The sequence below is a fragment of the Trachymyrmex cornetzi genome, unplaced genomic scaffold (genome assembly GCF_001594075.2).
Source record: "Trachymyrmex cornetzi isolate Tcor2-1 unplaced genomic scaffold, Tcor1.1 scaffold694, whole genome shotgun sequence".
Taxonomy (NCBI): domain Eukaryota; kingdom Metazoa; phylum Arthropoda; class Insecta; order Hymenoptera; family Formicidae; genus Trachymyrmex; species Trachymyrmex cornetzi.
In genome coordinates this window covers 140,715-204,084 of record NW_017300019.1, presented here as the reverse complement: position 1 = coordinate 204,084, position 63,370 = coordinate 140,715, and the positions used below count along the sequence as shown (strand labels likewise).

General features: G+C 31.9%; 4 protein-coding genes across 5 annotated transcripts; all 4 read left to right on the top strand.

Moving 5' to 3' along the window:
- Positions 1-7,962: 7,962 nt before the first annotated feature.
- On the top strand, positions 7,963-13,021 carry LOC108767581 (UPF0602 protein C4orf47 homolog). Its single transcript, XM_018517529.1, has 4 exons — positions 7,963-8,129; positions 8,204-8,391; positions 10,524-10,800; positions 12,603-13,021. The coding sequence occupies exons 1-4, from the start codon at positions 8,057-8,059 to the stop codon at positions 12,986-12,988; spliced, it is 924 nt and encodes a 307-aa protein (XP_018373031.1). The 5' UTR covers positions 7,963-8,056; the 3' UTR covers positions 12,989-13,021.
- A 10,939-nt stretch (positions 13,022-23,960) lies between these two features.
- LOC108767576 (uncharacterized) lies at positions 23,961-33,307 on the top strand. Its single transcript, XM_018517522.1, has 2 exons — positions 23,961-23,964; positions 32,776-33,307. Exon 2 carries the CDS (start codon positions 32,777-32,779, stop codon positions 33,305-33,307), a length of 531 nt encoding a protein of 176 aa, XP_018373024.1. The 5' UTR covers positions 23,961-23,964; position 32,776.
- An 8,264-nt stretch (positions 33,308-41,571) lies between these two features.
- LOC108767582 (uncharacterized) lies at positions 41,572-43,195 on the top strand. Of its 2 annotated transcripts, none has more exons than XM_018517531.1 (4): positions 41,572-41,890; positions 41,964-42,094; positions 42,766-43,006; positions 43,097-43,195. In XM_018517531.1, the coding sequence occupies exons 1-4, from the start codon at positions 41,833-41,835 to the stop codon at positions 43,159-43,161; spliced, it is 495 nt and encodes a 164-aa protein (XP_018373033.1). In that variant the 5' UTR covers positions 41,572-41,832; the 3' UTR covers positions 43,162-43,195. The 2 variants fall into 2 exon arrangements, with proteins under 2 accessions (XP_018373033.1, XP_018373032.1); XM_018517530.1 differs by having other exon boundaries at positions 41,961-42,094.
- A 31-nt stretch (positions 43,196-43,226) lies between these two features.
- LOC108767575 (uncharacterized) lies at positions 43,227-47,032 on the top strand. The gene is made up of 4 exons (XM_018517521.1): positions 43,227-43,426; positions 44,093-44,392; positions 44,985-45,236; positions 46,585-47,032. Exons 1-4 carry the CDS (start codon positions 43,286-43,288, stop codon positions 46,912-46,914), a joined length of 1,023 nt encoding a protein of 340 aa, XP_018373023.1. The 5' UTR covers positions 43,227-43,285; the 3' UTR covers positions 46,915-47,032.
- Positions 47,033-63,370: the final 16,338 nt, after the last annotated feature.

The window sequence follows — 63,370 nt, the reverse complement described above, 5'->3', positions numbered from 1 at the left end:
AAGTGTGTCAAACTTTTTAGCATATTACATTACAAAAATTTTTTTTTAGATTTTTTAAAGGTGTGGAACATTGTTTTAAATTAAGCGAGCGGCAGGAATTAAGTTCAACATCTAATATATATACTTATATATTAGAGAAAATGCCTACTGGCATTTAACCCCAACAAAAGTAGTGGCACATTGCCTCAAGACGTCATTTCATCTTATGATGAGCCTGTACAGTACGACTGTTAAGAAAATGAATCAACGATGTACTGAATATTTTCATTTTAACCTACTCTAATAGATTAACAAACTAATAGAGCTAAATATGTGTAATGTTTGAATAATAACTTACATAAAGCACTGTAAAAGTTATAAGAAGCACATTTTCGTACACTATGTCGTCATATTTACCTCATAAAAACAATACTGTTGCCAGGAAATTATTGCAATATATATGTTAAGCACACAATTATACAATGTTGTAGCAAGCGCTGCTAATCGGTATCATTGTAAAACAAAAACGTGTGGCATATTCCCCACACTGGCGTATTACCCACACTTACCCTATATTCGCAATTGCACATTGGATATTGTTGCAGAGCTCGCTAATTCGTATCTCTCTTAGAGAAATGAGAATACAAAAAGACGATGTGGTCGCCGGCACGGACATCTGGTGAACCTTTGGCTTAATTGTAGTGTTTAATCGCGCGATGTGTAGGTCCCTCGATTAATTATTTAAACCCCTTTAGGCTAACATTGAATTAATGGACGTGGCTCTGCAATGCTACCGCGGTATCGATAATTCTGCAATTCTGTGGACCCCTATTAGACCGTCGCGTCGGGTCCGTGCCAGAAACACGTGCCGTATAATATAGATAGATAACTCGTTTGTACATCTCATGTTTATGATTGTGCCATTATTGCTGCTGCTATTGACGGCTTGTTTTCTCGGAAAACCCTCTCAGAGAAATGGATAGCACAAGATTAAAGTAATTAAATGGGAATTCTGAAGATTGGATTTTCTGAAAATGTTTCTTTAAAATCATCTTCAACCAGGGCGATAATACATTTTTACGATTTTTTTCTGCAATCTTTTTAAATATACTGTGATTTAAAAACAGCGATGGATATTTTTAGAGTCAACTTATCTTGCTAACAGAATTGGGAAGTAACGCGTTACTTGTAACGCCGTTATCATTTTCGTTACTTTTTTCAGTAACGATCGTTACTTTTTTCTGTTTGTAACGATAACGGTAACGTCGTTACATTTTTACAGTAACGGTAACAGATTCAGCCGTTACTTTTATCGTTACTTCAGTTCCCTATTATTTTCTTATTTTATAATTTATTCTTAATTTCTTAAAAAGTATTTTGTACTTAGTATCCAGGGTTGGGTAGTGTTAAGTTAAAAAGCTAAAAGTTAAGTTAAAAAGTTGGAAAGTTAAAAAGTTGAAAATAATTTTAACTTAACTTAGTTACATTTTAGACTCTTAACTTTGTAACTTTATTTAGTTACATTTTATCGATAACTATTAACTTTTTATTTAAATTTTTTGAAGTTAAATCTCATACTCAAACATATATACTTTATTTAGAACATACTCTATATTTTACTTAAAAGTTTTGTTTGTATATATTATTTACATTATATATTGATTTCAATCTAGCAAAAACCGTATATTTTAATGTATCTAGTTTTTGATAGGTTGAAATCTATATATATATATATATAAAACAGTATATATAAACAAAAAATTTAAATAAAATATATAGTATATTCTAATTGAAGTATATGTTTGTCATTTCTGTTATTTGTAAGACTCTGAAATCATAAAATAGAAAGAAATTTAACTTTTAATTTTTTAATTACTTTTTTTTATTAACTTAACTTTTAATTCAATTAATTTCATTATACATTAACTTGTATCTTAACTAAGTTAAATTTTCAAGGTTGTTACCTTTAACTTAACTTAGTTAAAAGAAAAAATTAACTTATCCAACCCTGTTAGTATCTTATAATGTGTTCTAATAGGCACTGCCAGTGTTGAAAATATATAATTCACATTACATATATGTACTGTAAATTTTTGGTATGGACAATAAATATTATAATACACATAATAATAACCCTGAATGAAATAAATCGTTGAAATTGCTGAAAATCGCTGAAATCTCTATCAATTGACTCATTTCATTATGAATTTTATATTGAAATGGGTCTATTTATAAAGATTTTATTGATTTATTTCCACCAGGAAACATTAATGTTTAAAAACAATGTTTAATCTATTATCTGTTTAATCTATTTAATTTACATTCTTAAATGTTTAATCTAAATTCTTATAAAAATGAGTACTTTAAAATAACGATATTATCTAAGTAAAATAAAGAATTAGAAAACTGTAGGTAAGTTTAATATAGAGAAAAACTTGCTCTATATACAAACTAGTTATTAGAGAATTTCAAGTTTGAATATTTATTTTATTTAATATTAATTTAATTATTAGCTAATGTAATTTTAAAGTATAATAACTTACTTTAGCATTATAAAAAAACGTAACGAAAAAGTAACGAATCGTTACTTTTCAAGTAACAGTAACGGTAACGAGTTACTTTTTAATATTAGTAACGAGTGATGGTAACGAGTTACTTTTTTCAAAAAGTAACGGTAACGGTAACGCGCATTACTTTTTTGAGGTAACGCGCACAACTCTGCTTGCTAATGAGATCGAATCAAGATGATACCTAGCTTTTAAAACAGTTGCTATTTCCGATTTCGCTCGTTTGCTGATTTCCAATTTCGATTCCTGTTAAAATATAGACTGTAAGACAATAACCAAAAATGTCCACGATTTGAGACAAGACTACAAGACAAGACTTTGCAAGAGCGAAAATATCACGATATTAGAGAACAGTAGCATCTCCGGTGTGTCCCATATACTTCAATTACCTGTCCTTTCGCGTGCATAGTACTTAAACTTAACTTTAGAACGCTATAGATATTGAGTAATACAATATGCTATTAATACGTAAATTTTAGGTACAAGAAAATAGAGCATTCTTAATTAATGTAACACAAGTTTTTCATACATTTAATTCACACTTTTAATGACAAATCATTTATAATAATAGACTAGACTTTTATAAACACAAATAACCTACTAATTATTAACTTAAAGAATAAGGGTACCATCAAATGCAATTTTGAATATGAATAGAATATGAAGCTTGTAGTCCAATTGTGTGTGTGTGTGTGTGCCTCTCCTCATAACACTTGAATAAAATATATAATATACAAAGAATATATATAATAATATATATAATAATGCATATAATAATATATGTAATATATATAGGGTGTCTCACAAACCGTATTTCCTCTTAAGGACGTATTCTTGAGGTAATTTTGCGACGAAAATCCTAATACGAAAATATCAAACTATAATAATTTTTTGAATTATAAGCTAACTCTAAATGCTTTTAAGTAAAAAACGATTTTATTTTTATAGGCTCTATTATTATTTCTGGATTCTTTTGAATATTTTAAGGCGAAAATCCTAATATGAAAGTATCGAGGCTATAATAGTTTTTGAATTACAAACCATTTTTAATCAATTATAATTCAAAAACTATTGTAGCTATTGTAACTATTGTATTGCCTCGACATTTTTGTATTAGAATTTTCGTCTCAAAATTATCTCAAGAGTACAATCTTAAGAGGAAATGTGGTAGTTGTGAGACAACTTGTGTAATAATATACAAAGAATAATTGCTAAAAATTAAAATCACTTATCACATTTTCGTTGTACCACTAGCACAGTGATGTTTAAAAAACATATTAAAAATGTATGTATTGGAAATTTCGTCCGTATTTTAAAAAACACCCAGAATAGAGTGTCAGATATTTTTATAATGTTTTAAAAACATCCAGTGTTATTATTCTGGACAAAAAAACTGTTTTAAGGATATAACGGACCAAAATTGGACTTATTTAAAACATTGAGCAAATTTAAGTCGGCAGATAGTCCGTTCGCAATTGGAGTCCTTATCTACAGATTCAATTAATTACATTTAATGCTTGGTAAGTTACCCATATACAAAATTATATGTTGAATTGCAACACCGCGAAGTGTAGATTCAACGTGAAAAAGACATTGCAGAAATATTCAATGTCCATTCAATTGCAGTGTTCTTGCAAATATTCAGGAACATTGATTCAACATTTATTTAATATTATATAATTTCTAGTTCCAAGAATATCGAGTACTTTGTATCATTTTTACACAAAATTAAACGAAATACCTCAAACTACATTTTATTTGTTTTATTTTCATCTTGGAATCTTTCTGTCTCTTTCGAGAAATCATTTTATTGGAATACGAGTGGAAAATCTTATAATGCTGGGTCTTTTATTCCAGATTTTTTATTTACAAGAAATACGGATTCCGCCGCATCCATCTGACGACGATGTCATGTACAGCTTCCGGATGTGCAATTTTAGTGAAGAGTTTCTTTTAACAAATGCAATTTGCATCACAGTTAACTTGTTAGCAACTTGCGTTTTACATTAATAATAATGTATTACTATTATTACGCTACATTATGAAAAAATATTAAAAAATATATTAACAAATTAAGTTCCTAGCATAGCATTAAAATACATTTATTGAAAAAAAAAAAAAGAATTTAATATTATACTATATATACATTATGTATAGTAATAATATTTTATAGTAGAGTTTTTTATTATAAAATAAAGAGACATTTTATAACTGTTTTATAACGAGAATATTTAAGGGTATAAATATACAAGATATATATTTTTAAAACATTCAAATGTAAATATATTTTACATGTCGAATAACGTATATTTTTAAAAACATATTCATATTAAGCTCATGAATGTTTGTACTAAATAAAAACAAAATTTTGACGTTCAATGGATGTGCTGTCTGAGTAATACTGATCACTAGAATATCTAAACTGACATAAAAAAATAGACAGAATTTTTAAAAGCTTATTTCCGCTTGTCCTAGCTTTCAAAACGGCAGATTGAACCTCCTGGTGGCAATTATGCCTTCAATTGCCACCAGGAGGTCCAATCTTTTGAATTGACCTTGGCGCTCAATGACCTCGCTCACTTGTACGTAAAATTTACATATCGAATTATGGAATTAAACACTGTGAACTTTTATCGAATTAATTGTGAAACAGAACAGTATTTTCATCCGCATTAATAGGGTTATTTCTGATTCCTATAAACTTATATTAGCGTCAACTTTTAACCCTTTGAGGACTGGAGTTTTCTAACAAAGAAACTTAAGAAAACCCGTTTTGTTTAAGTTATAGTACTGCTAAATTTGATTCTAGTCTCAAAATTCTAACATTCAAATAAAAAAAATAAAATAAACTGATTATGTTAGTTGAAACTTAGTAAAACTCAATTTAGGAGGTTTTATAGGTATCATTGAGCTTGAATGTAGTCTGAAAATGTCAAACTTCAAAAGGATAGTAACCTCCAATAAAGGAGGACTTAGTGTCACAGGGTTCGTAATCAGAGTTTGGAAATCAGTATTAAGTGCTTGCATAGGAATGAAGAGTTTCAAATAAAGCGAAACTAGAAACTTGATAAGCGTACTTTAAAATAAAAAAATCCTTTTAAAAAAAGCTGAGTTTTCTATAATAGATTATTTTTTTATTCTACCATATTAGATCAATCATTTTAAACTTTTTTTTTCTTTTCGATCTCACATTTGAATAAAACATTATCAAAAATTATCCTATAGATTAAGATTCATAAAAATCGAGCAAGCAGTTTACAAAATAAAAGGATGAAATCCCAAATAGGTAATCCCGTCAGTCTACAAAAAGTTAAAATTCATGTGTTACTGTTCAAACATTGCACTGGGGAATATCAGGTAATCAAGGACACAAAGCACTATCATGATTTCCTCGCGGTGTCGGAGATGCAGCGAATCGAAGCGAGTCGAATTTAGCTGAGCGAGCCAATCGTTCTCCTTCCATTTGCAAATTAAATGGTCACGTTCTTGATTTCAATTCTACGGAAGGCGATTCCCCCGAGTTTCCAATGTAACTTGTCTTAAACTCAGCGACCAGACGTTTAATCTTAATCGATCTATCCGCCTTATCGCCCGGCCGATGTATATCAACATTTTTCCATTTCTACCGCTGACATCTCCATCGACCTTCCCACTTTCGTCTATCTCGTTCATCCCCGCTATCCTTTCTTCTTTTATCCGCGTTCCTTTTCTATTTTATCATCCCTCCCCCCCCCCTCCTTATTCCAGTCATCGATTTCTTTTTGCAGGTCCATCTCACTCCATTTTTTCGTTTACTTTCTCACAGCTTTGGCTCTAGTGCGATTTCTTACAGATTCCACAACTACTCCCTTTCGAAAGCGGGCATTCCCTTAGCCACCTCAAAGTCTTATCTTAATGGCTTGCCTCGACAATCGAAAGTTTAGTTATTATCATAGCCGTTGTCGCCCCGCTTCGCCAACTATACGGTGGATTGCGCGGAAGCGTTTTAGGTGTTAGATAGCGACCGTGGAAATTATCAGGTTGACACGTACGCATGGCTACGGGCGAACACGAACTCGGTTTTTGCGACGAGAACTTTACGGTCGAACGATATCGCCGAGAAGTCAGATCACTTGAAATAAGAAAATGTAAGACCGTTTCGATTTTTGCATGAAAAGAACGGTTTTGCTGAAGCATCTAAAAATTTAGCTAGATGTAGAGCTGAAAATAATTTCGTTGGACTATTAGAATAATTGCGTAGAGGACACTGATTTGACAATAAAAAGTTCTAACATTCTAGCAATCAGTTTAATCTTTTGACTCCTGAGCAGAGCAAGTCAAAAATTCGTCTCAAAAATGATCTCTCCAGAATAATTCCGCCATAAGATTTTAATAAATTTTGTAATTTTTTAAAATTAATTTTTAAGTTATAGTTTTTATTTGAGATAAATAATATATGCAATTTTCAAAAAGGTATAACTTCTTTAAATAAAGAACTTAATAACTATAATAATAAGAACTATAATAATAATAATAATTTCTTTACTAGAGACGATCATTTGCTCCTTTTGGGAATATTATTTTCTAACTATTTTAAAAAATTAATTTTTATTTACAATTTAAAAATTGAATACCAATTTAGTAATATTTAAGTTATTTGCAGAGTTGTGCAATAACAAGAACTACAATAATAATTGTTTCGTTATAATTATAATTTTAAAGATATATCGATATAAAATTAAAATAAAGACGTTATATTATTTTCACGCATATATATATATATAAGACGCTTATTGACTATATATATAATTATTTTGATGATCCAAACAAATTTATTTTTATATCTGCATCTAACTAAATTTTAGCTATATTTCAGCTAAACCGTTCTTTCTATTTGATTTGGAAAGATGGTTCAGAAATGCAATGTAAGAACTCTAAATTATCGACCGATTGTTACTTAACACAGCTTGCGTCGTTATGATTATCAATCATTTACTTCAGACTTTTATCAGAGACGTCGTTTCTCTCAGTAATTTTTCTTATCGTTACCGTTAACGAGATCAGACCGCACACAATTATAATCACTTCTCTCGTAAATGTGCGACTCCTTCAGTATTCAGTCTCTCCAAACAGGCAGTAATGAAATGTTTCCAACGTTACCACAACGAGAATACCGTAGATACCCGCTAGTACCAACTCATTAAGAACGTCTCATTACTGGTGGTAACCAGGTCAATTACTCATAAGTTCACTCTTAATGCTCAAGACGCCACGGTGTGATTCTCATAGTACGCACTGTACATATATAATTGCTATTAATGTTTTTTCAAAATAAAATTGTATGAAAAATGCAGTTAAAATTATTACTTTCAATTTCATCAATAAATTCTGTTGTTTCTCTTTTTGATAAACGAACATCGCGTGCGTTTCGCATAAAACTGTCTTCATTTTATGACACAATAAAGTTTAGGTTATTTTATATTTAAAAAAAAGGACAATGCATTAGTTATAGCTTTCATGAAAGGTAAAATATGAGTAAAAAACGTACAATAAATATCGCACTTGTTGGTCAACATCATGGAAAAATTGATATCGAACGAGTGGGTAATACATACAAAACCGAGCGATAAAATTGCCTATGTGTATTTCTAGGATTTTCACGGATAAAGTCTTTTCAGGTTTCTTTAGCGATCCACTGCCGGGTTCCTTTGATGTTTATCAAGAGCCTATACAATTTCGTGAAAATGTTGCCAAAGGGAGCCAAATTCTCAGCGGACCTCGTATTCAATTATTCAAAAAGAAATATGAGCGAATTTTTGAAGGAGAGGCACTTACGGAGTCATGGCGCGACGAGGCGAGGCAACGGGTACGTATTTATAATTGTGCGAAATTATAGGAAATCAATATTTAATCATTTATTAAAAATAAAACATTAAAGAAAGTTCGCGAGCAGGATCCGTTAATGTGTATCGATTGAGATATAAATTTTAATTAAATCTTTGTTAGAAAAATTTATACCCTTTCTTGGAGAATATCGTTTAACAAAGTTTAATTATAATTTTTTTCACGTGCGCAATGTTACATTGATCTTTAAATTAAAACTATCCAGTTAATCAGTTGCAGTTGATTAAGTAAGATGTAGAATACATCATTAAAATGTCCTCGTCTATCAAATCTTTAGCCTGCTATACTAATTCAATTTGCTTATGGTTTTTTGCTTTAAGCTCGCTGATCTGTTCAAATTTATTATACGATTACATATTGTTTAAGTTAATATGATTAAATAGCTCTAAAAAGTAAAAAATAAAAAATTTTCACAGAAAATGGATCTCCAAAATTATTAATTAAAAAATTTATATTAATATTTTGTTTGAAAAAGTTATTTAATAAATTATTAGTAAGAAAACAAATTATATTTTTGATTAAATAGACACGAATACATAAACGGGGATGTTAATAAGACCGCCACACAAAAAAAGAGAAAACATCTTTGAAATTTATATATATATATAGGAAAGAATCGGATATTATATGAGCACCTTAAGGAAATATTTTGATATATCTAGCATACTGAAGAATAAAAAAATTTTATGCATACCATTTGATGCATACCATTAGATGTGTTGATGTTTTATATATTTAGTATTGAAATTGATCATTTTAATGCAAATGTTGAAATGGTGGCGGGTGCTTTTATTACTCGCCCAGTGCTTATATTACCCTTGGATAGGCTAATATGAGCACAGAAAATTTTTTGTATATATATATATATATGAAACATTTTATTAGAACAAATGCCAATTAAATGTTTATTTAATATAATCAAAAAATAATGTTACAAATATTTAAATATTAACCAAATTTGATCATTTCACCATACATTTAATAGCTATTATCAAACTCTAAGGTTCAGTTTCACATCTCATGATTAACTCTTAACCATAGTTTAACTCATTCTTCATCTTTTTCTAATGCTAGAATTGGAAAGGGATGAGAAATAAGTTTAACCTTGATCAAGAGTTATGAAACTGGGCATAAGAGGATCAATCATTGCTAAAATATGTACACTAATGTACAGTGATTGCTAATTATGGCAATTCAATACACTTTATTGCTAGCATTGCTATTGTATTGTAAATATTGTTATCCTATGTATTACCGCCTATTGCGTCCAATATTGCTGAGTATTATTAATGTATTGCTATGTACTACTATATATTGCTGCTACATTGCTAGCGTATTGCTAGTACTGCTACTGCTAGCATTGCCTGTTTTATTACTATATTGTCGCAATTATTTCTAAAGAAATGTATACTGATTGCCATAGTGGTTGACCTCTTGGTAGACTCTTTTTTCAGTGTATATACGATAATGAAGATGCTCATAATACACGACCATGCATATCTATCCGAAAAACTCCCGTGTTTAATAAATCAATAATAGTCTCGGGACTTTATGAAGTTAGAATAACTCAATATTGTTTATAAATATTAACATGCAGAACAAAATATCTTATCTCAACGTAGATTGGGAATCTTATAAAGTTAGGGGAAAAAACGTAAGAAATAAAAAAATAACGTATAACGTACTTATTTAATATGATAAATAGACTGCGGAACTTTATGCAAAATACTTAACTGAATATTAACTATCGGACAGTTTTAGCAGTCAATCGTTGTTCGTTAAAGAGTTATTAAAAGGTGAATTAAAAAGATTGAGATTGCCATCTGTAAATTTACAAAATTGCAAAATATGCATTTTGTGCAAAATATTCAGTTAAGTATTTCCGCAGTCTAATGATAAATATTCGAAGTACATTAATTTAGATCAAACTTCGCAGCATATTGGAATGTTGCGAAGACAGATGCATCTTTTTACAACAGTTGGCACTAGTACCAACCGTTACAGAAATATAAAGGGTGGTTATATTACCTGCAGTGCTCATAATACTCGATCCTACTTTATAACAAGTATAATTTTACGACGTAAACCTTTCAGATAATAGACGAAAAAAGAAAGATCGGTGGTCACATGCTACCGACATCCCCATCGAAGAAGCACTCGACGCCCGGAGACTGGTACGGATGCTTTTCTAAATCTTCTTATTTTAGTCTGTTGTCGAAAGAAAAAGAGAGAAAAAAGACGCCATTTCTACCTAATATGAAGATCAAGCCCAATCCGCTTGGCGGCCCAGGATACGCGAATATTTGCTTAAATCCTTATCCATCATACTCTCACGAGCCTTACGATCGCATTGAAAGAGTAGTTGGTAAAAGTAAGTGCGTCTTTGTTCATACTTCCGATATAATCTCCGCTCTCTCAAACAACTTTCGATAAACTTGGAATGTATAATTTAAGAAAAAATGCATAAATTTTAGACGATATGCTAAAAATAGGTGTTTTTAAAATAGCTTAAAAAAAGATTGAACTTTTTGTTTATATTACAAACAAAATAAACTATTGTCGTTCGTATAACTCATGGTAGAGATTTATGTAAAAAGTAGTTCATTTCGATCGTTGAGCTGAATATAATAAGAACAGGAGTCATGTGTATTTGCATTGATGTCGAATGAATTTTTTCCCTTATTTTCTCATCTTATTTTATGTATTATAAAGCATTTTGGAATCTATAATTTATTCGCAAAATACTTTTTGCGAAATATTTTACAAACCGTATTGATGAAAAACATAATAAATTCAATAAATAACGTTAAATATTATACAACTTTTTAGTAACATATTTTTAACAAAAATTCTTTATAGTTTTTTAAGAGGCTTATCAGAATCAATATATAATTATTATTTGTTAATTTAATTTGTAGTATTATTATCTCAATTTCAAGATAGCGTTTTAACACTAAAAATGAAATCAGAGCGCAGTTTATAAAACTGAAGATGTATATAAATTCACATTAAAATTTTATTAAGCACTAAAATTTAGCTGAGAGAGATTGAATTCGAGATTGAATTAATAAATTGAATCGTGTATACGAGTATATACATATATATCGCGTTCTTGTGATACACAGGTTCTTTTTGAACATTTTTCATCTGTTGTGCGCTCCTTATTATCAATTTCTAAATCATAACTGCTTTGTAATTTTTCCAAAAAATTATATAAGCTAAATATATATGAAACTTTAGTCTATAAATTGATGCCTTTTCAAAGAGCAAAAGGCATCAAATTTATGGACTAGAGATTCATTTGTAATGAGCCTATTTATAACTAATATTTAATTCATACTAAATATACATACCTCTCGTTTCAATTAAAATAACAATTTTTTGGATAATAAATTATAGTTAATATACCAATAAATAACAATTGTTTTATAGTAAATTATTGTTTATATACTAATAACGGCAGCAAATACTGTTACTGTATATATTAGTAATAACGATAGAAAATTGTTCTGCCACTTTATGCAGACAATAAAATTGCCAATAAAAAGTGTTTTATAAAATTTTGTTATTTTTTAACTTTTTTCAATTATCTTCTAGATGTATATGTATATAACGCATTGTGAGAATTTCTCTCCAATTACAGCGTAAAAAAATTAATGAGAAAATGGAACATAGGTGTAGATTGGATTTTTTTCGGAACACTTCCTTTATTTTATTTGGCAGTATGTAATTAATTATAATTATATCGTAAAAAAAGGAATTACGTTGGTTTTTGAGAGAAACACGCATTTTTAACTTTTACATAAAATACCTTCAAAAAAAAAGTTTGGTAGCAATTAAATGAAATCCTAATTAATATCATAAATGTTCGAAATTCCTTTTACAGGAATCTTTTAGATCTTACAAGTCCATCACGTTAAAAGCTTTTTGCAAATTCTCTGAATTGGAAATTTCTTAATTTATTCTTGCATTTACTGTATATAAAGATTATAACATACGATTTTCCATTAATCCAGCTGTGCAAATCATATACATGTTAAATTTCAGTGTCCGGCATTAAATTTTGGAGTTTATACATGTTTATTAAAATATTCATTTTTCTGACTATCTGTATGATCTTTTTCTTGTGTAATTCATATATTCTAAATGCAAATCATCACTTTGGTGCAACAGAAATGGTGTCTGAAGGCCGATTCTTGACGACTAGTGCGCCGTTGGATTATTTCCCCCCCAATCCTTACAAGGATGAGGAACCAGGGCCCACTTACATCCGTCCGGTCGAGATTGCAAGGAAGACACTCGGTACGGCGCGATTCTACGTCCCTTTTCCCAAGAAACCCGGCGGAAGTCACGATGGTTGCTTCAGCAAGTTTCCAGAGTACACGAGCGATCCTTATGTTAAGGCTAAGGATAAAGCTGCCGTTCAGCCCAAGTTTATAAGCGGTGGACCGTTTCTACGTTCGAAATATACGAACAGTATTATCGAGCAGATAACGAAAATATCGTGCAACGCTCGCAATTATCCGGAATATCGGGAACGAGCATATCCTATGCACTGAGAAAATCTTTCTAATTGCACGGAAATTGAACTCCCGAACTTCTTTTTTATTCACTGTTAGAAAGAAATTTTCTTCTGTAATTATCAGTCATACTAAAATTAATTAAAAATAATTAGATTTTATATTTCTCTCTTTGTCTTTTATTCGTAATGTTTTATGTGCAGTACTTACATTTGTACAATATCGTTTAAGTAAATTACTTATGAACAAATTAAGAATAAGAAAAAAACCGAATGAAACCATTACGACGCTGTGAATCTGTACGTATTTCTTCATTAAATCCACTTTAAAAATTCCAGTTGGTAAATGTACATTTCATCCTAATTTCATTCCGAATCCCGTAGAATTTTCAGAAGGCTGTGAATGCATTTCTATTTTATCGCGTCCGCAATGCATGCGATTTCGTACTAGCGAAGCCATCGCCTTCTGCTATCGCGTTTCCGTCCTTACGATGTTGGGCCGACAAATCGCTTTTCAGCAATGGCGATTGGCCAAGTACGGCTGCAACAACATTCAGGTGTGGTGGTAGAGTCCTTTCAAAGTGAATCACCCCAGCGCGTTCGGTCTTACGCTCCTAATGAAATTCTAACGAATGTTTCTACCGCCATTGTCGTAGAAGTCCACTCTCGGCAATCGCAATTAAATGTCCCCAATAAGCATCGTGTACGGCAGGATTATCAGGTTGGCAGCAGGTAGAAGCTGCAGAATAGTCTGAAAGAAAGAAAGCGAAGAATGCACTTTCTATTTGGATAAACAAGAGCTACGCGGAGCGCGTAATTAGCGGGCTGTTTTACTTGCTACGAATAAAAAAACATTCCTTTCTCTTGATAAAGTTTGTAGAAGGAAAAATTTTATTTCAGCTTATATGCCAAAAAGACTAGGTTTTATTTAATACACATTCATCCGTACCTTACAATTATTGGTTAATTATATGTAGAATCCACTGTCAATACATTACTTTTATCTGAACTTAATATCTACAAATGCTTCTTATCCTTCATATTACACCCTTTTTATTTCTATTGTTTATGCTAATTTACGATACTATCAATACATATTAACAAAGCTAGTATTAACTCATACAGCACAGAAGCTATAGCAGTATTGCTGCAATAATTGCAATGTTACTGCAATATTGCTGAAACGTTGCAATATAGTCGCAATATTGCTAGAATGATCTCTGCTGTATGGGAACGAGTAAAAACTTGGCTAAATCACCGTATATAATATTAATAAAAGGAACACGTTGTTATGAGTGTATTTTAATAAATCATCAGCTCATAAAAATTGCCTTAGAAGAAAAAGTTATCGCGTGCCATCATGAAGTTTATTAAGTGTTTCGTGTAAAAACAAACTGTCGGAATATATGAAGGACGTTTCGATTATAGCACGCGATGTTTAATTCCGCAAGGAAAATGAAACGGATGGTGAATTTTTCTGGTAAATGAACTTAGTATCTTAAGTGAGTGTCTTTGCGTGAAGTTTCGCGCGCCGCCACGTCACGAAGTGCTATGTATAGAAATGCAATAAGCGTTTCCTCCTCTGAAAAATTTCTCGTGGAGCACGTGGCAGACAAGAAATGGCAGCGGGTAGGTATGATTCCACGAGATTTATTCCGCGGTTGAAGCCGACCATTTCTCCGTGCCGTGTCGTTGCGCCGGTATTAAACATTCCAGGCATTGCGATGCCTCTCCAATACTCACTGGTCTACGTAGAAACGTATAAGGAGCATCGTACAAGACGGCTCGAAGCAGTCGTACGACTATCTATTCGATATATACATCGATATGTGTATATAATATATGTGTGTGTATATACACCCTGTATATATATGTATATACAAGGTGTATACTAAGTACGCTAAAAGAGTTTAATTATTAATTTATTTATTTTAATGAAACTTTAAACATATATAAAGTTTTAGCAAAATAATTCGAGTGATTTTTGAAATTTTTCCTTCAATTTTTTAACACTCTGTACACTGTAAAAAATAAAATGTCAATTTTAACTTATAGTGGACTTTCTGAGACATGCAAAAATGTTAAAATTAACACAGAAATGTCTTGTCTCAGAAAGTTCACTATACGATTATAAGTTAAAATTAACATTTGATTTTTTATAGTGTATCTTTAAAATTAAATTGTTTTATAATATATGGTTACATAAATTTATGAGAAATCACCCTTTAAATCTTTTAGCATATTTAGTATACACCCTGTACATATACTTATATACAGGATGTTCTAAATTTCGTGACTCAAAATACTATAGTATGATAGTTTTCAAAAATTAAGTAAAAAGTTATTTGTAAATTTTTATTTTAAGGAACAATTTTTGACATGTAAGGATTTAAATATTGCTAATTACAGACCACGTTTAGTCTCCATAAATCGCGCGAGCGGTAGTATTACTTCAGCGCACTTAACACTTACAGATTACTTAAACATAATCTGTGATTGATCACATTTAAATCCTTATCTCCAAAATTACTGTTTAAAAAAAAAAATTTACATTTCGAGAACTTTCCTGCCATAGTACTTTAAGTCGCGAATTTTGGGTCACCCTATATACAAAGTGCTTATCGTAGCGGTCTGCACGATTTTCGAGACACTTGGAATAGTTTCAACAAAAGGTTGCAAAGAAAATATTTATTTGTTTCATGTCAGCTATGACTGCTCTCTCTAATTGTGATTTAAAAAATTTTAAAAATCTTTTCATAAAAAATTAAGATTATTTTATAAAAAGCACCATACGATTTTTATTTGTAATATTATAGAGAATATTAAATTCGATTAATTTGATTATATGTGGAAATATTACTTTTATTAATATCTTTTATTAATATTTAATTTACTAAATTTACTGCATAACTTAAAATAGCTGTACTTACTTACATCAAATTCCAATTAATAATATTCAAGATCTTTGAAGATGAATAATTACAGCTTGTGCAGTTTTGGATACAAATAATGTAAAAATAGTTAATATTAACTTGTTGAAAAGAATAGAACTTCGAAAGTCTTTATAGACGGAGGTATACAATTTTAACACTTGCTTACATAAGTTACAAACTTTTTTTATTATTATAATAAAATAAATATAATAAAATGTAATAAAATAAAAATAACATCTTCAGTATAAGTTCATCTTAACCTTCCCAACAATATTATAATAAATCGTACAATTTAAAAAGATTCCTATTTCGTAAGAATATTTAAAAAATACTGATAATCATTTAAGTATGTTTACTATGCAAAAATTGTTTCTAAACAGTTTCAGTGCTTACATTTCTAGTAAAAGCTTAAATAATAATGGAATAAATATCGCTATTTTAAGGAATGAAAATTTGACATTAAATATCAATAATAGTGACATTTCCAGTAATACAATAAATTTGTCTTAACGTCTTTCATACAGGAAAAGATCATATACTATTTAAAAAAATTAAAATTAAATTTTTTATAAAAAAAAAATTTTTAATTTTTTTAGACTGCAAATTAAGCCCGCAGACACAATGCAAGAGAATAGTGATAGCGATAAAAATAAAACGATTTCAACCTATCAGAAATGTATATTCCATTGAATTTTATTTTTGATAGGTTAAAATCACGTTATTCCTATCGCAATTGCTATTTCTTTGCATTGTGTCTGGGGTTTTATAGATTATATGAAATGGATACATACTTTTATTACAATATTTTTTATAAATTTGGAAGTGTCTTAAAAGTCATGCAAACTTTTAAAATGAGCACCCTATATATAGACTGATAGATATAACATACATACATATATGTTGTATGTATTAGTAAGTGAGCGTTTGCAAAAAAGCAGAAGAAACATTAGGAAATGAGAGACAGTAGCTGAATCAGAAAAAACATGCGAGATTTATACAAAGTGTAGAGAATCCATGATAATCCAATCTATGATAATAAAAAGTAATAAATACATATAAATTCATCAACATCAAATCAAATATATGTAATTAAGCAAATATAACTAATATCACATATAATTAATAAAATATGTTTACGTTACATACTGCATATCTCGATATGATATTTTTTAGTTACGATGAATTACATTAATTACGTCAATATATGCATTACTTTGATATTTATTAAGATTAAAGAAAACATTTGTTTCTGATATCATACGCGAGAATTACTTTTTCATGAAGATAATTGCAAGATATCGAATACCCAATAACTTTTTAATTAGCAGACACAGATTGCAAATTGTAGATTGCACGTATCAGCATTTCTCGGACTTCGTTTAATCATTATTGGAAGCGGATAATTATACCGCCATCGTTCGGTTATGTATAAGGTCTTAAAGGTTAACGAGATTAAAACAACACTCTTCTTTCTGCGCACGAAACCTGGTAGACATCTTTATCTCGGTGTCTACTGAGGAAAAACGGGAAACGTGATTTGATTTAGTACGGAGAAAAGTCGTGGCACACAATTCGCACACCGTGATTCTTATTTTTACATAGAATTCGACATCACATATGTATCTAAATTTTTGTATACGTATATAAACTGGAAAAAATTATGCTGTGAGATCGACTGTACTATAAATAACGTGGCCGTAACCGTTCCTGTGATTTATCATCGTATGATTTCAATGCTTCGATGTCCGATAATTAAAAAGCGACGGTCATATAATAGATATTCGTCTCTAACCACAGCATGACTTTGCTAAGGAACGGTCACAGAATTTTCATACATTAATATAAAATATGCAGGATTACAAATTTCGCTACGCGTGTACCCAAAAGGTATTCCATATGTAAATTTTATCATGCAATATGCTAATACACGAATAAATTGGTCCGCAAGGAACCAATTTGCAAATGATCGTAGAAGCAAAGGATCGCCACATCGTGCCAATCGATATATCATTCTTATAATTAGATATATAGCAATGTCAGACGTTTATAATATTCTCATCTTATTCTTTCGCGACAGACTACAATTCGTACTATTATTTTTATATCTGAGTCCCTGTTTGTTGATTGGTAAGGGTAGATGAGACGGCACGGTGCCAAGAGACGCGGAAGCAATAAACTGCAAAAGAGAGAAAGAAAAAGAAAAGAAAAAGGAAGAAAAGAAAAGAAGGTGTAAAAGATCGAACAAAGAGAAAAAGCAACGACAGAGGTCGACGAGGGGTAAAAAAGGGGAGGAAAGACGGAAGAAGGGTAAAAGAAGGAGAAGAAGAAGGCCGATAGCCGATCGAGGAATCGGTTTTGCCCGCTTGGTAAAGAGACGAAGAAAGGAGACCACGCACGGAATGAAGGAGATAGAGTGCATACCTGCGCACGAATGTTTGGACGAGGTGGAGAATGCCGAAGAGATGGGAAGCTTTAGGAATGGAAGCAGGGAGGAAGGCACAGGCCGTATGCGAGCGAGCTTTCAACGCGAAAGCTGCCGTAAAGCCGGCCGTTTCAACGAATGTTAGGAATATCTATCTCCACGGGCTAAATCCAGCATACACATTGTAAGAATAGGTTGAATGGGGATCACTGGTGGGTCTAAAGAATATCGAATACCGCGTGCTACATATTCCTCAGACGCGCGCTGATCTTGAGAGCATCGGGACAATTCTCGCCCTTTCTCTCTTTTCTTTCTCTCTCTCTTACACACACACTCTCTCTCTCTCTTTCTCTCTCTCTCTCTCTGAACCGTTTATATAACAACGTCTTGCTGCACTTTCGAACTTCTGATCCACCCGGGCGGATCCGGAGTTCAGTATCGCCGAATAGGTGTCGTGTCTTTTCGAAGTCAAAAGCCTAAGTGAGAAGCGGTTTTATCGTACGTTTGATGGGAGCCATTGAAAGCGGATATCACCGTTCGACGAACGATCGACCTGCAAGACCGATACGGTTCGCTTTTGTCGTGGAGCATGTCGGGAAGACGGTCTTTAGCACCTGCGTCTCGTTTTGCTTTCCCCACGGGGTTTATCACTTGGGTACATTTATTACTTAGGCTCTCTCTCTCTCTCTCTCTCTACTTCGAAATAGTCGTGAAAATGTACGTGGAAAGAAAAGAAATTTCGCGATTACGAGATCACGCGTTGCGCGATTAGATTTTAGTATGTGATACGGAATCGTTTATATATTGACGCGTCTATCATTCGTCCTGAAATTTTCACACCGGTGTATTCTCAATTTATGAAGAAAGTTTAGACAGCTGTCTTATTCCTGCGCTACAAAACAAAGTGTGAGCTCATCGATCTCTTTGCATAGACGGTTCGATCCGTTGTGGTGGGCGATTAGGAAGTTTGCGAGCAAGCCTGCTTGAAATTTCGACGATAGTCACGGTGGGCACGTCAGCCGTAAATCGTCGTTACTGGAATTGGAACGCGTTTTCACGCGGTCACAGGAACGCGGTCAAAGTGGGTTAGATGGCGAAGCCTCTCTGTCCCCCGATACAACGATGTCCTACAAAAGTATGAAAAACTTTATTATACACACAAATATATACACATACACACATACACTTATACATACATGTAGGATGTTCCGGAAATCGGAATGTAACCGAGAAAGAAATAATTTTTTATCTAAAAGTAAATCGGAAATATACAATAAATTTTTTCCGTATATAGCTCTGTTTTAGATAAAATAGAATTTGAATATTTGCTAAGTACACGTGTTAGTCACAGTCTGCTTGGTTTACTCAATTTGACTATTTATCGTTATTTCTACGTTAGACTACATTTAGTATAATTTAAAATAATACGTACAATAAGTTTTCAATAATATATTTGTTTTATTAATTAAAATATTATTGAATATATCTGTATTTATTTTATTAATTAAAATATTTTTGAATATATTTATACAAAAAAATTGTTTATTGTATCTTAGATTTACTTTTACACGAAGAATCTCCTGCTTCCCGATTGTACTATAATTTTTGAAACATCCTTATATACATGTATATATGTACGTATGACATATTATACTGCTCTGTGTTTTATATATCTTTTTAATCTCTCGTTCTTTATCGATGAAAGCTGTAAATTAATACATTAATTTCTTGATGACGTTATTGCGCAGCCTTTCTGCTTTATCGACGAACGAATCACTGTCACTGTCGGACTTGAATTCAAAAACGAGTTAAATTGGAGTTGGACGTGTGACACGATGCCTTGTCGAGGGAATGGCAATCTATATGCGGAAATATTGCATTTGAGTTTTATTCAGTGTTAGCCCATATGTCTCTATTCTTTTGATGTTTTAAATTTTATAAAATATTTTTTGTCATAATTTAACTTTTTTGTATCAAATTTAGAACGTGAATGTTTTCGACAATTCTATAACGATACGAAATAATTCTTCTGTATTTTCATTAATTACTTTATGTTACATGTAAACTACTCGATTATTTAAAGCCAGCAAAGTATTTTTTAGTAACATTGGCGATCGTTGATAGTCATATCATGCTTTTCAATTCTCAGAAAATTTATGTATCTGTAATATCCGATAAAAACAGCAAATAAAATTGTGTAAAAGGAAGTAATTTCACGTGTTCTATATATTGAAAAACTAAGAGCCTGGAAATGTAGAATGGAAAACGCGGAACGATTGTACATTATATTTCCGCTGTTGTCTTTATGGGGGACAGAAGGAACCATTAAACGACTGCATTAAAGTAAGAAAATATTACATTTATATTTTTATATTTTCTACGATCTCGCACACAATTGCGATGAAGAAAACGACCCTGGAGAACAATTTGTCTTTGCTAGCTGTGGTGTTATTTTTCTAGATTATGTTCGCAATTAAATTTAAAAGTAATGACAATTTCATATACATCTGTTTTCTCGAAATTGTTTTATTTTAAAAAGTTAACGGTGTATGTGTCAAGGCAAAAACATTGCTTTACGTTACAAAAAAAGTAAAGAATTTGGCAAACACATGCCAAATGTTATCGATCAAGTAACATCTATGGCAGCGAAAGGGTAGTAGGGACGAGTCACGTGGACCAAAAGTAATTACGAGTATGGACTGTCACACAAAAATGTTCCGCGAATAGTACGAATGTCGTAAGCTTTCAGAGTTTTCCCGCATTTCGACTCTGCTCTCTTGAATTCTCCTTCAAGTCAGACGAATGAAATTAAGTTTCCGGTATCGTTCGAGCTGAAACGAGCTGTGGATTTTCCGCGCATTAGTTCTTCTCGCTTCTGAAAGTAGCATGTAGTAGAATTGTTCCTGAGAGAATCTGACTTTAGCGTTCTCTGAACCCAACTTTACGTTAAATGGTACTATATTTATCAAACGATATTATTGATAAAGAAATTTTTAATGTTTGTATAATGAGAAATTTTATATGCATTTTGGATTAACTATTATCTATCTTATTAAAATTATAAACTATATTTCGCACAAACGATCCAATTTTAGTTACCATTCCATCTAATTGCTTGTATCAACGGTGGCAAGAACTTCTCTGCGTATTTCCTCCGGCAGAGGTTCCTCCCCTCTCCCTCATCCTGACAATGAATTCAATTGTCTAAAAGACTTTTCCAGCTTAAACGAATCGTAGATTTACTCCACTTGTCCGCCCATTCGCGCAGCTCGTCTCCTTCTATCTTCTTAATCGGCCAAGTTGACAGTGACAAAGTATCATTACTTCTAACGCAGTGCAGATGAATATCGCTTCATTATACTTAATAATGACAAATTAAAGCTTTTACACCGTATCTACTGTATTTATATAATCTTTTTGATTATTTCATGTTAGAAGATATATAATTTCACTACTAGCTATGTATATTATGTAAATCTCTACACAGTTTACAGAGTATCCCAGTCGCCAAGCGATGAATTAATGAGGGATTCGAGGTAAAAGCAATCCGATAATAACAGCAGAAGTTAATAAACCAAACACATTTTCGTCCGTTAATCCACTTATTTGCATACTTCTATATTTCCCATGAGGAAAATCCGGACTTTAATTACTTATTGTTAGTGGAATCTTTCTCTACATTGCACTCTTCGCGTTGTTTCGCCACGCAATCACGCTCAGTGTAATTTACCGATGATCATATAAAAAAACTTGTAGATCGAAAATCGATGCTTTATCGACAGATACGCGCAATTTCGCCTCCTCCTCTCGCATTTTGAGGATTACTCTCTCGTAGTACTATGAACTTGAATAAATACTTCTTTACATCAGTCTTGCATTCCGATACTGTCGAAAAGCGAGATTCAATTACTGAATGCATGTGATTTTTGGCAGAGTAATTATTATATCTAAATACCAAACTTTAATTATTTAACAGAATCTTTCTCTACGTTGCATTCTCCGCATTACTTCGCCATGCAATTATGCTTGAAATTAGTATAATTCACCGATAATTATATTTAAAGACTTGTAGATCGAAAATCGATGTTCTATGGACAGAAATACGTAAAATTTCGTCTCCTAGTCTCCCATTTTACTCTCGAATTGTGAATTTAAATGAACACCTACTTTTTTACGTCATGTTTCGCATTCCGATAACATCGGAAAACAAGATTCGATTACTGGCACGTGATTTTTGGTAAAACAATTATTACATCTAAAATCCGGATTTTAATTATTTAGCGAAATTCTTCTTCATTGCATCTTTTACATTGTTACTCATCGTGCAATTATGCTCTGTATAATAATTTACCGATAATTATATAAAAAATTTGAAGAGATTGAAAATCGATGTTTTATGAACAGGAATATAACATAATTTCGCCTATCTTTCTCGCATTTTACAAATTATTCTCGTAGTAAAATTGAATGAATACTTTTATACCACAATTATGCATTTCGATAATTAGTTATAAAGCAAGATTCGATTATTGATTAATACATGACTTTCGACAGAGCAATTATTACATCAATGGTATTACAAAATCGCATTAGGATTAGAATTTCTAGCTAATGATGTAGTTTAAGCCAGTAGCCGATTCTGCCATTAGATACTCTCGAGGTATACAATGCAATGTGCCTTGTATCCCTAATCCTTGGAATCGGACCTGTTCATTGAATCTCGTACGGTAGTTGGCACTCGCGTCAGTATATAATTCGCTATTCACAAGTGTCAGTATATAATTCGTTATTCGTTTAAACAAATTGTAAATGTTTGGTACAAAATTGTGAAAAAGCTATTCATGATAGATTCTTGAAAATTGCAATTGCAAAAATACATGTTGTAAAAAAAGCAAGATATTAACGTGGCTACAAATATTATTACATGAATTTAAGCATATGTCAACCTAATTTTAATATGTACTTTCATTTTTATAGTACTCCTATTTATGGTTGATTTTTTCTAATAAATACTGTCAAAATCAATTGTAACACATACCAATGCGATTTTTGTTTTGTGTACGTTATTTGCAAATGTATCTATTGACATATTTCGGTACACAACGTATTCGCTGGTGCACCGTATGCCACTTGGAAAACTGAAGTGGGCTTTTTGTTTCTAAAATTGAAGTTCGAATGTGGAGATATTAAAAATAACCAAGGTGTAAACTGGGGACTGAAATGCGATCGATATGAATTTAATTAAAATCCAGTCACTCGAAGTTTACAGTACTTTGTTCCACATGGAACGTTTCAATATACACGCAGAGATATATCTCCGTCTGGCCAGCTTGGCCAAGCATGACGATATGTGTGCCGATATCCATTTATCGCTCGCAGTTATGAATGTTCGATATATCCACGCACGGATGTATGAAGATAACGAAAGGCTTGATAGCTGTGGCAATCCATCTAATTTTATGGAATCGATTGGTGTAGCGATTAAATCTGTCTTACTAACGTCGTCTGTGTCAGGGATTATATATATGTTCGTTAAATTATATACCTACACATTTTTTGTCAGTAATCAATTGTTCTACATTTAAAAAAGTTTAAAACTATTATTATATTGTGAAAAAAGGATGAAACAAATATATCGTAGTTACGTAGATTGACAAAAATGTTTTGTTTTCTTATCCTACGCGTGAAAACTTCGTGCTGGATGAAAGTACGGCGTTGAAAAATACGAAACATTTATTTTTTTTACACATGGTTTTATACAGTTTTGTCATAAAATACATAATGTTGTAATTTTTAGAGGAAATATTTTCTTGTGGTAGAAAAATTTTTTCACGGAATGAAACGGCACCCTTTAATTTGAGAAAGCTATTGTTTCTCATTTTTTATAAGGTAATATACACTTGAGACAAAAACTCAAGACTGAACTGCATTCATCATTCTGTTTGGATGATAAATTTTATACTTAAATGTCTAAATCGTTCCGTAATCTATAATTCCATAAAAAATAACGTTGATATTCTTTTTAATACTGTAACAAGATATCATTAAAGATAACCTAAATTGGCTTTGTCTTTCACGTTGAAGAATTTACTTTGTATTTTATGAGAGAAGTGCTGTTAATTATAAATATAAATTACTAGTAGAATAAATTTCCTTTATTTTTTCAAAGTTTAATGCTTTTATTTTCTAGTCTGTATTGCATCGCATTTATATGAAGACATAAATGTAAACGATTTAAAAAATTTCTTGTAGCAGTTCTTTGAAAAGCACTCTTTTATGCATTCCGTGCTATTAATCCTTCAAAGCTATTAAGCACTGGATAAATTATAAAATCTTCTATTTGCAAACTCACTTTACTTCCATCTTAATATGAGTAACTTTATCCTAAGTTCCATAATTAAATACACTTTTCATTAATAAAATATTCATAATTTCTTATTAAATTAAGATTGTAGTTATCGCGTCTGCATTTTATATCTATTTATTTATTTTAATTAAAGATCAGAAACTATTTATAGATATCCAAGGCTTTACTGTATATTTATTCCATTTGAAATTTCTATCTAATTAAATTTATTTATGTATTTATTTTCAAAGGAAATAAAATATTTCAAGAATATCACGCGTAATGATCGATTAATTGAATAATAAATTAAACAAGTATAAAGATTTGCAATTCATATAAACAATATAGGTATTTATCCTTAAAATGACTTTGTATATTTACGAGCTTAACTCTGCACCTCTAGAGGCAGCGAATAATTTTATCTTATTCGCTCATATTTCATCTATTGAATAATTTATCGGTTTCAGAAACACGTGCACGCATAAAGTACTCGTACATGAAACAGCTTTGTTTGAAGAATACATCTCCCCAGAAAATTAAAGATTAATATATTTTTAGAATTGTCGTATACTCGAAGTCATATTAAACCTATTTTAACGTTTAAATACATTCTCGCGAAAGCTAAAAATCATATAAATATTTAGCGGCCTCAGATATCGATCAAATAGTTATTAATAGAAAATATCTATTTTATAATTATTTCTATATAAAGAAATAAAATTGCTTTTGCCAAATTAATCAAATCAATTTTGGACACGTATACGTTAACGGTCGATAAACGAGATTTTGCAACATGCAGAGGTGCAAGATCGGTTTAATGGCTTGTATAGTCGGCTACCGCATTGCCCGACGCAGTTTGCTGTGTTAGTAGGCCGCCCTAGTCTTCATTTTGCTCGAGGAGACAAATGGTGCTCGGCAATCTTGTTCAGTAAACGTCATACGCAAAGAAAATTTTATTTACAGAGTAATTCTTTATATTCGCACTTGCAACTTTAAGAAATAACTTTGATGTCATTGTAGTATTCTTTCATGGAAAGAACGATTCTGTTAAATTATTTAAAAATCTATATATAGACTTAAAAATAATAATTGTAACGAACCATCAAAATAATTAAATAGGAATCTCAAGCATAATAAACAATGCTGCAAGAAGTTTTGACATTTTAGCAACCAGTTTAACCATTTTACATAATTATTTTGATGAGTAATGGTCCAACAAAATTATTTTCAGATCTGTATCTATAATAGCTAAATTTTAAGATACTTCAGCAAAATCATTCTTTTCGTGTTCCATTGCTTCTTTTCAGTCTTGGCTTACACAATATTCTATGTTTAAAAAAAAAAGACAATTTTTGTATCACAATTCCAATTTGCCGCATCACAAGTTCGACAATAAACAATACAAAGAGCTAAATGGAAACAATTACGAAGGATAGTTAGCTCGCGGTTTGTGGCCAGGTCATGGTGATCTGCAAAGATGCAAGGCTGCATGGAGTACAGCTTAATAGCGAGTAGCTGGCTCGCTTCGAGTTCGTAGTCGTGGAAGGCCAATCCTGACTACGGTACCAAACTTGGTCTAGGATTTAGCCTCGGGAGATAAGTGGTCCTTGTCGGGTTCACAAGGTAGAGCGTAGTTTCCCGGCAGGGTCATCGCCAGGAACACGCCGGTGCTTCGCTCAAACTCAAACTATCGCTCGGGCAAATCGGTTGCACGGCCGACACCAACTATTCTCCTCTCATTCGCCATTGGGTTGTCGTTTCCCTTTGCCTCCCACCTCATTACATTTCCGGGTTTAAATGGGACGACGCATTACGTCGGCTTACCTATCATCGTTCCTACCTACAATATCTGCAGTTCTGATACCACCCGAAAACTGACCCAATCCCGTTCATTCATAGATCCGCTCATCCGGCCATACAACTATCTCAAAATCGATTCTCTGAGCAGCGGTCAATTAAATGACCGTTTAATTTGAAATAGTCTCGTTAAATTGACGTGGAATACTATCATATTATTAATATCATAAGTAAATATAGTAATTTTGTAATGACTTGATCCTTATTTTCACTTTCTTCTCGTTAAATTGATTATAATATTATTCATAGATTTTAATCAACAACTTATTATTTATTTATCATTTATTGATAAAAAAAGATTTGAATTAAAAAAAAAGATCATTCAACAGAGAGCTTAGAGTTTTAGTAAATTTGAACATTTTAAATAGAATATTACTCATATGTGCTCTCTATTCTCTCTCTCTTAGATTAAAATAATTATAGATAATTCAATTAAATTTACAATTTAGTAAGTTTACGGCACAATCTATTTCATATTAGATTAAAAACAATATTAATTACAGTTATAGATTTTAAATTAATTACAGTATTATAGAAGTGAATTTAAGTGCAATGTTACTTTACGTAATTGCTTTAGTAATTGTTTCTAGCGACATGAGAATTCCGTACATATTTTACTTTGTTTACTGACATATGTTAAGCGAAGCAAATCTGTCTTTAAACAAGTACAGTTTGTACTCTTGAGCACTCGCCTGCAAGTGAGTTAAAGCCACTGATTGACCATGTGGTGATCATGGAATAGGAATTCTGACAACAGAAATCAGAATAAGTGTTGCGGTCCATCTTCTAGAGATATACAAAATGTTCCGTTTTTAAAAAATACGTCTAGAACTGAAAAAGAATAATTTCAAAAAATTATTCTAAACAATTTGATTTTTCAAGGAGCAGAATGTTATGTATTTTTAATCTTGATATATTTCGCGCGCGCGCGCGATAAAATGTAAAATAACTTTTAAAATATTTATTTTTCCACATATTGAAACTTTACTTTAAGGCTTTAATATGTATAATGATATTCATAAAAATAAATTTAACAAATCTCTGTTTAAAACATTATTACAAAAACATTTTCTCTTTCTTTTTCTCTCTTTAAAATGATTGTATTTAAATAGTGATCTGCAAAGATAAAATGTAATATATTTAAATATATATTATTTAAAATGGGACACACTGTACAGAGAGTGGTAAGTGAAAACATGGAACATCACTAGCATATATTGATATTCATTAACAATTCAATTCATTCTATGAGGGTGTTATTAATCTGTACTCATCGATTAATCGAGTCAACAATTTAAACATAATTTATTGTTGATATAATATTAAAATCAGTGAATACTACAATAGATTAACACTTAATAATGCATTAATTTGCATGCCTAACCACATGAATTCCATACATTAATCGTATTATTAATTATGTTATGTCGTTTAACAATATTGTAATATTAAATTGGTTCTCTTTCTCTTTTTCCCTTTCTTCCTTTGTTTGTTTCTCTTTATTTGAGTCAATTTATTGTCACAAAGATTATCTCTCTTACGGTATAATCATAAAATATGACTATGGCACACAATTTTATGGCTATTAACAATGGTGACATATTGGCACAAAATTAAAAAGCATCATAATTGCAACGCTGTAATTATTTGGTTGAATATATAATTGTGATATCAAAACGATAATGGAAGTGTAATCCGATATGTGAATTGGTTACATTATATTTCCGAAAATTTCCGATTTTGATTAATTTTTATTATCTGTATACTTTTTTGAACAGTTACACAGTAAAGTGTTGTTTGTAGTTTAATATATAGAAGTTTATACTTCTCAGTCTTTATAACTCGAGAAGTTTGCTGGCTACTTCGGTGCTTCGCCTACAAAGAAAGTATTTCGTACTCTCTTCCTTTGCATCTCAATTGTCAAACTATTTCCGCACGCTGAGAGTGCGTGCCTTCATGCAGAAGTACAAAAGAAAATATATAAAGTTTTTGCAAGAGAAAGACTAAGTTGTATACTTGAAAATGCGATACCTACTACTTGTTATAATAACAGTTTTATTTATTGGTTGATTTTTATGGTAACTTATTTTCTTATTTAAACATTATCTAATACATTTCCATCTTCCGGTTATTTGTTCTTTCATGTTGATATCTTTCATATTGATAGAAATTAAAGAAAATTTTATATACATTATTTTTCATATTGGGAAATATGACTAATAGTATATTTTTTATAATACAACGACGCGATGATAAAATAGAATTACTGAAATTTTCAATTTAAATTCTATTCAGATTCTATTCAGGTATTCAAGAAATCTTTACTTCTCTTTAAATTTATTTAAATGTAATTAAATTAATTTCTACAAAATAACGGTAATATACAAGCTTAAAATAGATGACAATTTTATTAATCTAAAGTTAATTCCATATACTATTCGAAACGTTTCGGCTCTTACAGTAGTCCTCTTCAGTCGTTACAAATAAAATTAAATTATAGAAACAAATTAAATTAAAAATAAATTAAATAACTATCGCTGTCAGTTAAAAAAGTACCGCATGATGTATAACGCATGGTGCAATGTAGTCGAAAGAAGTCATGATTTAATTCGATAATGTCACAATTGTATCCTCAATGTTAGTAATAATCTTTTTTTTATTCGTTCAAGTAACGAAAGAGAGGAAGGCGCCATGTGTGAAATCAATAATTAAAAAGAGTAACGTCATGACTAATTATAAAATTAAAAGTTGTTCTGAGAGGATGTGTAAATTGTATAAAACGCTCCACAGCACGTGCTATCTGTGTGATGGTCGAAAATAGATACTATAAGAGTCGAAACGTTTCGAATAGTATATGGAATTAACTTTAGATTAATAAAATTGTCATCTATTTTAAGCTTGCATATTACCGTTATTTTGTCATTGTTTAAAACATAATAAGCGTTTAAATTTTAAACAGAGAATTATTTGAAAGGCATAAAACCACCAGATGTTAGACGCTATTATTTTATATTTCAATTGAATTACATTAATCTTTCAATTGATTTCACTTAAATAAACGTTTCGGTCTTCCATTAGACCATCTTCAGTATTAACATCATTTTCCTACGCATATGCATATATTCGACAAACAATTTTGAATTTAAAACACGTTATATCGTATAAAATTGATCACGTCAAAACGCTCGTTTAAAATAAATAAATTTTCTCAGAAGAATTAAATAAAACAGTGTAAATAGTCCAAATTTTGTTTCGTCTTATGCTCCAGTAGAATTTGTTTAATATTACGATTAATGAGATCATCCACGATTTGTCTTTAATTATTGCACACAAAGTTTCCTGATTCTAATAACATGAATGTTGTTAATTGATTATACTAATTTAATTTAAAAACCAATAAATAAAAAATATCTGTGTTACAATGAACTTTCAATAATATTCTCAAGACGTGGATAACTGTTATCACAATTCAACGAGTGAAGACAATGTTCCCCTCTAATCATGACAGACGCTTTATAAACAATTTACGTAGAGAAGACAATAGAGAGGGTACCTCAAGTTTAAATTTTAATTTAAGTTAATTTCAGTTTCTTAAATAAACATATATAAATAGTGAAAGATAAAGAAATTACTAGTAGAATATTTTCTGTAACGTTAGATACTCCTCATAGTAAGCGAAATGGTGAAATATCATCCTCATGTATTCTACATGAATTTAATTAATATTCACTACCTCGAAATACATTATGCATTTGACCGCATTATGAGAAATGAAAATATTTTCACGCAAACGTAATCTCTGCTACCGTCATATGTGAATATTTGTTTTTGTAATTGTCACTATATTACATGATTCGGCTTTAGTGACCACTCATTTTTTGAAAAAACATGACGAAAGTTAAATAATTGGCCAATCTGTAAATTTTTTATGTTTGTTTTAAAGGATAGGAAATTTACTTATGCAGAGAGAAATTTTTCATTGCAGGAGTGGCGTTAATTGCAAATGGTCTTCGTTTATCTAAGGAAAAATGGGACAAATTCCTTCACAAAAAGAAACAGAATTATGGGTCGTATATAAGATAGCGACGCCAGCGAACGAACAAACATTAATGAATAAAAACAGAGTTTATTTTTATTTCGTGACTATGTAATATAATTGTATCTTTTCTATTGTACAGGTGAGTAATAAAGATTTGTTTATTAAGGGAATTAGATGTGGCGAATGGTACCTCGAGTACCTCGGTCATTATCGCGATGCGCCTCGTTGTTTCAGCGCTTCTCCGAAAACAGCACGCCGGAACTAAACTGAGATAACGACGTGCTTTCGTAGCGCGCTTTAGACGCGAGCACGATGGAGAGGCTGGGCCCTTGGAGTCACAGCGCAGTCGTGTACAGAGCTATGCACCCAGCAAAACTACATTATGATTTAATTAAAATCAAACCTCTCGCTTGCCACGCGGCACCGTGAACGTGCTCGCACCGTTTTGAGATATAAAGAGGGTGGATAGGTAGATCTTTTTGTTATGACACTGCGTGCTAGCTGGACGCAAAACTGTCGGCCAATTAGCGTATCTTTTTCCCTCTTCCTCTTACCAATTCTGCTGCGACTCAATAAACTTTTCCATTATCAAATTTAATTAAAGCCCCCGTATTCTGTGCGTTGCACATCTATCTCCGACAAACCTTCCTGTAAACGTAATGAATTTAACAGAGCGATAATGAAACCATACGTAGAAACGAGTCACATATTGCAGAAACGTTTCTCATAAATTCAAATTTGTTTCAATCTATCAGGATTTTTGAGAATTTGATGTACGACATTAATGGAGATTGATATAGTTTGTAAAGCGATAAAAAGAAAAAAACAGATGTCAATGTTGAGTAACGGAGGAAAGACAAAGATTTAAAGAAATGAGAGAAACTAATCTCATCATTATTCACGCTGGTAGAGTTTTCGCGGATATTGAGATCTCCATTATAAACATGTTTACAATATATATCTTTAAGTTATCTCTTTCTATAATTTTCGCTCATTTTCCCGGCAACTGGAATAATATAATCTTGTGCGCTTCTATTTTGTGATAAAGTCCGAATGATAGAGCATCCATACGTGCTGTATACATTTTAATTAAATTGCCCAGCGTTTCCAAATATACGTAAATTTAATAGGCGGTGCTTCCATTGGAGAATTGGAATTATAGCAGAATATCAATTTAATTAAAATTATAAAAATATTTGAGTACTTTTTATTATACTACAAATATTTTAATATAATGTAACAAAAATTTTGTAGAAAATATTTCGTCTAGCTTTTATTTTTATAATGCGAGAGATATATAACAAGCAATATATCTGCACATTTGCATTTATCGATAATGTTCAATGATTTTGACGAACATCGCATCGCGCTTGCCTCGCGAAAGCCCGAGGTATACATGCGAAAACAGTTTCAAGCGTAACTTTGCACGTTTAGGCATCCCATTTGTTTAAATTTTTTTTTACCATGATCGTATTTTACACGCGTTCCGCGCCACGGCCGTACTGTGCACAGCATCGACTACTTTTTCGTCCCCTCGCACGAAAATTACAGTTTCCACAGAGTTTCGTCGTTAAGTACAGCCTGCACATCCGTGTTATAATGTCGGAACCCATGTCCCTACTGACGAAACTTACGACTCCGGTAATACGTTTTCCATTACCAGTGTCCCCGTTGTGAAATGCTCGATTTACTTTTATCCCTTAGCAGAAAAAAAAAGAACTGATCGCTCTCTGCAACATTTAGCCGGGCATGAGCCGCTACAACTCCTGCATGCGCCGTTTTATACTGCATAAACTCTGTTTTCGAATAAATTCCGTAATTATAAAATACATTTTGAATTAATCAGTACAAAAATTCGAATTAATTTGAATAACTACATAATTCTTACATATATTCAGTGCAATAAATATAATTTTAATATCATTACACTGAATATATGTGTGTGTAATGATATTAAAATAAATAATTTTCACACACAAAGAATTTATTATTCCACGATACAATGCTTACATAATTTATTATTTTCATGGCTCGTTCTTTGATAAAAATTAGATATAGGCACTATCACATTCATTCGATGATTTATTCATTTATTGATACGTTCACGTGTGATCATTGTGTCTGGGTGCTCTCAAATATTATAAAATAACCTCTAAATGAAAAAGAAATCTAAAAAATTCAACACATTGTTAACAAAAGTCAGAAAAGTATAACAAAGATACATGATAAGAATGATTGGTGTAGTGTTAGATTACATATTAATCAACGATGATCATTGGTGGTGTATAGTAACGATGATGGTGGAGACATTTGTCGAGCACAGCCGCTACATTTCTCTCTTCAGTGAAACCGTCGAAGAAGAAGAGCAGGCGTGTATTTATTCCCTCAGTTATCAGAAAACGATAGACACTGTGAAAACGCTGTCGAAACAAGATCCAGAGAAATGTCCTGCTGTCGAGAGTATCTGTCATTACGCGAATACGGTCTTAAGCGAAAACAATGGCCATCTCTCTACTTGGCTGGTTGCACGGCTCATAAAGTATCTGATCTATCGCGTCAAAACCAAGTACGTTGGAAGACTTAAAGTAGAGGCGGATCTAGACTGCAAAATTAATGAAGAATGTCGGGCAATTCAGAATACTGATAGCTCAAATAAACGATATATGCCAGTTGTCATTTTTTTTCATTTCAAGAACATTAAAGACAAGTTTTTAACAATATGTAGCTATGTCATATGTGGAGATAAAAATGGCCCAATTTAACGGTAACTTACTCGATAAATTATGGTAAATTGTCAAGTAATTTTGGGAAGTTAAGTGATAAAATAGTACCTAATTTAACAAAAATTACAAAAACTAAAAATTTTGATACAAAATTCAAAAGAAGTATTTAGCCTTTGAGATAAATAAATTAAAATACTTTAAATTAAAATATAATAAAAAGGAGCAGGAAATGTCTTAAATTACAAAATTCAAATAAACATCAAAAAGAACGTATAAGAGTCAAGGTGTTAAAAAATTATAAATGTCACATAATAAATACGAATAAGATTTAATAAGAATTGAAAAACATTACATGTTTCGGCTTTTTATTAAGCCTTCTTCAGATGCTACTTAACAAAATTTACGCAGTTCTTTAGGATATCCATTATTTAGTCGATAATTTACGATGGTACATGATAACATTGAGAGTTCGATGAATGTCTTCCAAGAGAACGAAACATCTTTCTCAATAGATTAACAAATTGAATGTTTGAATGTTTTTCAATTCTTATTAAATCTTATTTGTATTTATTATGTGACATCTATAATTTTTTAACACGTTGACTCTTATACGTCCTTTTTGATGTTTATTTGAATTTTGTAATTTAAGAGTCCTGATTCTTTTTATTATATTTTAATTTAATTTCACGCTGACTGTAATTATGCGTTCTGCACATTTTTCATATTTTGACTTTATTAGAGTAAATTTTGGTAATCATACAACTAGATTACTCAAATCATGGATAAAATTTCGTAGACTTAACCTTAAAAGTATTTTACACATTAGATTCCTAAAAGATTGTATTAGGCAAAATCATATCATATCACGACACTTAGAAAGATCGATAAATTGTAAGATTAATTTCCATCATCATAATTCTTCTCGCAAATTCCAACACTACAAAGAAATTTTTATTAAGAAAACGTTGTTGACAGAACTTAATGACACTCATAGAAAGAATGATTATTACAAAAGAAAGGTTCTTTACTTGGCAAGCACATTGTCTTATTACTTACCTATTAATATTTGCGATGAGTTTCTAAATACACATAAACAGAAAAAGTACATCCTTCGTGACATTAAACCTATCAAGGTATCGATTGAGTTGAACAAAAATTCACATGAAATTTCTTCACAACATAATACAGACAGATCACAAATTGTTGCTAATAATAATCTTGTTTCCACGATGAAACTTCCTTCTCAAAATTTATGTGTTACACCCATTGATTCTCAATCCCTTAATAATAATATTTTGGATATTCCTCAGTCCATTTTTCCTGATTCCTTTCATGATTCACATTTTTCAAATTCTCTGTCTACTGTTAGGGAAAAATGGTTCGTCAATCTTTCATCTGTTTCCATTCCTCATGACATTCAATGTCTTTTGCAGTTAGGCAATAATTTTGCTCTTTCTAATAGAAATAAGGGAAACGTCATTACTAATTGTATCAAGAGCATTGAACACAGCACTCGAAAATTTCCTATTATCAAAAAAGTAGACATAATCAATCACTCAATTTATATTCTCAATAACATAGCCTCTTCTTCCCTGTTTAACTCTCCCATTGACCATAATTTGACAAATTTAGAATTAAGTACTAAAAAGTTTATAGAATTACACCCGAATATCATTTTCACTCGCGCAGATAAAGGTAATGTTACAGTAGTATTAGACAAAGATTTTTGCATAAGTAAGGTAACCGAGATGCTTAATGTCACGGATACTTATGAAATAATAAAAAGAGATTGCAAAAAACTAATAACATCGTTGAGAAGTGTGCTTGTCAATTGGAAAAATTTAAACTATATCGATGCGTCTCAATATAGACATCTACACTGTAGTGATGGAACGTTGCCATTAGCATATGCATTACCAAAAATTCATATAGCAGAATTGCCCATTTAGAATTATTGTCTCATCAATTGGTAGTCCGTTACATAATTTTGCGTCATTTTTGCATCACATATTAATACAATCTTCACCGAAAGCAGAGAGTCATATTAGCAATAGTTTTCAATTGGTTGACCTTCTTGAAGATATCAAAGTGAATAATAATCATAAATTAATATCTTTAAATGTGATTTCACTTTTTACTAACGTTCCAATTGACATTGCTATAGATTGTGTTGGTGACAATTGGAATCACATTTCAAAGAAATGCGTTTTACCTAAAGAAAAATTTTTGAAAGCAATTCGATTAGTTTTAGGTTCAACTTATTTTATGTTCAATAAGATAATTTATAAATAGAATTTCGGCACTCCCATGGGTTCTCCACTTTCGCCTATCATCGCGGACTTGGCCATGCAAAAATTAGAAAAAACAGCACTAAATTTGTTTAACAGTCAAGTTTTATTTTACTACACAGATGTGTGGATGATCTATGTGCCGCAGTTCCGCATGAAAAGATAGATACTTTTGTAGAATGCTTCAATTCTGTTCATATAAGATTACAATTTACTTTAGAAATTGGAGAAGATGTTCTTAACTTTCTCGATGTGAAAATGATGATTAGAAATGAACGACTACATATTAATTGGTATATTATTGGTATAAAAGCCAACTTTTTCGGGCAGATTTATTAACGTCTTCTCAAACCATCCCATTTCATAAAAAAAGAGGCATAATCTTTAATTTAGAGTAGACAGAGCCTTATTACTTTTCTAATAAAGAATATCACGTAAAAAACATAATTTTCATAATTAATACTTTACTTTACAATGATTACCCTCTTAAGTTTATTTTTGACAATATTAATAACAGAATTGAAAGCATTAATAAGAGGAAGTTTATAACACGGAATGACAAGAATGACGATAAAGTTTCGAAGAATGATATATCTTGGTTCGTGATGCCTTTCATTCCTGGTCATACAGACAAATTCAAACAGATCGATAACAAAAATATTAAAGTAGCTTTCCATAGTACCAATAAATTGAACAAATTTATTAAAGTTCAAAAGGATCGTCGTTTACAATCGTTCAGATTCAACGTTGTTTACAAGATTTGTTGCATAGATTGTGATGCAACCTATGTTGGACAAACGGGTAGGCAACTAAAAACAAGAATTACAGAACATCGCAATCATATTAATTGGAACACAACCACCCGTTCTGTAATAACTGATCATAGGTTGCAGATACAACATGAATTTGATTGGGACAATGTTAAAATTTTGGACGAAGAATCATGCTATAATAAACGACTCATCTCTGAAATGATGAACATTAAAAAACAGCACAATGGTCTAAATCTCCAAACTGATACAGAAGGTTTTAACAAGGCATATATACCTATTATAAACAAAGTCTGACTTTGTAACTTATCGATCTTCCGAGAATTAAAATCAGTAGTGTTCGTGTGAAGTCTTATGGATAACATATTCTTGGTTCAGTCTCCTGATGTTTTATAATTCAATTTTTTACCTTTTGGACTGTGAATAAATTTTATTTCACTTGCAATGTATTTATTCTAAGACTCAATTTATCTACGAAATTTTATATAAGTTAACTGATGATATCTACGAATTTTATACGCTTTGACTTATGTTACCTGCGTGTAAATGTTTCCTTCATAAATGAGATGTTCGTTGGTGTACGGTAAGTGTGTTAAAGAGATATAATTTTTAACGATTTTCCTTCTATCATTACAAACAACATTAAATTATAACATATGTAATATCTAGAACGTTCAAACATTCGATTTGTTAATCGATTGAGAAGGATGTTTCGTTCTCCTGGAAGGCACTCATCAAACTCTCAATGTTACCATGTACCATCGTAAATTATCGACTAAATAATGGATATCCTAAAGAATTGCGTAAATTTTGTTAAGTAGCATTTGAAGAAGGCTTAATAAAAAGCCAAAACATGTAATGTTTTTCAATTCTTATTAAATCTTATTTGTATAATATTTATTATGTGACATCTATATTTTTTAACACGTTGACTCTTATACGTCCTTTTTGATGTTTACTTGAATTTTAAAATACTTTATTTAACTTATAAAATACTTTTTATTAAATATTTTGATACTACATAGCGGTATACTATATATATGTAGTAATTAGGAAATTAGATACACAGTAATTAGAAAAATATTTCAAAAGAATTTTGAACGTACTGTATACAGAAATTTGAGGTCAGATAATATTAAGAATATTAGTTCAACATTATCTACTTTTCAAGTAAATTATGTATGAAAAGTTGTCATTTAAAGATAGCAAACCAGTAAAACTTTAAATAAGATTTGTCGATTTGATATCTTTAATGAGAACTCTTCATGCATAATATATTTGGAAAGTACGTAATGTTGAATTAATATTAACATTATTATTATCAATCTTCTTTTCTATACATAGTATGTTTAAATTTTTTTTAGATGCAGTTACATCAACTCATGAGGGTAGATTTGAGATTTTCATTAAAAAAATGTTGTTATGTCTTAAACATCAGTGCGAAAAACATGAATGCATCTTACTTCAACATAAAATTATAAAAAATAAAGAATTTTATCAAAATTATCATCTTACCGTAATTTTACCATAGTAATCGTCATATGTATTTAATGGTAACATCTCTAATCGTATGAGATGATAAATATATCCTATTGTTTTCCCTGCTCAATAAATCGCAATCACAATTAGCGAAACATATTATCTTTTTTTTTTGTAATTCGCGTGTTCTTTCTCCGGCTTACATAATAGTAATAATTTCATTACTCAGCTTCTTCGCGAAGCACTATTGAACCTCGAAGAGCCTATAGTAGCAAGACCGAATACGTATTCAATGGTAAAGCGAATATACGTTCACGTGCGAGTAACGTATCTTTTGATGGACCGAATCTCTATGTTGTACTTAGCGGGTTTCATAATCCTGATTTACCAGCGGAATTGTTAAGCGTCGGAGTTCCTTTGACCTGTATATTAGAGATTAAGCTTCCCGGCGAGAAATACATTGGGCATCGCAAAACGAAAGGAAATGATATCCGAGCTAAAACGCCTTTCTTTGAAGATCATCATATCAACGAAATCAAGTTAGTCGAATTTTGGAGAGTTACGCACAAACGATTCGCTAATCTATCGGCTTATCCAATGTATTCCAACATAACTATTCTTACTATCGATCTACCAGTCTACCCGGAAACAGTTAACGCTATCGAGAAGGAGTCTTTGAGGCGAGACATATACGATAGAATACTTTTCACTTTTTATCATTTGTACGAACTTTACCGACAGCATGCAAAGTATCTTAAAAATATGAAGCTGGAGAAAAGAATTTTTGATAAAAGAGATGAGGTAGTAGATACTAAGATTTACGATGATATATTGAAGAACATACCTAACGAATATATTGGTGCTCCATTGATATTGAGTGCGATACTTCTTCAGGTTGAACACAATCTTGCGACCTCGTCCGATGGGTGTTTTCTTGCCGATCACGATACAGGATTTAGCGATGCCGATACAAGACACGAGAATACATCAACGACAGCTGAGCGGAGCCCTACGTTCAATATGCTGGCTAAGCTGAAACTACTTGATCTTGAGTACGAGCTTATCGATGAATACGATACCAGTGCTGACAGTGCCAGCCAATCGTTGCAGTCTTCTGATCTTGATGTTATACCGTACGGAGACACTTTGAACGTGATCATCCGTCACTTCCACGATCGTAGAGCTACTCATCTGGACAACGCGGTTCTACGAGTTCTATGGGATCCGAGAATAATTAATATTTGGCTGAATCATGAAGTACCGACGAGGTCAAAATCCGATATGTATTTCTGTCACTTGGACAATATCGCGCGTGCATTTAATCAAGAGCAAAAGATCAGTCGCGAGGAAGTTGTACACTACTTATATTTCTTGATGTTTGACGACCTGATCTTTTCCGGCAGCAGTCGCGAAGCAAGAGCGCAATTGGTGCAACAGCCAAGAGATGAATTGTCAGAATTAAAACACATGAGATCAACGATAAAAAGAGCATGCAGCGTGCCAAATTTTACATCACCTCCAACCACTGCGTCCGGACTACGTCGTTGTAAAAGCGACATCGAGATTGATTATTGTAAGCCGGTAGTTGCATTCACCGAATGCTCGCTTTTGTTCACGCTAACAGACGCTAGAGAGACATTGCTTCCGGGATATTTGTGCAAGAATGTCTTCAAGAAGAGAAGTTACCAAAGACCAAGTCTCGAAGAATACGAAGACGTTGAGTTACTCTCGAGCCGGGTTTTTCTTCAGGTCGTCCACGAATGTTTCCAAAGTTTCGATCGTTTCGTGGCTAGATACTTCAAGCCGACGGATTCGCTGCTGCTTTACTTTAGCAACAACGACGCGGTGAATAATGTGTCCGAGGAAAGGTGCTTGTCAAGTATATGTACGCCCATCGGACTCCATGAATTCTGTGAATATATATCGCGGAGAAAGAAGAGAATTGGATAAAACGAGAGCAGGAGACGCGCCAATCGCGTAGGATGGACTTGACAGGAAGATTTATGAAGAATTCCATCGAGGTGGAAGACGACGCGATCATATTCGACGACGAGTGCTTCATACTTCGGGATTCTTTGAAAGCGTGTCATCTAAAGAAGGGTTTGACTCGCGACGGGTGAAAGAAAATTTTCGAAACGAAGGAATTCGAGAAGGCGGCGGTGGAGAACGTCGACGGAAAGAAAATGACAAGACACAGAAGCAGAACGAGTCGACGGCGGACAACGAAAGCAAATGGGCGGATGGAAGAGTTATGAGTGGAAAAACGTCAATGACAAAGAAAAAATCGGACACAAAGATAGATGATGTCGATACGTTCTTTTTGCCGATGAAAAAAATTCTATCGTCTCAATGTTACGAGACGGGCGGATCGTACGACTTCGTTGGATACGATCTTGGAAGTATTCGCGTTCAAGTGATTCATCATAGCAAAAAGTTTCTTTTGGATGCCGATACATCGGTGCGGATTGAACTCGAGGACTGGCTTCACGGAGACCGCAATTTACGCATCGCTGTTACTCTGCTAAACTGCACGATTGTCTGGCAGAGTTAGCCCCCGTCACTCAACAGGCATATTTCACTTAACTACAAAAACGGAATTGTGTTAGGTTTCTACCGGAATAGAAGAGAACTATTTTATAAATGTTTAATAGCTCTAAAGCGAGAGGTAATTAGTACCTCTCGCTTTAGAGCTATTAAACATTTATAAAATAATGGTATAGTCAGAAAATAAATATCCAGTAAACATTAATTAAAAGTAATATAATACTAATGTATTATTATAATTTCACACTCAATAATGTAGAGGAAAGTCGCCGATACTGATAGGTCTCCTAAAGTGACACCCTCTTATTTTTCTACAAATTCGAATTCTACAAATGCGAAAATAAAATTCTTACGATTTTCTTTTGCAAATTGTGAGGTTTAAATAATAGTGACTATATTATTGATAATATTACGTCATTTTAAATACTTGTAGTTTCCGAAATAAGTTTTATTTATATTATTTTTTCTCTTAGTCTTTTCATAATACGATTTTTAATTTAAAAATGAGGTGCAGCGTAAACCAACACACCTGTCCGTAAAACAGACCATGGCTAACTTAATCTTTATAATGTTGCTTTATAGTGTCAAATAAGTCTATTGGAGCTGAAGGCAATCGTGCATATATGGAACAACTCTAGAAAAACTGTCGCGTTACATATTTGCATCTTGCAGAACAGCATAAAGTAAATATGCATATAATTCAATAAAAATGTTTTATAACGAAGTAAAATGATTCTGAAAAATTTTATATACATTCACTTATAGGTACTTTATACAGATAATTCCTGTAAAAGAAAAAGAATAAGAATACGTAGCATTACTGCCTACTGTGTCAGTTTTGGAGCCCATTTTGTCAGATGCTCATTTTTGCATAACTTACGAAAAACTTAATTATTACAAAATTGCAAACAGTATTATAAAAATTGCTTATACTATCTGATAGAAGATACTTTTTACTTTGTATTTATGTTTTTGAAGTCGTATTTTTACTTTTTATTTGAGAAATATTATCTATAAAAACAAAGTATGTCGGTATCGGTGACCTTCCTCTAATTATCTTGTAATACATGTGTTATATTACAATTACTTTGAGTGAAATTATGACACTGATGTTATGTTACTTTTAGTTGGTGTTTACCAGGTATGATTCTCATGCAATGGCAGACAGTAAAAAAAAGACGTCTTTATTATTCGAATAATTCTTTTACGTTCCGTAGTTGAAAATTCATCCGATTTCCATTGGCAAAATTTTACTTTCGACTTTCGTGCTTCATGGCCTTCGGGATTATTGATAAAACCAACCATCGGGGACGGCACCAAAAATCCATTTTACATTCGACAATCGTACGTTTCGAAACGTCCCGGGTGCGCAGGTGCAGTCCGTGAAGTCTGTCGGAACTTCCTCAGAAACGGTACCGTCTTAAAGTATCTGGCCGACAATACTGTCATCATCTTCCGCTCGAATGGCGTCATCGTGACTTGCATGGACTTCGACAAGCCGCAATCGCGCGATGAATCCATCCACGAAACGGACCCAAAAAGTATACAAGAACGCAGGTCAACTACGAAGAGAACAAGAATTTTTCAGTTAAATTGAGGATTCTTCTACAGCAGAATTTAGGATCAGAAAGGGCAACTCGAGGCAATCGGTGGCGGCCAAGCATAGCGGTAAAGTCATAAATTCCACGGAGACGCGTTTCAACGGATCGATGCTGGACGCGCAACCGTCGAAACATATACCATCAGTAAGAGAATTCGTGACTGTTAAGTTTCGTTTTAATTGGGACGCAAAAATAACTTGAACGATTTGATAGTTGAGATTTTAAAGATAAGTTTAATTTCGTACAATTACATCGTTTTTCCCTAAAAATTACAATTTAATTGTATGTAAAGTATAAATCCAATAGTTTTCAACATATAAAAAGAGTGATAAAGTGACACACTATTTTTTATATTTCAATATAGTTACCTTTTATTTTTATTACAATTTTTTATATACATATCGTTGAATTAATTTTTTTATACCGCTAAAAATATTCAGAATTTTATTCTTAAAATGTTTTATAACCCTATAGAGATCATTCTTCATTTTTCTAAAATCCGATCTGCGTGGAAAAAATTTGCCAGAAAAAGTAATCTCCGCAGTGTTAAATCACTTTAAGTAGAAAAATTTAGAATATTTTTTAATGGTATAAAAAAATTAATTTATCGTTCTAAAAAATATATTGTGAAATAAAGGACGACTATATTGAAAAATAAAAATAGTTTTATTGTATAATTTTTTAAATATTTTTTGGCTATATAAAAATGTTTGGGAAATTTACTATATAAATCAAGTTGAAGGTATATGTAGAACTTTGAGTTTGTTACGATAAACAGTATTTAATGTTTGTCACCTTTAAACATTTTGTCTTAGAGCAAGGGAGACGATTCATTGATAACAGGAGCATTTGCCGTAGGTGAAGTGTTACGATACTCGGTAGTGAATTACGATGGTAGATGCTACGAGGTGCTGAATGATCTGGTCGTAAGTGAACACGATCGATTTCTCGTTAGGACAACGTTGGATTACGAGGTCAACGAGGTATTCACACATCGTGCCGACGGTACTGATACATTGCTACATTCAAATGGGGAATTAGTTGTTACATTTCCCGGTACACAAATAAGTATAATATGTTAAGAAATATGTTTATTTGATGTTCTTTATTATCAAATATCATTTGCCTTCGATATTTTTTCATCAAATGGTACATGCATTATTACTGGTTACACAATAGAGGAACAGCCAGTAATTTGCGAATGGACGTAAAATGAATTGTAATACTTCGGAATTATGAAAACATTTGAAAGTTCGTCCATGCCATACACCGAATGCCGAGAGAAACATACAAGGATATCGATCGTGGACGGTCTCGATCTTGTTGATTTTCCGCATGGAGCACAAAGACTATGCCACCGTGTCCTATGATCAGTCAGTAGTTAGTTGTACTTTATTGATGCCTGACAACCTCCACATTAATATACTGAGAAGAGGTCATTACGAAGTTTCAATGCAAGACCAAGTTAATCTGAAGGTAAAAAAATCGCGGTACGCATACTCACAATCAGTAACATAAATGTAATACATAGACATAATACAAGAGCTTACAGTAACATTGCTGCAACGTTTGCAGTAACGTTTTCTAGTATTGTTGGAATATTACAATGTTGGAATATTACAATGTTGCTGCAATATTATTAACCTTGAATGATTTGTATTATATGAAAAATAAATATAGATAGTGCATACTTTGATTTTAATTTTTATGTTTCGTTAGAAAGATTTGAATCATATCAGCGTCTGCGATTCACTTGATGCTACAAATTTTTTGAAGCATTCTTTGATTGGCCAATTAGTGAAATTTTTTCTTCTAATTGGTCAATCAAATACTTCGAAGTATTTGTAGTGCTAAATAGACCGCACCCAGCATCTCTCTTGAATCCAAGAATTTAAAAAGAGGAAAATATAATTCAAGCTATCTCACTCTTTCTAAATCGATAACAACGACTTCATATAGGAATTCTATTCTTATTACGTCTATGATATAATATTGATTATATAACTGTAATGTGCTTTTGTTGATTGATTCAGCTATAAAATTACACTGTACGAATATAACGTCTTCCCGTTATATTTTTATTATACATGTTTCAACATTAATAATCCTCTTTATTAAAGAAAATTTCATTAATCATTTCAGATTTTCAACAATGACGCGGTGTTCTGGAAGATATGTGCTACTTGCGGCGGTAGATCGATGTCGACTTACCATATAAGGTTTGGGAATCCGGAGCTGATTCCCAAACGATTCTCACGACTGTTGGTATTCTTGGGGATATGCTTGAGGTTAAAAGTGATGGTACCACGCGTTATCATCGAAACGAGGACCATCAAAAGGGTCGCGAATGCAACGACGACGGTCTTGAATACGGCGAAGAAAAAAGAAACAGCGAAGAAAAAGGCGCCAACTTGGAGGCAAGGATCTATTGCAAACATGAACGTTATTGCGAAATGCTCAAGTTTCCAGCGAGAAGTCAATACAGAATTTTCGCGATGAATCGCGATCTGACAGCTTGTGAGTACCTTCATCGATCGGTTAGACGCGAGCAAGAACTGGCAGCCGTCTTTGGCGACGAGATGAGTACGATCCAGTATCCAATTTCACGTCGACCGGAACTTCGTCGCTTGATTATATTTGTGCCAGTAGAACCGGAATTGGGATCAAAGGAAATGTTCTATAAATACCGGGCTAGATAATTGATAATATTACATTTCTTTATTAATATATTATTATTGGCATTAATTGAATTTCGTAATCTTTTGCGTAATTTGAAAAATAATAATAAATAAGAGGATAAACTATATACATACATATATATATATATATATAATAATTAAACATGTATTTTATTTTTATATTAATTTATTTTATTTTATTTTATTTTATTTTATTTAATGTTATAATTTTAATTATTTATGTAGTAGTAATAACGTTTATTTGCTTAACTTTCTCATCATGAAAAAGTAACTTTAATATCAACTCCAAGATAATAAGAGAACTGGTAAATATCTTATAACAAAACCGTGTGCAGGTTACATCTGACAAACGGACGGATTACGATAGAATTGAATTACCGCGAAGCACTTATTCATTCCCGTACAACTGGTTGTTCCCCTTTGGCAAAAAAGTAGTTTCTGAAAGAACTCGGAACGAAGTTTTAGCAAAGCGAAATGAGCAGTCGCTGCCGAAGTTATTGCGAGTGCGCGTCTTCTTCGGCATTAAAGGGGCAGACAGAAGCGTCCTGATCGATATGCAGAGAGCTATGGGACGCTATTGGATATCTGTAAGTAAAGAAAATTTAATAACGCAAGTTCGTTAAAGGTGTTCTCGCTTGTGCTTTCACGTATGTTTATTTATAATAAACATAAAAGTTTTCAGAATTTAAACAAATTCCATTTCTAATGTAAACAATAAAGAGCATACAGCCACAACGCTTGATGTAATTTGCTTAAAACATGTATTTAATATAAAATCAGTAAACGTTTCGGGGTCAATATTTGACCATCTTCAGTACATTAAGAATATAAAGTTACACATATATAAAAACTTTTTATCTGATAAAATAAAATAAAAATTTTCTCTTGATACCAAAAATTGCGCGTTCGCAAATTTAATGAAAATTACAATATATAATAATACGAATTCGAACAAGTAGATTTCCAACGCAGAAATTGTGAAGTTGCAAAGAACTCAAGAGTCAGGATGTTATAAATAAAAAATATATTCACGTCAAATACGTGATTACCAGATGCTATCCAAGTATTATTGAAAAACCAAAAAAAAAAAACCAAAAATACCGAGATATTAAGATTTATATGTCAATTAATTTCGAACGTATTCTCATTATGTCATTAATAATTTTCGAAATGCTCACCACGTATTAGTTGATAGGGTCATAATATCTTGGTCAACAATAATTATTTCACGTTTAGACAAGGTTAATATTTATAACTAAAATCTATTTGTTTGGAATTTTGTGAAGAGATAAATCTGCGACTTTTCGGAAGAATATTTATCAACATATTAATTGACATATAAATCTTAAATCTCGGTTTTTTTGGTTTTTTCTTTTTTTGGTTTTTCAATAATACTTGGATAGCATTTGGTAATCACGTATTTGACGAGAATATATTTTTTATTTATAACATTCTGACTCTGAGTTCTTTGCAACTTCACAATTTCTGCGTTGGAAATCTATTTGTTCGAATTCGTATTATTGTATATTGTAATTTTCATTAAATTTGTGAACGCGGCGATTTTTGGTATCAAGAGAAAATTTTTATTTTATTTTATCAAATAAAAATTTTTTATGTGTAACTTTTCTATGTGTAACTTTATATTCTTAATGTACTGAAGATGGTCAAATATTGACCCCGAAACGTTTACTGATTTTATATTAAATACATGTTTTAAGCAAATTACATGAAGCGTTGTGGCTGTATGCTCTTTATTGTTTATATTTGTTATTTTTAAGCCACTTAACTATCTTTATTTATTTTAAATTCCATTTCTTTTTGCGATTCAGATAATTGATTTTTGTATGACGAGAGAGAGAGAGGAGGGGGAAATATTATGCGAAATTGCTCGTTTTCTCCGATTACATTTCTTCCAGGACTTTTCCTTCCACCCAGGTGTTACGTGATGGTGACAAATGTCGGCTATTTTACGCGACTGAAAGCAGTCAACCCTGCGAAGTTGAAAATGATTACGGGAGTTTAGAGGACGGCCTACGAAAACTGGCTGTAGGCGTTAAGAGAAGCATCGACGTCGAGACGTACGTCAGAAGCCTTCAGGGTAAGCTCATTAAAACGAGCACGAAAGCTCTTCGGCAGTCGAGCCGTCTTGTGGAGTTACTTCGTCAAAGAGGCTCCATGAAGAAGGTATATGAATGGTATAAACAGTGCATGAGGAAACGAATTATTGTGCCTTTGGAAATATTGCTGACTTGCGTTATTTCTTAATGAAAAACCATGTCGACGAGCTAATATCGAGGAAAAGTTACTCGTGTGTGTCGCGAGAAAAAGAAGACAAACTTATCGACAGAAATAAAGAAAATTGTTGATCTTTCTGTTGAAATGTAATACGGAATAAAGTTTCTTTTTGATTAGATTTAGCTGCTTCTTTTTGCAAAAATATTTGCTTCCTCGATGTAACAAAGGTTTTGTAGTAATTTGTATATTTCTTTTTAGTTCATTGATTTTTATTATACTTACAGATGAAATGACATGAAAATTCTTACTCTCTTTTTCTTTAAATTCCATTCTTTTCGTCTTTTCTTCTTTTATAACAACGGTAAAGATTTGTAAGTATCGTAACATCTCGAGAGTCGCTGCACTCGCCCTTTATTCGAGTTTTTACCACCTGGTGATTTTGACGCGCGTGGCCTGAATACCAAAAACGTCAAAGTAGAAGCCAGTGCCGTAAAGGAGCGACAGCCGCCACAGTACCATATGCTTCGCGCATTACAAAGAGTCGTAAAAATATGACACGCATTTTATCCTTTCGTCACATTCGCCTCCTTGGAAGTGCAAATAAATGGTGTCTAATTGTCATATCTTTTAAATTTATTCAGTAATTTATTCTCATCGAAAAAGCTCTGATAACTGAACGAAAACTAATTTATTCTATCATTATTTTTAGCAGAATAATTTGTAATTTTAGCAAAAAAATTAACATCTTAACAAATCACTTCGCTGCCCACATAATAATTGATAGATTTTGCTATGGTAATATAAAATCTATTATCTCAACAAAATTATTTTTTTTACATGATAATTATCGGATAAATTTTTAATTCGAAAAGAAAGGGACAAGATCGATCTAATAACACAATAACTCAATACATCAATCTACAATTTGTATCGCCAATACAATTTCGCGCGCTCTCTTTTTGGTTGTGTTATCCAATGGACACCAAGCCCTATATCTTCTCGTGTAACACGCATGTGGCTTCTGATACCGGCCATATATCTATCGAGGGATTCTTTGTAAAAACGCGATATAGCTCGCCGAGGTCGATCTTTTTCCTTTGTCGGAGTCTGTCGGTTTCGTTCGAGAATAGGAACTCGCGACGATACTCCGTATTTCCGACTGGCCGTGGGGACGCGCGTAAAATATTTCGCTCACGTACTTTTAACCTATATCATTTTCCCTTCCGAACGTTATACGACGCAATAGGAAAAAAAAATGAAAAAAAAAACTCTCTTGATGTGTGAGCTATATTATAGGTTTTTCTTCGCATGTACTGATCCCACAGGGTCGCCCTTCCATTCAACAGTGACATTCGCACACGTAGTCGTCATTTATGTTACAACTTATTGTCACAGTCACAATATTATCTTGTTTCTTATGTTGTCTTTAAGCCGGTAAACGTATAAATTAGAGGTTCACGTGTAATATCTGGCGCAGGTTCTATATATATAAATATTAGTAGATAAAAATTACGACGGGGAAATAGTAATAATAAAATCACGAGAAAAAGACACGGTTCCGTCGAAATAGTGCGAGATACAAGTACAGAGGGAAACGATAAAATTCTGACACGCTCTACTTTCATTCTGTCATCATATCGACGCGACGTGTAACGCTAAAATCTCTGTACATATATTTATTCTTTTCGAAGCTGTTTGAGATAGTAAAAAATCTCTTTAGATCTCTCGATGTTCCTGAACAAAAACTAGACGCGCGTATATGCTTGGCTTTTTCGTTCGGCGATGCGGAATCGGACAACGGAGCCGAGAGCGTGCCTGCTTGCTTTCCTATCTCGATTTTATACGATGTTTTGCACCCGGAGTCTCGTGAGTGCTCACGGCGTTTCTGGTTACGACAAAGAGCCACTTTTGAAACGCATCGGCAATTCGCGAAAGAATAATGTCTACCGACTGTTCTAGCGTAGAGATCGGAGCCGAAAGGATAGAACTCGGACTGGGTTCCCCGGGTATTCGCACAAATATATCTATCTACTCTGGATGGGTTTCGTTGGGCCGTGTATACGGACGTTTACGTATCGCGTTATTGGACAAAAGTTGCACCATCGGTTTTAGACGCGACGCGATCTGATATATTGCCGGGAACGGGATTTTTCGTTACGAGAGGGAGAAACTACGAGACGGGTCATTTTTCTCAAACTGCAGCTGGATGTCGTAACACGGAAAGCGCTCTCCCTTTGCCTTGGCACCTTTCTTTTCCTCTCTCTCTCTCTCTCTCTCTCTCTCCCCTCTTCCTTGCCAAGACAACGAAATATATGAACTCTATACGCTTTACGAGCTATCGGATTGGGAATCGGTCTGATCGATGCTTCCAGCACGGTTAAGTGCAATCGGTGTACGTGCGTTTTTATTTCCCTTACAGGTACATTTGTGTCAAATGTACAGTGTTTTACTTTGGTTTATTAAATTTTGAAATAAAGTACGCAGTATTGAATTAAATAAATTTGTACTTTTTTATTATAATTAATTGTATGTTATCGTATATAGCGCGATATTCTATATAAATGCAATTTACAAATGTATTGAAAGTTTTATTTTTGGACATGCATAAAATTACATTGACAACGAAAATATATGGATTATAAAATATAAAAGTTAATTAACGTGCGTGCATTATCAACGTGTTAGCTTTACAAGTGAGTGAGGAAAGTATAACTTCGGTGCATATATATTTCCATATGTAAAACTGTCGAGTCGTTCACACACACACACGCGCGCGCGCGCGCGCGCACACGAACACTCGGCATATTTGTATACATATTTATTTACGTTCGATCAATATCGTTTCATGTTGTTAGTTGTATTTAGTGAGGCTGTGCGTGATACGACATTAAATTTGCGTATAACCCATAAAACATTCATTTGCGAATTTTCATTGTTTCACCCGACGATTCGATATTATTTAAAGCGCAATTTATCAGCTTTACGCTTATTGTTAGGAAATATTGGGAGATATCAATAAAGCCCGTCATAATTTAATCTGGCGCAGGTTCTATATATATTTTAAACTGACAGACTGGAATTAATCTTTCCGCGAATCGTTTTTGTATAAGGGCCACTGTGTCATTTATTAGTCAGCATTTGACCATTATTATAGATTATCATTAAGCATTTAAAAGGCGCACTAGCTGATTTGATCGATTTTGCGTCTTACCTTCAAAATCATTGACATTCTAAATACGAATTCGCTGCACAATAAAAATCAGTGAAGTAAGACATTTCCAATAACTGCGTGTTAAAGCAGACCATTTCAATCTTCAAATTCCAATTCCGACAAGTTTGAAGCAGCTGGGTTTGCGAGACTGAAGCATATTCAAATGTAGTTCTGCTGCATAATAAATGGAAATATTTGGAGTTAATTCGAGTAAAGTAATTAGTGAGTTAATTTGCTTATGAAGACAAGTGCCTCGTCTATATATATAGCTCGTTTTTCACGATGCAACTTGATGCCTAAGCCGATTAATTTTTACTATCCCAGCAAAATAATGGCGCATTGCGGCGAAGCGGTAATTTACTCGTCGCTTGGCAATGGAAGGTGATTACCTACTTAAACTAAACAGCAATGGCTGATACCGACGTCATTATTCTATCGTATTGCATTGTTCTTAAGCGTGTCATAAATCAGCTGTCAAAACTATTAGGAAAAGCATTAAATTGCGGAAATATTAACAGAATCTTAATATAAGTACAAAATGAATTTAAAAAGTAAATACAGATTTGTATATTAAATAGTTTATACTTTTCAAAGGGTTAGAAAGATTATATTGATCGGAAGCTACTTTAATTTGATAAAAAGGAAAGCTATTTGAACATTGGATAAAGGAACGTCCGAAAGGCTCATTGTGATTGGGCGATTAGACCGCGTTTGGTATCGGTGCTTGCATTTCAGCAGTAATCTCGTCAATCAAAGATCCAATAAAACGCGATTTCCGCTGAAACCAGGACTTTAATGAGAATCCGATTTGGAGGTGCAGCGATAGCTTCTCATTTGCTTCCAGTGCACGTAATAAGCGTGCCCGCTTCCCCCGCTTTTCTAGGTGCCACGGTCGTTCGTGCGATATTCCGGGGAACTACCCCCTCGTGGCTATACACGCCTCAACCCCCGAGAAAGAGTACGCTAGACCGCAGGTGAATAAAGGATGAGAAAACGGGTTGGGATTTCTAGTGAAGCGACGACGACGGGATCGTTCTTTGTGAGGTAAGCTTGGCGCCTATAAATTTCCGGTAAGTTGAACACAAGTTTTTATATCGCATCATCGACGAGGAACATGAGAAAACGCAAGCGTGAGAGACTTCAATTGAAATCGAAAGTATGTCAAAGTAAACATTATTTAATCGCACTTAAAATGTTGAAAGGATCAATGATTAATAAATTACGGAGCCGGATATCGACGAAAACGATTCAATACCATTATAAGAATTTCTTACTGGATACACTCCTGATTCATATCGTAAGGAATTCGTAAAGCTTTGCCGAGAACGAGCTTTAAACTCTCCGATAAAAGTTACGGTGTGAAATAATGTAGAAATTTCATTTTGCCGTTTTTAACCTGGTTCACAATGAACGTTCTGCGGCTATTCTCGCGCGTTCTTCTACCTTAATATTGCATCTAACTTTTTGTTTTAGCAGTATTTTTGTAAGAATACTTGAAAGTAATGTTTTTCACATTATCTTGATTTTAACTTTATATTTGTATAATCGAAATGGTTTACAACAGTAGATAATTTAATTGAATATTTTGAAGTAATAATTATAAATTGCTATATTTATTTTACGAACGGATAAACATACATTTATAAACCTTGATCAGCGGAGAAAAAAAGGTAATGGATTTATACATATTAGTTTAGATGATAATTGTGCGAGAGCAAAAATATGTACGTTTTTTTTATACAGTTTATATTTTAGCAAGCGCGAGAAAAGTAACGAATATGTACTTGTTCATTTACATCATTCTGGATATATTGAAGATCCAAGAGAACTTAATCGTGTGAATCGAACTAAAATGCTGAACTGCATCGATAGATTTACGGTTTGAGTCGATTCAGGAGTTTTAAATTCTGCGTTATTGAAGCAGTGTTGGGATCGGATTGGTCGGAAAAGTAATGAATCTGAAGTGAACATTACGTACAGTAAAGCTTCCTCAGAATGTAAGCAATCTCAAGCAGTCGCTATTACAACGTAACATGCGCGGGAAACTTTCATAGAAGCAATTAAATAATGAGATAAACATATCCTGCAATGAGTTTGCTAAAATTGTTAAAGTTCTCTACAGTTTTAATTATATTCATAACATTCTATAAATAATTAAAACAATATCACATGTAAACTGTATGTACATATAGAACTGCGAGACAATTTACGTATGAATAAGTTCGAAACGTTTTTTTATTAATTTGGTAAGTTTCAAATATACATTCCTCCAAATATTTATTCTGACTTATCTTTACGTATAATTTCTTCTTTATTGAAGTTGACGTTTTCAATCCTGGTTTATGTATACAAAGATTTCCAAACTTACAAAAGTCTTAGTTTTTAAAAATGTTAAAAAAATCATCATTGAATTGTAAGCGACAGTTTGATAAACCGAAATACGAGCTTTATTCAATTCGATTATTTTATAGTCACGAACAAACTTTTCTGCATGCTATTGAAATTTTATGGAAAATTTTATCCATCAACTAAAGCAGCTGGTTAACTTTCGAGATCTTGCTTCAACCACCACTTCTTCCCAGCTAGCAAAATAAACAATTGCTACCCGATGAATGCGACGGATCGATAACTCTTCGAGTGCTCTCGAGATTGAATAAATTTTATCTCGATAAGAAAGTTCTGACTTCTATCGAACTTCCGTGCTCGAGCTTTTAAATAAAGGTTGTTATCAGTCCAAGTATTTTATTTCCGGTGGGTAGAAAAAAATATAATGCAAGATTGAAAATCATTCATTTAATAAATTTCATTTAATGAATCTACGTGTTAATATTGCTAATAAAGTACATTGTTATCTTTTAATAAATATATAATTAAAGAATACCGCGCAAATGCAGATTAATGTACTTTATATGTAATTGCAATTAACTGTAAATGGAGAAGTTATTTTGAAATATATCATTTTTTGTTGCAAAATAGCGTTGTAAATAGAAATCGATTTAAATATTCTCTGAGAATCTTTGAACCTTTCCAGGCAAAAGGGACGTTATTAAAATGAGATTTTAACAAAAAGATAATAATATCATTATACGTCGGGATAATAATCATTTCTCGATAGCTCATTCTTGTCCAAAGGAAGAGCTTTGATAAAACATGGTTGAATGTGACTAGCAGAAAAATCGTTATCGAATAAGATCCCGTTCCGTCCTGTCTCGAAGGAAAAATAAGAGGGCAACAATATCGCGAAACCGAAAATAATTCCGTATATGTCCAACGGTAAATCGCGTAGGAACAGATAACAGAGACGTAACAAAGATGATTGTCGATAAGCGTCCAAAAATAGAATTGTTGGGCAATCATTTTTATGCAAAACACACACACACACACACACACACACACACATATACGTACGCGAAATTATAGAAATCATTTCTCAAGTACGCTGGATTTAAAAGAAAATATTTCGGAGAATTATTTCGGAACCCAGCAGACGTTTTTAGAAATTATTCGAAGCCGTAGGAACTGCATTCGCGCACTACAATAGAAAAGAACATACAAAGTGCTGGGGCATGTCAAGTTAGGTGAGATTTTCAATATAGCATCCCAATGGTATTGGATATATGAGTGAGAATGTGCGTATGTATGTATGTCTATATATTTGTATGTGTGTACTGTGTATGTGGGTGAATACACGCTGTAGTTGGTCCATCTGCCTTATCCTATTCGCACGACTTGGTGCATTTCGACGCATACAAATTATCAGACATGTAGAATATGCCCGAACTTACTCGGAACGCATCCTCAAAATTCAAGACTTCGCGATTTAACTTTAAGAAGATAAAGCTTCATAAATGGAAAGACGCGAAATACCAGAGCTGTTTCTCTTTCGTACAATTTTTTGACTCACCTATTACGCTCGTCTATTTGAAACGACCTCTCGCGCACGGGTGTAACAATAAAATGATAAAGCCATAAGTTTTGTAACAACTGTAACATTTTCTGCTGCATCCGTGCTATTTCTCATGACGGTCTGGTGGCTGGAAAATGTCACGAAGCAATGTTTCCACGTAACGTTCGCTGACAAGCACAGCAGTTAAAAATTTTGACTTATATAAATCGTTGCAGGTTGGTTCGATTCGTGATTGTAAGGTGCACAGAATAAACAGGATGACATACGACGATAACATATGAGAGACATTTCGTTTCTCACTTTACAACTGTTTTCTTTTTTTTTTTCGGAGTGCAATCGAAAACCGAGCGAATTTCTCACACGTACCGATATCAACGTGATCGTGCAATATTTGCATAACGATTGAATGTGATCCGTTTGCAACCGTATTTGTCAATTGGCAAAAGGATATTGGAAGACGACACAAGGAGGTAGCTCTTCTTGTTCGTCATCGTCACTTTCGCGCACGTGTGGAATTGGGACACAGAACGTAATTTCGAGGGAAATCGGGCAACCCGTTTGCGCCGATTGACTTCGACGTGACTCCCTGTTCTACTCCTACGTTTCTCTTTCTTTTCTTTGCTTCGTGCACCCGCTCGGGTACTGTGTTCCTCCAACACTATAACCGTCGGACCTTCGTTACACGAACTAATTGGGACCTGATTAATTAGGGAACTTTGGTTGAATTACAGCACGACTGTACGCGTCGCGGTTTACGTCGGAAGCCTCGAAAATGTAAAGAGTACTGCGGTTCTATTTAAACGTTGCTTGGCTGCGAATTAATATGACCATGAAAGGATACCGAAACAAAGAGGAAAATTAGGCCTGACATTCCTGAATTAAACACAACAAAGGAGATTAACAATAGATCAGCGCAGTGCGGATGATTTAACCCTAGAATGCTATCGATGCGTTTGCGTATAAATGAGTGAGGTCATTGAGCACTAAGCTATACCTTCAGTGGTAATCAGATCCAATCTGCTAGGTTGAAAAGACAAGCGAAAACGCAAGCTTCTAAAAATTTTTTCCGTATGTAATGTATTTTGGTTATGTAGTTTGAATCTTCTGGTTCAATATTATAGCAGATAGCGTGATAAGTGATTCCAATTTTTAAAGTTTTGTGTTATTATAATATTTTATTTAAGTGTTATAAAGAGATACGCACACACACACACACACACACACACACACACACTCACAATTGGATTACATATCCCATATCATTTCAAAATTGAATTTCATAATGTGCTTATTATTATTTTTTTTTTTGTAAGTTAACCCTTCGTTAACACACCCCTTTTTTTAATCACTTTTTTGACACACCGGGTAGCTCACACCCAGAGCAATGTTTAAACAATTGACATTCTTATTTAAAAAATTCAATCAATATGAAAAAAATTATGGGTCAATTTCAAGGTCTGTAGAATACATTCAAATAATTTTTGATTGAAATTTCATTACAGCTTTTGTGAAAAAAATTTTTGAGTTCAATGAATAGAGAAAAAATGAGTAAAATTTGAAAAATTGTAACGTTTAAAAAATTCAATATTAAAAGTGAAAAATTTATAAAATTGTTGTTGAGATATAATATTTTGAAAAAAATATTAGCTTGTAAGTTGAGAGAGAGAGAGATTTTAGATAAAGGATATTTATTTTGCATGTTGAATGTAGGCTATTTTGGGAATTGAAAAAACAGAGATTTTTTTATAAACATTGTATTTTTGTTCTACAAAATAAAAGAAAATTGAGTTTCAGAGAGTTAAAATAATTTTGTGGGTTTACACCTAGTATATCAACGAAGGGTTAATTAGATTATTTGTGTTTATAAAAATCTAAATTATAAATATTTTATCATTTAAAAATGTGAAACGTATAAAAATTTATATTACATTAATTAAGAGTGATTTATTTCCTTGTACGTAAAATTGACCTATCGATAATACCGTCATTTTAAGCTTAGAATGTTATCACTCAATAACGGCAGGAATCTGGAGTAAAAAACAATTAAGTAAGAAAGGAATTGCTTAGCCTAGAAGGGATACAAAAGAACGATTTTGTTGAAGCATTTAAATTCTAAAACTTTAGCCAGAAACAAATCTAAAAGTTTTGTTAGAACATCCAAATAATTATGTAGGATGTTTAAATTGGTTACTGGAATGTTAAAACGTTTTGCAACGTTGCTCATTATGTTTGAAATTCCTTTAAAATTATTTTAATAGTCCAAAATTATTTTGAGATCTGCATCTAGCTAAATTTTTAGCTTCAGCAAAATAGCTTTCTCCATATATATGTATATATAATTTAAATAGACAAAATTAATGTTATCACTGCTGCCGTAAACAGACCGAGAGTCTATCGATATTGAAACAGAATGTTAAATGTCAATTGATTATAGGTTTACACAAATACAAAGAGTCGTATGCGTTGTTTAATTAATTCACGTACATGCTGCTATTTTCGTGTGTACAGTTCGAGGTTAAACAGATTTCATGGATTTTTCCAATCGCAGTACATTCTCGAAGGGACTGAAATGCGGAGGGAAAAGGTTTGGATTTTACGCAATCGTACATTTATAAAATGAGGACTCTGGAGGCCGATATTCGGGTATCTTCCGTCGCGCGATGGTCTGGGGCGTGATATCTCTTCTTCAATATGTCGCAATATCGTAATGTAACGCATATATTCCATGGAAAATACCTCTATATATTTTCTTCATTCAATTTTGCTTAGAATCAGATACCGACGATTCTCTGTATCTTTTTTTCATATACAATATATATACATACATACATATTTATGTATACATACATACGCAACGAATTATTATTTCTTTACTTGAATATGCAAATATTAAAGATTATATGTATGAAAAGATAGCGCAGCGCAGCTTTTAAAACTAATTAGAACTAGTATTTTAAAATTAGTCGAAACTAGAATCAGTTTACATTTCATTTTAATAAGTCTCGAAACATATTTTTTTATTTTATTTCTAAAAAAACAAGATTATACTTCAATTAAAAATTTTTAAGGAAGAGGATAAGTTAATTTTAATTAACCAGTGTTAAATTTTTTAAATTTTTATAAAACTAACAGAAAAGAAATTGTATAGATATCTTGAAATAGATTAAGTTAACTCCTTTTAATAATTAAATAAATATCAGAAATTTAAAAATGCCTGTTACGGTCAAAGCTGGATCTTTATTGTTTTAAATAATTCAATCTTGAATTACTAATGTACACTATATATATATATACTTGCATATATATCATATTGTAGTCTTTTCAAACTGCGCACCGAATTGTTTTTCCGGACTATAAATGCAATTAAAACTATTCTAGTAATCGCGAATTAAATCGACAAGCAATTTAATAATTTAATGCTATCATCAAGCATCATATTATAAAGATATTAATATGTTAAAATTGTTAATAAATTTTTTAAATTTCTAGTATTGATTGTGTTTCTCATATGCGGTCTAAAATAACGATTCTTAATATTGTTTAAATAAATATCTATGTATAGGATCCTTCTTTTAAATATTAAAAAATCGTTTCATTATTGACCCTATCAAAATCAACTTCTCTGTAAGAGTAAATAAAATAACCAGATCCTATATGATCTAATACTCAATATGCCCTACTTGAAGTTTATAAATAATTACACGATAATTTAATAGATAGCATTAGGAAATGCAGGCTGTCCGTGATCTGGCTCGATTGCATGCTCAATTTATTGCTCAATTTGTTCATTCTTTTATTGTTAGTAAAGCAAAACGCTGTGGTTGTGATGTAATATTTCGAAGGTAAATAATTGCTTTCTATAACTATCAAGAATGGTTATTATTTCGGAGTTCATTTTATCGCAGCACTATAGTTATATTTTACAATACTATATTTCGTTTATATTTTCACAATGTTTTGTTTATAACGTACGAAATTTTAAAAGAGAGGAAACTCTTTGTATGGTATAACCGATATGGCCAATTTAGATAAATATGTACCTAATATGACCGAAATGCTATTTTTTCTTAAAATCTTTACTGTACTCGTGAAAATATTAAAAAATATCTTGGTGAGCGAGGTGGCTTTGACTATTGACACAATATATACGACACCGTTTTTATTTTATCTAAATTGGCATTTGGATAGGAAAGCACGTACGAGTTTGTCGTACTTCACCACCTTAAATGGATAATTGCATCGACTTTAATTACATTTTTGAATAGGTTTATGTATTTATGTAATTTAGAATTAGATTTCATATTGATAAGGAAACCCAAAAAGAAGGGTTGAAACGTTTATGAGTTCGTTATTCACACGAGAATAAAGACATTTATGTGCACCCAAACAGTTGGTTTTGGCTCTGATTGGTTTTTTTATATATATTTTATTGATTAAAAATATCTTGTTTTCTTTATGTTAAAAAATATTTCCTTTTTTAAATCTGATCATTAATCTTCAATTTTGGACTCAACAAGAATTTTAAAAAATTACAAGGTTTAGGTAAGTAATATAAAGTTCAGTAACCCTAATTTAATTTACAATTACTTATAAACTGAAGATTTAACAATCCATCAACTATCATAAGACCACTCCGAAACACTCGAGTTACCCCATGAGAAAAAGGAAGAAAGTCGAGAAGAGAAGAGAGATAGGTTAAAAGAGTTTCGGCTCCGTCGTGAAGTCCAAGAAATATAACTGGACATTACTCAGCCTCGAGTTTCTTATTATACCAAGACTGTTTCCGAGGACTCGAGGTACTAGCTCGGTCTAGAACCACGTACTTCAAGCTCGACGACGTAGCTCTTGACAAACCTTAAATTTCATGTGAAAATTTATCGCGTCGTCAAACGAGAAAGGATTATCACTTTATCGTATACATTTTACTTGTGCGGAATTCAGTCATTCGCGACTTTTTTTAAAATAAATTTACTGTTGATCACTTTGGCAGCAATCCGGCAGTTTTTGCTTTAAGTTGCTCGTAAGTAACAGCTTTGGCGAATTTGCGGTGTGTAAAATCGAGGCAGCATTCACTGTACTCCTCGAAGCGAAATCAAGATCTGGCCGTTGTCCAGTTGTCGAAGATTCGACTGCATTGATTGGGCAAAAAAAAAGCAAAATTGTGACTGGTCAATGCACGATGTATTCAAAATCGTTTTACTTCTGTTCAAGAAGAGATAGGACAAATCAGATTTCTTGACGCTTCTTCACACTGGCTAGAAGCTTTTTATTTCTCATTATGCAGACTCGCTTCCGTTATAAGATTCCACTTTACATTAATTTAACTCGGTCCATTTGTAGCGATTTTTCTAATGGGATAAGGAAATAAGTAATCAGATAAAGTAGGCAAATTTGAATTTTTATTCGCTGGGCGTGACGCTTTATTTCTCGATTTATTCAAGAAATTAAACGGGCTGTTGGCTAGTTTAAAATTCTCTTCGTGTGTTTTTTCAGGAAAAATTTTTGCAGATTACATCTAACCTTTCTAATCTTCATATTTTTCACATTTGGAATGAATGTGTCAAAATATTATTGGTTGAATTTTACGCGATATGTGATAGACTTTACCGACACTATTTTAATATAAATGTAGTATAATATTTAAAAATATATAAAATATAGCTAAGCAAAGACCCAGAAAAAAATGTTATACATATATGAACATATTTTACATATAATTATATATAATTGTCTATAATTATATATAAAACTTTTTTCCCCAGGGACTTGCTATTACTTCTTTTATATTACGTATTTTATATATTAATTTTTCACATATTTGTTGTCATAAGAAATACTAACTTTTAAACGTTACACTACAAAGTTATAGCCACTCAACTCAATTCAATTAAATTGCTTTCATTAAAAGGAAACGTAAATTTTTTTTTTCAATCAAAATGCCAATCAATAAAAAACGTAATGGTGTCAAGCAAATGTATGTATTTTTATTAATAGAAAGTTATAGGTAAGCAATGTGAAAAACGCATTGAAAAAGCATTGGGAAAAGAGGGAGGGCCCCGTTTGCCTACAATTTTTTTGCCTACAGCATCTTTTGCCTACATCTCTTTTGCCTACAAATCGATAGAAAAGTGCATGTAGGCAATCGAGCTGTAGATAACAATAAGTGTAGGCAATAATACATGTAGGCAAAAGTAAATCCGTTTCTAAAATTTTTATTTGTGCGCAAAGGTGCATGTAGGCAATCGAGTTGTAGGCAATAATACTTGTAGGCAATAATACATGTAGGCAATAATTCATGTGTGCAATAATACATGTAGGCAATAATACATGTAGGCAAAAATAACTCTGTTTCTAAAATTTTTATTTGTGCGCAAAAGTGCATGTAGGCAATAGAGCTATAGGCAATAATACTTGTAGGCAATAGTACATGTAGGCAATAATACATGTAAGCAAAAGAAACTCCGTTTACAAAATTTTTATTTGTGCGCAAAAGTGCATGTAGGCAATCGAGCCGTAGGCAATAATACATGTAGGCAATCGATTTGTAGGCAAAAGAGATGTAGGCAAAAGGTGCTGTAGGCAAAAAATTTGTAGGTAAAAGGAGCCCTCTCGGGAAAAGAAAGTAAGTATGTGCCGAAAAGGTATTTAAGGATTAAGTCTTTGATAGATTTTTAATAGTAATTATTCGTAAATATATATATGAGAAAGTACAAGCTATCCAGATATAAACTAAACACTAAACTGTAATAACTTCGTCGCTATTGCGAGATTAATGAAGTTGGAAATAGATTATCGGTAATCTAGCGAAACTTTGTTGGTTGTGCATGAACTTTCTCACAATTAACACATTTAGATGCTATTATTCTATTTGATTAATTTTTAACACATTGGTTAAATTTTAAACTAAAAGCAAAAATAAGTTTTGTAACTTAATAGCAGTAAAAATAAAAACATAAAGGAGTATGATTTATTAATGTTTATTACGATAAAAATAAGCATAAAGCAGTATGATTTATTAGTGTTTATTACGATAAAATTCGATAACATAATTCTTCATTTTAATACAAAATTCATAAAAGGAATTTTTTAATAATAATAAAAAATTTGTACAAAGACTCAACAAAATTTGTTGAAATTTTATTTTACTATTAATTTTCTCGCTTCTGTTTTTAACAAGATTCATGACTAAACAATAACTTTTTATTTATAATAAGAAATATGACTAAAGAATAATGTTTAAGTAACATTCAAATTGTTACCTAAAGATGGATTCTACTGTAGGTATATATTCGTAATCGTAAGAGGAATTATAAAGATTCATGTATTATTAAATTATCAACAAATGAAATATTAGGAAACATAAATGATTTTTTATCTTTAGAGACAATATATTAACAATGTATATAGATGTATTCTATTAAGCAATGAATGCTAAATAATAATATTTTTATATAACAATAAAATGTTATATAAACAAACATTAAAAATTAAATTAAACGTGTTTTAAATAATTAAAGAATTATATTTTACTTGATCTCTCTTTGAGCATACTTGATTCTTGACATTCAAGATTTACCTCAGTTCGATAAGTTCTCGTTCGGTCGGACATTCTGCGCATTTACCAACTATAGGAAAGCTTAAAGATAAATATTTTATTAGTATAAATTGCAATTAAAATTAATTTATATTTTATTTTAGATTATTAAATTAAGATTTTGAGGCTTTGTTTTTTTCAGTGAAAAATTGTTAATTTATATATATATATATATATATATATGATTAAATAACTAGTGTAAATTAATTATTCTTAAGTAATTACACTTGAAGTTACAATTAACACATACCAAACATTGTTCAACTATTCTAAAAAGTGCTGCCATCTTCAAGCGAAGATATAAACACGAAAAGTTTATTAAATTAATTAAAAAATGCATTAACTTCTTTAAGCTAATATACGAAATGAAGTTAAGATTACAATTTAATTTAATCACATAAATTGTAAAATATTCCATACAAATATATAGATATGATTATCTTCGTTTATTAAAACATGTTATTTTCAGAAAAAAACTTATTCTTAAAATAAAAATGAATACCACAATTTAATATTAATGGTAGTTTGTAATTAATTTTGTTTTCTGTGGGTTGTTTTATTAAAATTGTAATATATTTTTAAAAATTTAAGTGTAATTACTATTAATATTTTATCAACATTAATAAAATAAATGAGACTATGAGACTTGTGGATTTTTTTGCATAATTCATTTTATCATAAAATCAGCATCTTATAAATGCACTTTTAACTCGGTTTTGATTAATTACTTATTAATTGGAAAATAATACTTCTCCTTACTTAAATATGATTTAAATAAAAGAAATAATTAGATAATTTTTTTCATTTGTCTATGAGAAATGTATTCTGGATATACACAATATCTTTGACACACTTTCAAATCTAAATAATGAAAAATTGTAACGTTTTTTAAATTTATATTATATACCATTTCTCAATTGCATTACTAAAACAAAATGTTGATTTAAAAAATCGTTATACAATCGTATTGTATGTTATAGATATTGCAAGGCTAATCGATTAATTATAAATACAGGTTGTGACGATCGTGATGTAGTGATTGAATTGTAACAAATATATATATCTATATGTATACACATCGTTTACTGCACATGTTAAGCGCAAATTATCGAGGCAAATGATGTTTTTAACGTTTCCATACCTAATTAATAAATTTTCAGGTTTTTTTATTTACACAATTCTATTGATTTGGGTTGACTAAAATTGAACGTAAAACCGCAGTTATATTATTTGGCCATAGCATGCATATTTTTGTTTATGATTAGTTATTTGTTATGATATATATTTTCTATTTTTATATATATGTATAGACATGTGACACTATTTATATTTAATATTAATAATTAAATACAAAGTCGTTTAATAAATTATTCACTGTTATACTATAAAGGTAATGGATTAAAGGATCATTTGTATAAATAGAAACTCAATACTAGAAATTTAACTGCCTATTACGGTCGGAGCTGGATCTTCGTTGCTTTTTAATAATTCAATCTTGAATTACTATAATAATATATACTATATATGTACTTGCATATATACCATATTGTAGTCTTTTTCTAACTGCGCGCCGAATTGTTTTTCCGGACTAAATAAACGCAATTAAAACTACTCTAGTAATCGCGAATTAAATTGACAAGCAATTTAATAATTTGATGCTACCATCAAGCATCGTATATTATAAAGATGTTAATATATAAAAACTGTTAATAAATTTATTGCGAAAAATATTACCTCGGCCGGGACTTGAACCCGGATCTCTTGTAAACCGTAC

Bases quoted from the DNA above. Each gene is read 5' to 3' on its own strand.
- LOC108767581 (XM_018517529.1), top strand. From the start codon at position 8,057: ATGAGTAAAAAACGTACAATAAATATCGCACTTGTTGGTCAACATCAT. The intron at 8,130-8,203 runs GTAATACATACA...AAGTCTTTTCAG, and splicing joins AATTGATATCGAACGAGTGG to GTTTCTTTAGCGATCCACTG. The intron at 10,801-12,602 runs GTAAGTGCGTCT...TTGGTGCAACAG, and splicing joins TGAAAGAGTAGTTGGTAAAA to AAATGGTGTCTGAAGGCCGA.
- LOC108767576 (XM_018517522.1), top strand. From the start codon at position 32,777: ATGATTGGTGTAGTGTTAGATTACATATTAATCAACGATGATCATTGG.
- LOC108767582 (XM_018517530.1), top strand. From the start codon at position 41,833: ATGGACTTCGACAAGCCGCAATCGCGCGATGAATCCATCCACGAAACG. The intron at 42,095-42,765 runs GTAAGAGAATTC...ATTTTGTCTTAG, and splicing joins CGTCGAAACATATACCATCA to AGCAAGGGAGACGATTCATT. The intron at 43,007-43,096 runs GTACACAAATAA...TTTTTTCATCAA, and splicing joins ATTAGTTGTTACATTTCCCG to ATGGTACATGCATTATTACT.
- LOC108767575 (XM_018517521.1), top strand. From the start codon at position 43,286: ATGGAGCACAAAGACTATGCCACCGTGTCCTATGATCAGTCAGTAGTT. The intron at 43,427-44,092 runs GTAAAAAAATCG...TAATCATTTCAG, and splicing joins AAGACCAAGTTAATCTGAAG to ATTTTCAACAATGACGCGGT. The intron at 44,393-44,984 runs GTTATTGCGAAA...AACCGTGTGCAG, and splicing joins GATCTATTGCAAACATGAAC to GTTACATCTGACAAACGGAC.